Source organism: Rhipicephalus sanguineus, unplaced genomic scaffold (assembly GCF_013339695.2).
Source record: "Rhipicephalus sanguineus isolate Rsan-2018 unplaced genomic scaffold, BIME_Rsan_1.4 Seq292, whole genome shotgun sequence".
NCBI classification, from domain to species: domain Eukaryota; kingdom Metazoa; phylum Arthropoda; class Arachnida; order Ixodida; family Ixodidae; genus Rhipicephalus; species Rhipicephalus sanguineus.
Genome location: NW_023614955.1, coordinates 49,961 through 120,001, shown reverse-complemented (window position 1 = coordinate 120,001; position 70,041 = coordinate 49,961). Strand labels below are relative to the sequence as shown.

Genomic DNA, 70,041 nt, shown 5'->3' with positions numbered 1-70,041 from the left:
CGCCATCGTATTCCTGTAGGAGAACTGCTCCTAATCCCAGATCACTCGCGTCAGTCTGGACAACAAACGGTCTGGTCAGGTCGGGGATCTTGAGCTGCGCTGTCTCCGCAATGGCGCTAGACAGTCGGCAAAAGGCCTCTTGCTGCTCAGGTCCCCATCGCCACACCGCAGACTTACCCAAGAGCTTGGTCAAGGGCGCCTGCACTCGGGCACAGGACGGAATGAACGACCGGTAAAAGTTGGCCATTCCAAGAAAGCGGCGCAGGCCGCGTACGTCCTTGGGCGCGGGGAAATCGAGGATTGCTCGAAGTTTCTCCCGGTCTGGCTCAATGGAGCCTTCGCCCAGCGTAAACCCAAGTAACTGAACTCGAGTCTGCGCTAATTGGGTTTTCGCGGGATTTAACGTCATCCCGGCAGCCCTCACCCTCCCAAGCACATCGGCAACATGGGCCAAGTGCTCTTCGAAGGTTTGTGAATAAATCACGACGTCGTCGAGGTAGCACATGCAGTATGACCACTTTGCTTCCCCGAGGACGCGGTCCATGAGTCTCTGAAAAGTCGCAGGAGCATTACAAAGACCAAAGGGCATACGAGTAAACTCAAACAACCCTCTGTGGGAGGTGAACGCGGTCTTGCACCGGTCACGCTCCTCCATCCGGACCTGTAGGTAACCTTTGGAGGCATCTAACGTGGTGAAGTACCGCGCAGTGCCGAGGTTTCCTACGATGGAGCTAATCGTGGGGAGCGGATAGGCATCCTTACGAGTCACTCCGTTCAGACGGCGGTAGTCTACGCACAGGCGATGACTGCCATCTTTCTTAGGCACCAACACAATTGGAGACGCCCAGGCGCTGGACGAACGGCGAACAATGCCAGCTGAAAGCATATCGTCCAGCAAGCCGTCAATAACCTGCCTCTTGGCCAGGCTGACGGGCCTGGGGTTACACTTCAAAGGAAGCGCGTCGCCAGTTTCGATCGCGTGGCTCACCAACTCAGTACAGCCCGGCTGATCGGTGAAGAGCTCGTCGTACTCGCGTAACAGTGCCGACAAACGAGCCTTCTGTGTATCATCCAAATGAGTCGCACAGGCGGTCAAAGGATGCGGAGCCTCTGCGTGTCGTGCCGCTCGATCCCGATGGGGATTTTGAGCCGACGAGCGCATAGCGCAGGGGCCTGCCCCCGAACTTTGCACGCGACACGGTTCCGACGCCTCTACTGCACAGGCAGTTGTATACGCCGGCGGGCTGATGAACGGCTTCAGCTGGGAAAAAGGTCCGTCGCGATAGCCTCCATTCGCAATGTCCACAACGATACCGGTTTTTAGGAGAAAGTCCCGACCGAGAATCACAGGAACACTGAGCCCTGGAAGATGAACGAAACGCGTGCGTCTCCTTCGATCTCCCCATGTGACAGTCAACCTTGCGGCGCCAGCCGACTGGGCCACGCCTTTCGCGAGGGTGAATGTCGTTCGGCTGTCCCGCAAACATGCGTTTCGCCGGAGTAAGGGCTCTCTCGCGAACAATAGATGACGTCACTGCTACGTCACTCACGTGTGACGTCACTTGAAGACTTTTTTTCCCTAAGTTGGTTTTGACTTTTCCCCGTGTCGCCACGGAGTGCCTAGTATGTCACGTGCTTCATGAATTTCGTCCCTAATGTCCTAGTGTCATCTTCACCTCCGCCGGCGCTGTCTCCGCGCACGTGTCACGAAGTGTCGTCGGTGTAGTCAAGTAGCCGCAAAAGTCAATACTCCCATGAAATGCGACGTTTGTGGCGTTGGCCTGTCTTCACTGGAAAAATATGTGGAGCACCACATCGCAGCGCACAAATTCGCCGCCGACTACGTGCAGCAGGCGTTCCACAAAGATAAAGGTGAGTACCCATCCTGTTTTCAGTTTATAGTTGTTGGAAAAGACAGTGTCAATGCATTTTTATCATCTTTTGTGGTGAAGTTGTACAGCACATGACCGCTTCCACGTGCATTCACTGTGCCAGCTAGTTATAATTCGCATGTGCTTGTCGCGTAGAAAAAAAAAAAAAAAGAAAACAAGTATGCACAGAGGCACTAATTTTCACAATTTGTTCGATCACACTGGAAGTACTGCCGCTTGCGTCGCTTTTTTGTTTTCCCTCTAAAAACAAAGCAGAGCAAATATGTCCGGTGGATACATGATGTGTTGAAACAGGTGAGCGCACAAGACAGGGACAGTGAAAACGACACATATAGCGCTACTTCCAACTAACATTTAATGCACTACACTCATCACGTAGTAACATCGAGTGCTTCAGAACAAGACTATAAAAAAAAAAATAATTTTTTTTCTTCCTTACGCTTTTTTTTTTTCGCTAAAGATTACAGGCGGTAACGTGCCCATGGAAACAGGGCGACAAAGCGAAAAAACCCTTGATACCATACAGAAGTTCTTGACCGAGCTCATGAATGCGTTATCAACGGCAAAAACGGCTGTGTGATAAATGCGACATGAGATGAACATGGGTTTTAACAAAAAGCGGGTCATCCAAATGAAGAAACAATGATGCGGCTGAACAAAGGAGGCTGTAAAAAGGTATTAAAAATGGCCTTGAAAAGGTTAACACTTAAAAAGTGAGAACAACAATAAAAGTTTTGCAAAAACGCAGACTCTTTCTTCGTGAGTGACACAGAGGGCATGCTGACACAGCTGGGTCCGAGCTGTTCTGCACATGATGCATCATATATTTCTCGAGCTATGACAGCCTGGTCAAGAAAGGGGGTACAACCGCAAGCTGCACAGTGTAAGGCCATGTTGCCGTCAGACTTTTAAATTGTTGGCGTGTTCACGCAAGCGATCGTTAATACATTGGCCAGTTTGGCCGATGTAAACACATCCACAAGAGAGCGGAATCTTATACACGATGCCGCATTCGCAAGACAAAAACCGCGTGGTGTGCTTCTTGCAGCATGTCAGGCCTTTCACTGTTCACGTTTACACGCTTGCACAGGCCTCCAAAGTTTGTTGTGGGCGGTAAACACTACACTGACTCCTGCGCACCCTGCAGCCTTCTTAATCCTATGTGACACTTGGTGCACGTATGGGATAACAGCAGTTTTTGTCCCATCTCTGTTTTTTGGAGGCACATCACTGGTTTTCTTGAGTCTGTGCAACAAGGTCTCCGCAAGGTCACACAAAACTCTGGAAAACGTGTGCTCTCGAAGAAAGATTTTGTGTATTTGCAAAACCTGTTGACTTTTATTGTTCTTACTTTTTAAGTTTTAACCTTTTAAAAGCTTTTTTTAATACCTTTTGATGACCTCCGCTGTTAAGCCGTATACTTTGTTTCTTCATTTGTATGACCCATTTTTGTTTAAAACCCATGTTCATCTCATGTCACATTATCACCCAGTCGTTTTTGCCGTTTGATAGCACATTCGTAAGCTCGGTAAAAACTTATGCTTCAGAAGTTTTTCAGAAAGAATATCAGTGCACTGAATGAGATGAAGGGTAACTGAAGGACTTAATTTATTTTGTGAAGCAGAGAGAGTGAGGGAGCAAAATAAAACATTTGACATTAATCTATCAGGGGCGTAGCCAGAAATTTTTTTCGGGGGGGGGGGGGGGGGTTTCAACCATACTTTATGTATGTTCGTGCGTGCATTTGTATGTGTGCGTGCCTATATACACAAGCAAAATTGAAAAAATTTCGGGGGGGGGGGGGTTGAACCCCCCCAACCCCCCCTTGGCTACGCCCCTGTAATCTATGTCTAAGGCCTTTGAACTATTTTCGTAGGTTTAATGTCTCTCTGATACTATGTTGTATTTGTATTACAGAATTCAGTGAATGGAAAGCTCAGGAAGAGGCGAACTGTTGGTTTGTTCTTCACACGGCTCCCAAAAAGCTGGCAAGTGGGGAAACAAGGAGCCACTACTACTCTAATAGATCAGGAGTGGCTAGGCCAAAGGAAGGTCATGGTAATCGTAGAGAAAAAAGTCAGGGTACCTGCAAGTCCGGTAAGATATGTCTCATTTATTACTGTGACGAAGAAGGAGAACACTCAGAGCCCGGCACCTGAAGATATCACCATAAATGTAAGGTACCAAAGAAAGCATTATGGCCATAAAGCAGAAATTCAGCACATGAGGATGAGTGACAAAGAAAAGGCCAACGGGGTTAACCAACGTAGCAGAGGACCTGGAGCGTGGTGTGCCCATGAAAACCATATTGAATAATATAAGAACATCTGTTGGGGGCATGTAAGCTGAGGCCAGCACATTTGGCAGAACGCATAACTCTGCATAACATCAAACGGCAGTTTCACATTGCTGCTCCTGAACAGTGTCACACCAATGATGCTGTCAGTGTAGATATGTGGGTGAAAGCAATGTAAGACAAAGGTGAAACACTTGTCTGTCTGTATAAGGCACAAGGTGCAGTGGACCCAACTGGTACTTTTGGTGCAACAGATTTTGCCCTTGCTTTGATGACAGAGCCACAAAAAGAGCTGTTAGAAGAATTGGGCACGGGCACTGTGTGTCTTGACTCAACACATGGAACTACAGGGTAACAGTTTAAGCTGACCACTCTTCTAGTGCTAGATGAAGTGGGATAAGGTATACCTATAGCCTATTTCATCTGCAACAGGATGAATGAGGAAAACTTGGCAGCTTTTTTAGGTCTCTTGAGTGTGCCATCAACGAAAAAGTGGCTGCTAAGACATTTATGTCTGATGACGCCTCACAATTTTACAAGGCATGGTCGTCAGTTATGGGTGTCCCTCAGCAGAAACTTCTCTGCACCTGGCATGTGGATAGGAATTGGCAGAAGAAGATACATGAGTTTGTAGAAAAACAACTGAGGCCAGTCGTGTACCACAACGTGCGACTCCTTTTAGAGTTCCTTGACCAGCAAGAATTTGAAAAGTATCTTCAATCATTCCTTGACACTGAGGAAGAAAAACTGAGGGATTTTCTGAAGTACTTCAAGGACAACTATGCAGTTAGACCTCAAGAGCGGGCCTACTGCTTTAGGACGAGGGCAGGTATCAACACCAACATGCACCTTGAGAGCATGCACAGGACGATGAAGCACAGCATGCTGGAGGGAAAGAAGAATAAGCGTGTTGATAAACTAATTTCTGCACTCATGGACTTGACATATCATTTTTTGATGAAGAGGGCAATCTAGATGATCAAAGGGAGTTGAGTGCAGTTGAAAGGTACCACAGATCTGGCACTGAAATGGCAGGTTGTGCCAAATTAAACGAAGACGGCACATGGACTGTGCCATCTCAGTCTACTAAAGGGCACTCTTATACAGTGACAAAAGTCGGGGATGCTGCTTGCTGTCCCTTGAGATGCAATGAATGTGCAGTGTGTGCGCACCTGATACACTTCAAAGTGTGCAAGCACATTCACTGTGTGGTCATTGCTAACACATTGTCAAGCACTGACAATAACGACTATGAGAGCCCACCTGAAACAGTAACTGAAACGAGTCGGGCATTGCACATAGTGCAAAGCATTGCAAAGCTGGAGGCGGCCACAACAGTGCCGAGCCAAAAGTCATGGATCGATCTCGGCCGCGGCGGTCACATTTCGATGGAGGCGAAATGGTAGAAGCCCGTGTACGTACGATGGCAGTGCACGTTAAAGAACACCAGATGGTCTATAGAACACCAGATGGTCAAAATTTCCGGAGCCCTCGACTACAGCGTGCCTTTACCTACCTCGTGGTTTTGGCACGTAAAACCCCAGAAATTATTATTATTATTGCCAATGATGACCACATGCCTCAACAAATATGAAAAGTACTATGTGTTGATGTTGGCACTGGACCGAGGTTTCCACTAAATATAAAATTTAAGTCACTCATATGTCTCATCTGCTCTATCTGACACAACTGCTGCTGTAATTAATAATTGACTGGAATGCAAAGTGTTCGATTGGTGAATGTGCTGACCTGCCCATTTCTCACTTATGATTTCTCATTTCAGATATTGTATTACTGATTGAAGAGGTGTTAAAGGAGTACTGACACGATTTTGAAGTGCAGCAAAAACGGACGTTTTTGGTTTCCTTGGCATGTAGTGTTAACGCTCTCCCCACACCGCATCCGGGAAACACGTATAAAATATTTAAGTTTGATTTTAAAGTTTTCATCTCCCAGCATCTGCAAGGCAGCTTCACCGCATGGAGAGCCCTATGACGTTTCAAGTCAGCTCACTTGATTTGCGAAATCTGGGTTCTGCATGCAGCCTAAATCACAGAAATCGCTGTCGGAGGCACTGGACGACGGTTCACTCATCATGAACCACGTTCGACTGACAGCAAAGGACAGCAGGTGCATATTTCGTGGGTTGCAGTCTGCCCGTGACGTCACGGGCCGACTTGACACGTCGCTATGAAGCCGCCCTCTCGAAACCGAAACCGAAACTGCTGGTTGAAAGAAGCGGTATTAAAAATATATGCAATGCATCCCCAGGCACCACGACACTCTTTTTAGGGTTCTCGACACCCGTGCTTTCATTTAGAGCAACAACCCGAAAAAGTTTAAAATTCATGTCAGTACTCCTTTAAATGACATTGATTTCCCAAAGCTATGGAGGAACCAAACCAGCATTTTAATAAAGCCTTATTGTCAAAGCTTAACCTGGTTGTGTCTTCCTGTGTTGATAATGCATACTTGTGCATGCGGTTTCTGCACTACATTCATTACAGTAATGCAATGCAGTTTCATTTCAAGCCACGAGGACAGAGTCAGAATCGATTTAGATCTGTTTCTTTCTTTATGAATGCTTAGATTATTATTATTATTATTATTATTATTATTATTATTATTATTATTATTATTATTATTATTATTGCAGCGGTATTTGCACACGTTTTCTGGCTACGGCGCGAATCCTTTATTACAGAGGAGAGCTCGATCAACATCGACATCGTCTGCAATGGCGGATTGTTTATTTGCATGTTTATTTGCAATTTGCAGCGTTTGCGCGATGTAAATTGTTCTTTCGCTAGTTTCTTGTACGCGGTAATGTTAACATTAACGCTCGCTATCGAGTTTAGGGTATGTTTTCTCACACGTGAAGGTGTGGTGCCTTTTTCACCCGTGGATATTCGTACTCGACTCCGCTCGCCCACCACAGCAGGTGAGGTCATTGGCAAGATATACGTACCGATGCAACTTCCAATTCAACATTGTGCTTTGTATGAGTGTCATGCTCTGCGCTTTCGATAGGTATCGAGCTCTTTGATCGTTAACTTGCGCTAGATGTGGTATCGAGCCAGTCGAGCTCTGAAAATTCATTTCCGATGATCGGGACACGATCGTGAACGTGCATGAACGCGCGGGTACCACACAAAATATAAGCTAAAGCTGTGCAGCAAATTCAGATGTACTAGGTATTGCCGCGAACAAATATTGCTTTGCTAATGGGCGTCGATGACTGCCCACCCCCCCCCCCCCCCCCTCTTTTTTTTGTACATACATGTAAACCGTGATTTCAATTTGACAGCTTTGCTTTGAAGGCGCTTTTAGTGCTATAATGGAAGCGATAGCTTGCTTTTGATGACCTCTGCGCTGTCAGTGCATCAGGACATTGCATTATTGATAAGACAGAATTGTTCACGTCCAACACCCCTCGCAACGTAAAGCTTTTGAAAATTCTTGCGCTACACTTGCTCGTTTTCACGAAAGGGGGTGTTTTTGGAAGAGTTCAAGCACCCTTGACCTAAAGACGCTGATTTCTTCTTATCAGTGCTAGAGTTACTGACTACGCTACCTAAAGGTAGCATATGCAGTAACTAATCAGTGCCTGCCAGCAGCGCACCAATTGAGAGTGTGTTCTGTATAACTTCGTGCAAAAAAAGAAAAAAGAAAAAAATCAGAACTAAACGCACAGTAGAACTTGCTACAACTGAGCTGCAAGTCGGGTTGAACTTTCGATTCAAGTGCGAGCTTTCATTCGACTACATTAAACCCTTTCAGACGCGATCTATGAAGAACTGCCTGTAATTCGTCAGAGTTGCACATTAATCTCAAGGGACTCGACGTTGCAACAAAAATATTGTCATGTATGTGCTTTATAGTAACTAATCTTGATTAAACTGCAATTGCATTGAACCTGAAGTCATTCATGTTCTGCTTTTTGCAAAAATAGAATGAAATCTCAGGCTAGAAATATAGTACTAATTTTTCTTTTTTTGGTTATGATCATTTCGAGCAAAGATAAATTATACTTTTTAGGTGACTTGGAAAAAGCGGAACATCAAACATGGTAGTGCCTTCTGCTAATTGACTATATTTAACAGTACACTGCAAAATGAAGTTGAAAACAGATCTATTACACGGGAGGTTCAATTTATCCACTCTTAAATGTATCTTGTTCTTTCTTAGCCACTAGTCAACATGACTAGCAAAAACATGTGATGTAGACAGTTGTATACAAAGCATCTCAAACAGTTATAGAAAGAATGGTGTGCTAAAAGCTGCAGCAAGACAGAGTACGACTTTGCGAAACTGCAGTCGTAAGTGCCGCCGCTTTAAGTTTACAGGTTGATCCATCCACGGCTTGGATGTAGACCATACTTGGAAACTAACTCGGATGATACCGTTGTCACATGGTGCACTGCTGATCGCAATTAAGCTCAATCAGGGTCAAATTTCTCAACAGTGATTGACTCGTTTCTGCAACTTGCATACAGTAAATAATCACAGTAGAGAAATTCTACCCAGTCAGGTCCCATCGTGATCAAAATTGACAGTATGACACCCATAATACATATTTGTCTGGGAGGCCAACTTTTGGATATACAGGTCTTACTAGAAAAGAAAAACTAGATACATTGTTCGATAGCAGCCTATTAACATGCTGGCTCACGCACTTTTTCAAGCACATTCAAGACGTGGCATGAAACTCTTGCTAAACTCTTCTCACTCAGTTTGTACCAATCAGCTTATTTGCCATGTTATATACAAACAGATGCGGTCACCTATAGTGCACACTATGGGCTCACTTTCTTGAGCTAAATTTTCGTGACGTACAGCCTGACACTTAGAAACACCATGTGGCTCTCTTGTTTGCAGTTCATCCGCCTTGGTGCAGTTGGCCTGCCTTGCAAACTCATAAACGGCATTGTGTGTTGCTGCCATGTCTTCCGTTACTTTCTCTCAGTAGCATGAACGAACTATCCGCACCCGTTTTGTCTGCACTACAACGGAGATGCCTCAACTTCAGCCTATGTTAACCCCCACTGCCTTTCAAGGAACTATGTCAACAATGCCAGCACTATGTGCTGCTGGGCCTCATAACATAAGCTTGCTCAGTGGCACAAACTGTCCATATACTTTTGCCCCACAATGCAACTGTGCCATTCTCAGTGGTCCGTATTGGGAAGCACTCCAGATCTACAAACACTATGATGTGCTGTTGGCTGCTAGAAAATGACTCGTTTATAACAGCGGAGTTTTGCACAACATAGAAAGGGTTATGAATGTAAAAATGGCCATCCACTCCCATTTGTTGCACAAAGCTACGAGAAAATTCATATGGATTTCTCATAAAGAACAGCATTTTAGTTGGCGAAAAATTTGACATGGTCCACAGTTTGAACTCGAGAACGACTTTTTTTCGGGGTGGTCGCTCTACCATTTAAGCTAACCAGTATGCTAGTAATCAAAGTGCGAGGGCAAATTCAGTTTGAAGCGCATGGACACTGAATATGACAAATGAGTTCTGTGGAAAGCACAGTAGGTATAAGTAGCTTATAACCAGCTGCAAGTAATGTTTTTTCTTTCAAGTTTGATTTTCATAAATAGATATTAACGCAGAATCTTCTGCTAAAAGCTGCTGCACGTTTCCACAGGACCCATTTGCCACATTCTGTGTGCTTTGACTTTTCAACTAATTGGCCCTTACACTGCCCATTGCTAGCCTACTGGCTATCTCAGTTGTAGAGAAACAGCCCTGGAAAGGTGTTGGTTCCAGGCTTGAGCCCAGGAACAGTACGAATTTTTTGTCTTCCTTTCTGAGAAATCAGTATGGATTTCCTGGTAGCCTTGTACAAAACAGGTGGATGGCCATTTTTCAATTCAAAATAACTTGTTCTCTACACAGATGATGTATGCGAACACAACTGTGATGCTTTGAATCATGTCTGGACGAGCTGGCCTTGGAGCATGTAGCCAAATGTGATGGTAGGAGCTCCAAGTGAATGTTCTCAAATGTTCATTGTTCCAGTGCTCCCAGAACGAGGAAAAAGCTGGGACACAGCACTGTGTGCCTTGGCTTCTTTCCTCGCACTGTGACATAATGAAGTAGTACCAACTAGCCCAGTTCATTGCGCTCTAAAATGTGTTTAGCTACTTGTGATGCCGTTCAGACCAATCTGCTTGGCAAATTCACAGGTAGCAATAGAACAGAGGGCTGCCGAGATAGCAAAGCCATAAATGCAAGGCCTGCGCGTGCACATCTGAGCTTGCAGAGATAGTGTCCTGCATAGGTCACTTGCTTGATGAATGTGCAATAAATGCAATTTTTTGGGCAATAAAGGTGTGATGACATATGCAATTTCTACATTTATTTGCTGCAATACAGAAACGTTCTCGATTTGTTCGAGTAGTGATTAGCATTTATGAAAAAGAATTAATGCAAGGTCATGCTATATGTATTACTTTCAATTGAAAGACCCTGTGGCACAATCTTAATTATACAAAAGTAATATACAGCCAGCAGAGTCAACATGCGCCGTACAACTCCTCTCAAGTTTCAAGGAGGCTATCTGGGTAACAGTTGGGAGCATTCGCAACCAGCCGGACAACACATGGGTGGCCCTGAAAAGGGCCGTTTCATGGCAGGCAGCATTTGCCAAGTTTCAGTAAGGTTGAAAGTCTGGTGAATTGGTGACAGAGCATCTGAACATGTAAAGCAGCGCATAGAAAAAAGACACAAGAGGATTAATATGATTCAACAGGACAACTGTTGCACTTGCCACTAGTTTATTCTTTTAAAAAATATGTATATAGTACATACCCACAAGTGCACCACATGCAACAATGACTTTTGCTCATAACGGTGCTTAAAAAAAATTTGAATGTTGTGCACTTGTGCATATGTGTATTACCCCCTCCTTTTTTTCCCTTCAAAATAAGCTAATTGCAAGTGCAGTGGTTGGCCTGTTCAATTGTATTCCTCCTTTCATGTCTTGTTTTTGTGTGCTGCTTTACACATTAAGATGATCTAAAGCAGTCTTGGTTCATGTTGGGAAGGTAGGCGAAGGAATTTGCTGCACTCGCAGGACTTCGTGGCCTTTTGTGTTGCAGTGGCTGCACTTCAGCAGCCTGTAGCAGATACCCAGCTCGCTGTGTCCATGTGACTTATCTCCAGGTCCGAAGTCACGGGCAAGAGAACTGACGATTTTGGCCAGCTGATCGATCCCTTGGCCTCTGTGCACATGGTACCCATCAATTGCTAAGAGCGCACGTCGTGGCTCTTTCGAGGAATTGAGAAACCGATGCTGTAGGAACAAAAAAAATTAGTGCAATTAGGAAAAATGTGATGCATTGAGACAAGAAAGAACTTGCAGATCAACTGAAGTCACTAAACAAAAAGAAAGGGAAGTGAACAACATGGGACCACAGCCTACAGTTTCATAAGATACAGTGCAGACCACTTATAACGTAACCGCATATAGTGCAGGACCGGTTATAATGCGGTCTTTTTCGACTCCCGTTTACCCTCCCATAGAACCGCATGTATACGCATACCGCTTATTGTGCAGTCCCCCAAGATGAAATACCGTTTATAATGCGGTTGCGGGAAAATATTTCCGACAAACGCGGTAGCGAGTGCGGTTCTCAAAGGAGGTACGCCGCTGGGGAGGGAGCGACGAGGTCGTTACAAAGGGCGAGGGCACGCACAGTGAACGAACGAGGGGCGGAGGGAGGAAAAAGACCGCGGCAGCGCTGTGCGGGCTCGCCGAGTGGGGAAGGATGGTGGTTGCCTAGGCGACGGAGTAGCCTTTGCACCGGCGGCGGCAAGGCTCCGCGGCCGCTTGCCGGCAGTGCGTTCCGCGTGCAACGTACGATCGCGTCCTCATCAAGCGCGCTTTAAAGCAAGTTTCCTGTCGGGAAAAGCGTCGTCGTTATCACACTTGCTACAGATATCGCGTTTGCTACCTCGTCCGCAAATTGAAAAAGTTTTGCGTCTTCATGACGCGGGCTTTCGCCTTTTCTGCCAGTGCGCGGACTTAAACCTTGGCGGTCTTTTGTCGCCGTTGATCTCCCGGCCGCGAACACTAACTTCGTATCACGCGCGCTGTTCTTGGGTTAGTGCTTGAGTGCGATCTTTTCGACCTCCGATCTTCTTGTCTCGGACAAACTTCCCGCGACTACATGCTGAACCGCAGGCTAGGCCTAATCAGCGTTGGTTGCTTTTCGGTAGCGGTCGCCGGCGATAAAAGTTGCGGTTTGGTGCGGAATCAACGAAACTTTTTGCGATGGCTGCACTTGAAGGGAAGGGAATCATATCGTTAATGAAAACGAGGGCATGGTTGGCACATGCAGCTCTCGAATGGTGGTTCCGGATTCGATTGCAATGTCTTGGACATCGCGTGCGCGCCCGTGAAATCGAACGATCGGTACCGCTCAGCACGTGAAATTTCGGTCGCGATTCGACATGGTTTCGGTGTAATGCGCATACCTCGAGGTAGTCGGCGAATTTCCGCGATGGCACTTTGTTTTGTTTGCTTTTTTTCCCCGTGTTCATTTCGTTGGCAATGCGGGTCTTTGGCGGTTAATTTTTGAACATTCGGAGATTTAAGTGGTTGTAAGCGCCCCAAATCGCATATGTCGATTATCGGACACGCGAGGCTACATGCTCAACACGTTTTGCGCAAGTGCAGACTTTGAAAAAGGTTGTTTTGGTTATAGTGCGGTACCGCTTATAGTGCGGATATTCGCGACTCCGGCGACTTACGTTATAAGCGGTCTATACTGTAATGGAAAAATTTGGCAACATAACATGTTGCTAGTATGCTGCAATGTCAAAATTTTTCACTGCTAGATGGGGCTCAGCCGGAACTTTTGAAATCAATACACGCTCCTTTGAATGTTTGCATTGCCCCTGTATATGTGGCTTGCACCAATATCACAGCTTGAAATTACATAGCCATCCACCCCGTGTGTCGGAACGGAACTAAAAACAAAAACAAAAAGATATTTTTGGCCGGAACGAAAATAACAAACGTTATCTATTATTTCGTTCCAGAGTGAAACCGAAATATTTTTTATCAGTTTTCAGTTTCCGGGAAAACTTGGTGACCTGGAACAACAGAGGTCATGCAACGTGAGCAATAATACATATGTCAGGGTATAGTGTTAGCGCTTATCTCATGCAAGAATTCCGAAGTAAAGATGTTCAAATTTTATGAAAAATGAAAAGAGTGGCAACCAGAGCTGTTTATATTAATGCAAGTGGACTTTCGTGTGCCAGTCACACTAGTGTGGAGAGGGCATTCTCGGTGCTGAAGTTTGTTTTATCAGAACAGCGGTCTTGCACCCTCGATGACGGGCTGCTTCTGAGAAAATGCTCACTCCCTTGACACAAAACATAGAACCTGCTCAGAAAATTCGTAATTCACTTTTGAGAAATTTAAATACAGTAACTTGGAAGGGTGCTAGTTTTGGGGTTTTGTGTGGCTGGCCCAGAAGCCCCTCAGGGACGAGACCAAGACAGACCAGCAACCATCTTTACTCTGCCGAGCCTCGGCCGCAACTGCCCGCTGCCAGTGGCTGCTGAGTGCGAGCTGCGAGCGCACCATCGCTCATCATTCTCTTCTACGGTCAGCACGCTCGCAGCCACCGCTTCTATACTGCCCCCTCCCCTCCGGTGAAACTGGGGAGGAGGGCGCAGTAGCCGCTATCCTTGGCCACAGCGGACAGCACGTGGCGTGCACGATCACACGTCGGCACGGTTCGTCCACCATGTAACCAAGGTCCCGGTGTTGTCCGTGGCAACTGGGGGCTCCGGGGCTCCGCATCCATTTTCGGGTTAGCAGTCGTCGTGGCAGCCGCCTTGCTGCCACCGTTTGTGGTTGCCTGCTCTTTCCTGTTGCTGACCTCTGGTTCTTCCTTCCTATAAGTGTACAGAAGCGTATAGACAAGTATAAAAGCGGCGGCTGCAAGCGCGTCGTCCGTAGAAGAAGAAAACGAACGATGGCACACTCGCAGCTCGCAGTTGTGGCCGAGACTCGACGGAGTAAAGATGGTTGCTGGTTTGTCTTGGTCTCCTCCCCGACGGGTTTCTGGGCCAGCCACAGCCACGACACCCTACATAGCTCGCGCTAGTCTGTAGCAATTCGTCGTACAGTTACTTGCGCTCGTCTGAAGAATGCGGGAAGAACGTGTTTTACCCGTCCCATGTTCTTAAGAGGAGCGCAAGTTTACCACAAATCCTATGTTTTTATCGTTACTTTACCTTCAAATTTTCACATAAAAATAAGAACTGTTACAAAACATTATTTTTTAGTTCCGGAACAGAAACGGAACTTTTTTCGGTGGAACGAAACTAAAACCGAAACGAAAAACATTTCGTTCCGACACCCTGCATCCACCATTGCGATGAATCACTACTGAAAGCTGACCAACCACCACTGAAGCTATAGTGACAGAACTAGAATATGTATCGTACTTACTCGAATCTAGGCCGCTCTCGATTGTAGGCCGACACTCGAAATTCGCAAGGCCAGAAAAAAAAGAACTTAATCATGGTACTCGAATCTAAGCCAACCCCCCACTTTCGCACATTGTTTTTTATAAAAAAACATCAGCTTAGATTCGAGTAAATACGGCACATGCATTTCAGATTCAATTAATGGTTGCCTGCACATTTGTATAATGCCCCAACTGCTTTGACACTAACGCAAGGAAGCAGCAGCCAACGAAAATAAATATGAATATTTCAGCCTGCCATACATGGAGAACACGTGCAAGCATCCAATGTTCATATGTGAAAGACAACAGTGTTAGAGGAGAGAGCCTGGTGCGGATAATAGAAGAATTTTGACACAGCAAGCCTGTGACGTACACTTCACTACATAGTCAAAAGTCTGATAAAAACTTGTCAGATTGGGAAGGTACCAGATTAACATATTAGAACGCGCCTCAAATTTTTTAAAAGTACATAAAATTGATGCTTCGGGACCACTATGGCCCCATTGCTCACACTAAAAAAAGCATCAGTGGGGCGCCTATGTATAGCCTATGTGCCACAGCGTGCAGGTAGGGCAAATTACCAAATGTACAGCTAGTTCCACATTTTTCCGATTTCATAAAGATTCCATGAGCAAACATGAAGATTACTACTTTGTAGCAGATAGAGTGTATTCAGATAACATCGGTGCATGTCTGTGGACCCCTTTAATTTCGCTGAAAAAAAAAAAAATATTTTGCTGTATGAGTCCCTAGGGCCACGAAACCAATGTTAGTTTTGCGAAAAAAAAAATTTGCCTAAGTCAAAAAAATTTGGACGGAAGTCTTCACTCAGCAGAACTGCTTTTCGCGAATTTCCCGAAAATACGATTTTGACGAGATCCTACAAAGAAATTATTGCAGCTGCGAGTCAATTTTTCTTGGCTTACTGTGAGTAACGTGCATTTATAAAATGTTATGTTGCAGTTCTGTTGCCCATAACTTATGCAAAAGAAGTTGCAAATACGGCACCCATTGCTCAATAATGCTCTAATTTCAGATTTTTTCACTCCGCGCTAAGTATGATTGCCGAGGATGATGTCAGACGCAAACCATAAATGCATATGGTAAGAAACATCTCTAAAAATAAAATACTTCGAAATTCAGTTTAAAAAAAAGGCCATCTTCAATTTTCTTTAAACTCCCTAGAATTAAAGCCAAGCACGTGCTCTAACATAATCTCTAAAAACATGTTGCATTATTTTTGTTAGATAGGAGTTACAAAGCCACCAAAGTGTCCAAATTGACGTCAAGTTCACACATAACCACTTAAAGGGGTGGTGCCATCAAATTTGTGGCTTGTGCATTCTTTGTTGCAAACATTTCTTATTGATCTAGGAAGCATGAGACACACTCCCAAATTCATGTATTCTCTCGAAACTATTTCACATCGCCTTATTTGTATGAACGACTTTCGGTTTCGGTTTCTGGGCGACAAGTTGGACACCGACATCACCGTGTAGGAAGCTAGAACAAGTGCACCCACAAAGTTGTGACACATGCAGTGCTGCATTGTCTGCTCTCGCACACAGATGCAAGCAACCGTCCGGACGCCTTCAAAACTTGCTAAAATCCTCCATCATCCGCAGATGGTCGGCGAGCTTTCAACAATGACTGGTAAAACCCGTTTTGTCTACGTAACCCAACAGCAGCACCACATTAGTGAAAAGATGTTGCGTGGAGTTTTGCACAAAACTCTCCACAGAATGGTACTGCACTGTTAAACGGAACGTCTTAAACAAAGGTGAAAACCACCTAACGTTATGGAAATTGCAAGCAGTATTGAATCCATTGCAAGAGACTCTTGTCTGCTGAGACAGTCATTTCATAACAACTGACCTACCTTCATTTTAGAGACTAAAAACATGAATTCACTTCACAAGTGCAACCAGTACTTGCTGGAAGCAATCCACACTAACCAGCTGCTGAACTCACTGAATATTGGCATGACTCTGCTGCTCACTACCCGAGGCCAGCAAATGCTGCAATGACATTGCTGTGCCTATAGTCGGGTACAACTTTAGAAGACAGGAGAGGCCCCGCCCAGATGACCGAAGCGCAGCAGCCAATTGCCTCCGCGACTAAATAGTCCCGCTAGGCATGTTAGGCATGTTCTCCGTCAGTGGGGTCACCGGCCGTCCGGCTCATGACGTCACCTGAAGTGCGCGCCTATTGGTGGAGGCTCGTATGCATCCGCCTTTGAGGGGAAAATGCCGCTGCCTTCTAAAGTTGTACCCGACTATAGCTAATGAAAGCTGTGATGTTGAGAGGGTTCTTTCAGTTGAGGTACAGAGTCGTCCACTTCCACCTTGAACACCGCACATTGCGGCCAGCACTCCGCGGAGCGCCTCTCTTGGTTGCTTGGGTAACTAGCGCGTATGCGCAGTGACAGCTCTGCCGAATTGTACTTTCTTTGCGGTGAAGCTAACTTCGCTCTTGCTATGCGCATGCAAATCCAGCATCCGGCACGGTTCAGAAGAAGCGAAGCGACTGCACCTTGTTCCGTCTAGCTTTTGCTGCTAGTGTTTTCTTTCATTTCTGGATGCGATCTCACAACCAATAAACCTCGGTCCGTGCATGAGTAAACTTTCACAGCCGCGCTTGAACTCCTACAACTAAGCAACTCAGCTCCTTTGAGCCCAGTAGCCAGAATGTTCCCGCTGCTCACGCAAATGTTTTTGATCAGCTTCAAAGCTAGGCGCCGCAAAATTGGCGATAAATGCATGGTAAGGTCTGACATAACAGCTTTAAATGTGCGAAAGTTTGGATTGTTACTCGCCTGAAAACAAAAGGATGTGAGCAATTTGCCAATTTCAGAGAAGTTACATTACATTCAGGTGTTATCAGCACTGCTGCCTTCATGCGCTAGCGAATTTAACTCGCCAATACGCCGCCCTAATTTGCTACTCATTTGCAACCATGCTTATTCATACCATTCATGCAGAAAAATGAAGAAGCATTCTAATAGAGTTCTCAGCTGAACTCATATCACGCAATCAGTTCACCAAAGAAGCGCCGCTGACAAATTATTACTTGTGTAAGCAGGCGCTGAATAAAGCTTGACTCCCTTTTTATCGCTGGGTGACCCAAAGCACCGCGTATCGCTTTATATATTTCTTGGCTCAAAACTTTAGCACGAAGCAGAAAGTTTTCCGTTAGCCTTCAATTCACAGCGCAAACTTATATTTTTTTATTGTTGACTTTGTGTCGCCAAACTTTCAGCTGATGAAAACAACCGTGTGAGTAGCGGGAATATTCTAACTGTACGGCACAAAGCATCTGAGTAGCTTAGTTGCGGGAGTGCCAGCCCGGCTTGGCGATCTTACTCATGCACGGGCCAAGGTTTATTACTTTTAAGATCGCATGCAGAAAAAGAAAACAGTAGGTAAAAAAGCAGTGCGGAACGAGGCGCAGTCGCTGCGCTTCTCGATTTCCATGAGATTAAGTTACCTTCATCGAAGAGCAAGCGCGATTGGGCGGAGCCGCTGCGCTTTAGCAGACGACGCGGCGAAGGCACCACCTACAGTTGTCACTGCGCTTGCGTGCCCCAGCCGCCCGCGAGAGACGCTCCGTGGAGCGTTGGCTGCACGGTACGGTGCTCAAGGTGGAAGTGGATGCCTCTGCACATCCAAAGGTGAGACAGCTCTCGAATGAAGACCAACATGCTGCACATGCAAATGGCAATGTACGTTAACAAGGACGCGTAAAAAATCGGTGATCAGCTTTTTGTGAATTAAATGTGTCTTTTCCTAGATGTTATCAAGGCTCTTTACTGTCCTTTTGACTTATCAATTTGTGTAAATGTATTTCATGTAGCATTTCTAAACTAAACCCCCCCAAAAACATGCAGTTCAATGATGGTTCCACGAAAAATGTGATTTCTCTCAAATTACCAGCTTGAAAAATAGCACCCAATTTTTACCCTCTAATTTGAAAAAATATAAAACACAAAAACAAACCACCGTAGTTATGCAATTTGTGTTAGAATGCTTTGGCTTCCTGTGCGACACAATTTGTACAAACCTCACCACCAGACAGGCATAGATGAGACTCTGGCTAAGAACATGCGCAAGGTTGTAACCAAGCTGATCATTGCGCATCATAGCAACAATAAGGCCATCGTCATCACCATGACCAAAAAATAATGAGCCACCGATCAAGACAACAAATGTGTGTGTGTGTACCTTTCATCACATTAACCACCAATCATAACAAGAAACGAGTTCATACATTTGTTCATATTTGTGTGTTATGTGCTAGACAGCTTCACTGGTAACCTGCCTTCACAAAATGGAATGGCTCGAAATTTTTATCACAATTTTACGCACCAATTCAGTCATACACACAACACATTGTAAACAGTGGTAGTTTAGCACAATAGCAATAATACGCCAGCAAACGAGCAAGGCCTTATCTATAAGAAAGCAACATTGTGCTTATAAAGCCCCTGTTGTTGTGGTTCGTGTTTGTGCACTCAGCATGTATACGCACTGCGCATAAGCACCACGGCTTGACACAGGTTGCCAGTTCCCTTAGTCACAGTGATGGCAAAGCCGCCTCTCAGCAATCACTACTTTTGCCTTATAAAAAGCATAGAATAAAGTGGGGATGCCTAATAATATAGATTGTAATATCAAGCACGAATTATGGTGCATGTAAAGAACAGAAGACTGTACAGCAATCCGAATGGCTCCTTTGCACAGTATGAAGGCCTGTCCACCAGGCTGCACAACAAACCGGTTTTTGCAACATTGAAACACATTTTAAAAATGCAAATCCTGTTGAAACTGCAAAAAGTGTGCTAGATTCTATCACTATAATTTACGGTCCTTCCATTTCCACTAGGATATGATAGCACGTTCTAGCCAGTTAGTTGTCTGTGTTTCTAACTTAGAATTATTATGTTTAAGCTGTTGCATTAGCGTAGACAGAACTTTCAATGGCAAACTTGTAAGGCATATTGGGAAACACCCAATGGCTCTCTATTGATGAATAAAAGGCTTTTACAGGGCTCTAAAATTGCCAAAGCTCCGAACGAGTGTGACTATTGGTGTTGAATCCTTCGTCTGAGGCAAGCTTTGAGATTGGGCTAGTTGCTAATCCATCTTCAACAAAAAGTGTAGGAGTGGACAACAGACAAAGAAGGGAACAAAGACAACCGTTCCCTTCTTTGTCTATTGTACAATGCTGCACTGTTTGTTGACGATGAACTTCGTTTGAGGTTTCTAGTCTCACTGATATAAGTCGTATCAAAGTTCATGCGTGGAATTTTGTAGATTACCCCTGGTAACTTTTATTGCTCCAAGAGGTCTTTAACATGTGTGAGCTGTCATGTTACCTAGTTTTTTGGCATCTGGGAAATTCTCACACAATTAGTGTAAAAAAATCTTGCAAGTGACTCGCTTATTCCCTGCACCATGGGATGCCCACATACTTTTGCTGTTCCCGTTTGTCCTCCCAAAGAATCAAAGTGCACACAATTAGTGTAAAAAAATCTTGCAAGTGACTCGCTTATTCCCTGCACCATGGGATGCCCACATACTTTTGCTGTTCCCGTTTGTCCTCCCAAAGAATCAAAGTGCTCCTTAGACAAATAGTTTCCAGGAGGTTACCCACAAAATGCGTGAACTGTGACACATCCTACATTAGTGGAACGAAAAGTTCAGACAAACAACAAAACACCATAAAAAGTGCCTCGAGAAAGGCAAGACATGCTCAAACACTGGTGGATAATTATTCATTACTAACCAAGCGATTAATTTGGACACCACTGCTCTAATCGCAATGAAGAAAATCTTTATACATCTGATCTCAAATGTGGTATGTGTGCAACTTACTTTAGCTGTACATGTGTTGACCTACCCAGGATATACACCAGCACCCACTGGCACCTAGGCCATAAATAATCACCCTCTTCGCATTCTTTATTGTGAACAAGGGGCCCATAGTGGTTCTGAAACGTTAATTTTAATTGTTGCCTTTTCAAAAGGTACCTCACATACATGAACCCATTTCGTCGACAGGTTTTCATTCATCCACTGAAACAGATCGAGATAGCAGTGACTTGTGGGCTTTCATTTATTCAAGGCTAACAAAAGTTACCTAACAACGTCATAGTGAGTTGGTTGTCACTGAGAAGGTGCGGACACTGGCGGTTTTCTGAATTTGGTATCACCACATACTGATGTTTCAGTCAAACATTTCTTTTCCCATGCCTTGAAAACACTGTCTTACTCTATTAGTGGCCTTCGGTGAGAAAGGCTAGGATGCTTGTGTCACTACCACTGCCATTGTTGATGAACCATTCCACGGACATTGGAATGGTTTATCAAAATTGTCTCTAACATACGAGCCAGCTCATGTGACGGCACATGCAAGCCATGTATTCTCAAATGCCTCTACTAAAAATGGCACCACGTTGCCTCACTCCGCTAAATCTAAATACTGAAAAGCATCCTCACGGTCCATGTATGTCACCGTCTTAAAGAAAGGGCATTAAATTTCAAGGCCTTGTTTTCCACTGTGTATAATGGCCACATGCAAGATCACTAAAAGGTGTGCACGTGCTTAACGTGCATTGTCACCTTCATTTCGGTATTTTCCCTGTATCGCAACATCGTGTGAACGCCTTGTCAATAACAACAGTCAGGTATTTCAGATGAACGCATATACACGGGAGAAAATTGCTAGGAGCACTTACAACTAAGTTTTAAAATTCGTTAGAATGCGGTGCGGACGGTACGCATCTACATACCGCTTTAATCGGGTCTGTTGGCAGTGCAGGTTTACCGTGCAGCAATACGGATATGCCATATCGTCGTGGTCGGCATGTCAGTATTTTAACCCGCAAGACCTCTACCGCATCACTTTACCGCAAGCAATGAGCAACTAGCGCGGCTAAAAAGTTCTTAAAGCTGCGTGCCGACCACGACGGTACGGCATTTCCCTCAGCGGCGCGCACCAGTATGTCAGCGTAAACTTACCTCGGCGTTCAAGATTCGAACACACGGCAGGCGTTTCAGCGTAGCCGTCAGCTTGCGGTTCAGCAAGCGCGTTTTCTTGATCTGGCGCTCCGCATCGGCGTCTTCAGAGCTGGAGCAACGTGGCAGCACTTTGAAGACGTATACACCACGAGGGCCACATCGTGCTGCAGTTGCAGAACTAACTTCTAAAATATAAAGAAAATACAACCTTCAGTGACTGATGCCAAGCATCTCACAATTTCAGAATACGTACCCCTATATTGTCGCATATATCTTGAGGGTCCGCGTTGGCACTGCAAACGTCGTTACCACCAACGTACAAAACGACAGTCTACGCCCTGAAAGTGCATCGCAGAGACGGCCTCAGCCATTCGCACAGCGTCAAAACCACCAAAACTAAATGTGCAGGTCTCGACGGATGTTTTCAAGTGAAGGCGACTCCTGCACATGAATTTAACCTGGCTGTCGCCTATCACTACACCGCGCAAAGAAGGCATAACTCAAACAAAGCCGGCGACTGCGGTGAGGGTACCGAGTAGAACATAGGCAAGTAAAGGCTGGGGACAAGGCCGAGGAATCGTCGGATCTTTCCCTAGCTACAACAGTACCTGTCTAGGGGCAGGGAGTACCTCCCTATGGTAACGTCAGATCCGGTTTCGCGCCAAACCGGGAGAGCCCCGACTCCGGGGATACGCTTTCGTCCCGCAAGCGCACCGAGTGCTTCCGCAGGTGGGACAAAACCTGTTCGCCAAACAACGAAGCGCTCGCGCCCGTGTCTAGCAACGCCGAAAATTCGCGGCCGGCAATCCGAAATAAACGGCGCGTGCGCCCCAGCAAGACTGCTTGCCCGGTACGCGGAGGGGAGAAGCAAGGGTTCGGCCGCTCGTGCCTTCACGAACGACCCGCGCCCCCGTTTCCCTGCCTCACAGGAGGCCTAGATACGGGACACTCCCTCGCTATGTGCCCTCGCTCGCGGCAGCGGAAGCAGCGCATTCCTTCCCGGGAAAGGGAAGATGCGCCGTCGCGGCCCCTCTCCCGAGGAGGAGCAGCCTCTAGCGGCAGGGGTCGGTTCGCCTGTTGATCAAAGGATCTGTTATGACGAGTGTCACCCTCATCGATGCGCTGGGTCGGATAGCGTCCCTGCTCGCGCGCGTCGAGTTGCGGTGCAGCACAGGCTGCTGCGCGCCTCGCGTACGCGTAGGGATCTAGAGCGCGATCGCTCAGCTCCCAACTGTGCCCGCTTCTAGCGGGAGCCGCCGCAAAGGCAGCTCCGGCGGGCTGTTGCCGTTGGGGAGAGGGCACGGCCCCTCCCCACGCGCAGCGCGGTTCAAGGGCCACGCTGGCTGGCGGTGGCGGGCGATAGGCGCGCGCGGCGAGAATGTCGCCTTGAATGCGCTTCGCCTCGGCGGCCAATTCCTCTAAATCTCGGAAGCGGCTGCCGCGCAGGTACGCCGAAAAGGTCGGATGTGCCTGCCTGATCACCCGTTCGACGCGCTCCTCGTTCGAGGCTCTGGGCTCGGCGATAGAGAAAAGGTCGTCCATCGCGCGTACGTACTCCTGAAGCGACTCATCAGGAGCTTGCGTGCGGAGCTCGAGCTCGCGCCGCATCCTACTCTCGTAGTCAGCGGGTAAGAATTCGCGCAGGAAGGCCGCGCGGAACTCATCGAGGGTTGCTGCTCGGTGGCCTGAAAGCCGATACCACCTCGCCGCCGTGTCAGTCATTGCAGCCGGGACGACGCGTCCGAGCACATCCTGATCGTCTAGACCCATGGCTCTCTGGTAACGTGTGAGGGAGTCCAGGTAATCGCGTGCACTTTGCAGATCACCGTACCCGCTGTAGGTCGGAACGGCCAACATGACAGCGGGATGAGTGCGTTTCGGAACAGCCGAAAGCGTTTGGACTGCCCCTGTGAGCGCCTGTATCATTTGGGCGGCATTTTGCAGCAGCGTCTGTGCACCTGCTTCAAAGGAAGCTGTCGGTGCGTTAACGGCGCGTTCGAGCGGTGGGGAACTGTCTCCGAGCTCGATAAGCGGCGCGGTTTCAAAAGGGATACCGGCCGGCGTCGCGCCACTCTCGGGGAGCGCCTGTCGCGCATGCTGCTCGAAGGGGGCACTGGCCCTGTTTTCGAGCAAAGCGGTATCTGCTAAAAACGACAGCGGACAAAACTCACGCCTAGCAGACATAACGCGGGTAACACGGCGAGCCTGATACGCAAAGGCGTGCTGACTCGACTAAGTCTAATCAAAGGCTTAATGAGCCTTTGATACCGCGTTGGGCGCCAGTGTGGTAGCCTCGATGCTCACCGGAGCCGAAGACTACCGCGGGTTCAGGCTTAGCGAGCCACAGGGCCGCGTCTACCGTCGCCTGCTTACGTTTAGCGCACCGCTCCGCACGCGCTCAGCTAGCAAAGGCGTTGAGCGCCGCGCAGCATAAACACAGTGTTCGAGATAACACACACACAAACACTTTATTTGCCTCTCGGCGGCACCCCAAACACACAGTACACGTCCGCTCCCGGGCACGGGGAAGCAAAGGGCCTCCCGCGCGGACGATACACCAAGGGGTTCCGCGGAGCACGTCGCAGCTGGCAATGGCGAGCTTTGACACGCCGCTCGGGAAAAGGTCCCTCGCGGCTATGCTGCGCACTCTCGCGATGACCACTGGGTCTGGTCGCGGGAGTTAGGGCAATCTCCGTACGCGTGGGCCTCCGGCAAGTGCGACTCGGCGTGGTACGACCGCGCACGAGCACTAGGCACCGCTCTTTGGCTTAGCGTACGAACCGGAGCTAACACTGAGGTAAACACGCCTGCAAGGATGCCGAGGCACCCAGGCAGGCTACAGCCCAGCGATTCCCAAAGGGGACGTTGGACCGGAAGGAAAATGCGTGCTGCTTACCCAGCGGCGTCCGGGGAGAGAGAGAGTTCGTCCCGGCCTGCCCGCGCGTCAGTCGCCGAATTTCGCGGCTCCCCGACCGCGCGCAGCGCCACCACGAGTGTCGGCGCGTAGCGCAAAATGGCGCCACTCGCCGTCGCGGGAGAACGGGAGAGGGAAAGGATTCGAAATGCCCGCGCAGTGGCTTCGGGCGCGCCTCGGATCCCCACAATGTATGTATGTATGTATGTATGTATGTATGTATGTATGTACACGGTGCTCGACTGGAGAACCGTAGGTCGCGGAATCGAATTTCGGTGGAGGCAAAATGCTAGAAGCCCGAGCGCAGGCGGTCGAAATTTCCGAAGCCCTCCACTACGGCGTCCCCCATAATCATATCGTTCTGGGATGTAAAACCCCAGTAATTATTATTATATACATATTTATAATGACGCAGCAGTTAGGCCGCAAGTCTCATTTCACCCTCGAGTAACTTTTTCTGCAAGAAATTACTCAAGAAATAACGGTTTACTTAAAAACGGGAGAAAAAAAAAATCACGCCATATCCACGAAGTGAATCATGATTGAGGAGCTGGCTCGGAGATAATCGGGTTTTGCTTCCGTCATTATCATCATCAAGGCTCTCAAAGAACAAGAGGAAGAGGACTTCTCTTTCGCGCGAGCGTGCGCATGCTACAGTTGGCTATGCTATATGTTGTTTGGCCTGCGTTAATGTCATCATCAAGGCGCTCGAAGAGCAAGAGGAAGAAGACTTCTCTTTCGCGCGAGCTGCGCCTGTAGCGGTCGCCTCTGGAGACTGGAACTAAGGTTACGCTTACGGCGCGGGACTTTGCCCCAGCTTAAGAACCTGGCGAGCCAGCTCCTAAAAAATCAAATGGTGGCGCACGTGGGGTCAGGCTTACGCGATAGCAAAATAAAAAAAAATAATTGCCTTATTATGCACAGATTGCTGCGTGTTCTTTTTTTTATTTATTTCACGAAAGCGATGATCGAATCTCTAAGTCTTTTTACATAAAGTAACGAGGTAGAGACACTGATGGAGGAGCAGTTGTATGCATTACTCTAGGAAACTTGGCCCTTTAATTAAGCAGCATCGAAGAACGGACACTGCTATAAGCGCTGCGCAGGCCCGTATATTGCTTGCAGCGTGCCTCGTAAGATATGCATGAAAGTCGACAGGCCGCAGTAATTCGCGACAAACCGTCACGGTGGTCTGTATAGTGCTCATGGTGCTCGACTGCTGACCCGAAGGTCGCGGGATCGAATCCCGGCCGTGGCGGCCGCATTTCGATGGAGGCGAAATGCTAGAGGCCCATGTACTACTACTGTGCGATGTCAGTGCACGTTAAAAAGAGCCCCAGATGGTCGAAATTTCCGAAGCCCGGCGTGCCTCAGAATCATATTGGGGTTGTGTAAAACCCCAGAAATTATACGATTATCAGAAGTTTGACGAATATGAGCGCGAGAGAGTCTGACTTAACAGTATTTAGGTGAATCAGAATCCGAGTGAGCCCTACGCAAAAAACTTTTTTTTTTGGTGAGTATCAGTGAGTTTAATTTATTCTGCCGACTTATGATTGTTGTTTCAAGTCTTTCTACGAATAATTTCTGGCCACACTGGCCAGAAATTACTTTTTGCAACTTGTTGACTCACACAGGCTCTAACACAACGTCTGTGCCATGTCCGGCGTCGCTTACCGCTGGAGTCTGGACATGCCGACGGTATTGCTCTCGGCATTGGGTTGCCTTTAGGCTTTAGTTTCACCGGCTTTGCAATGTTGTTTGGCCTCGTACACACCATGAATGTGTTTCCGCTTTACTGCGGCTTTCCTGTGTGCTCGCTTTACGTGGCACGGCGTGCAGGCGTTTCTCTCGTCGTGCGTCAATAAGGTTGGAATTTTGCGGGCAAGTTTAATGGCCGCCGACTTCCGTCGGCCTCACCGGCAACGTTCGCCACGGTTGTTTGACAAGAAAGCACGCAAGCGCTAGTTGGAATGTTTGTGGTGAAGTCACGTTACATTACACATTAAAAGCAAGCGAATGTTCTCTCTCTCTCTCTCTATTATAAACCCCAGCACGCACGTTCACATTAATGTTACTCATTCGGCCTCACATCGAAAGCTCCATTGTTAAACCAAGTCTTATGTAAATATTCGTGAGCGGGAATAGAGAATTATTGCTACTGTCTGGCAGTTCAGCCTTCTTCGCGTGGCAAGCACCACTTGGCACAGTAAACCATTTCATAGCACGAATGAATGATTCTGCATGTACAAATGCTGGAATGCTCTATTAATAAGCCGATATATCTATAGAGATCTGTGCAAAGGGCGCGTGCTTCTTGTTATTTCCCTTTAGTTCCTTCCAGTGAACTCACGTCGTTTACTGAAAGGCACGGCTAAAAGCCTCCCGATACTCCAGAGGAGGTGGAAGGGAGTTTTAACTTTGCTCGAGGGGAGCCCTTTGCGTTAGTGATGAGGTTATACACATGTGTATGTATGTGCGGATGTATTGCTCATCACCGAGCAAGTCCGAACTAGACTTTCAGATCTGCCACAAGCATTGATTTTGTGGTTCAGCCAAATACTACGCACCCGCACTCAACAGATCCCAGGTATACGGTTCGACCTCAACACGGACATATAACGCAGGAACCTATATGGTGTACGCTGAGACTTCGCCATTGGCACATTACAAACGCTGTGCGCTGATGTACTTATTATGGGATGTGGTAATATTTATTTGCTCGTTTTACTGGCATGAAATAACACTTCTATTAGAATAATCCTATTTGCATAACAGTAGACCCGAATCCACTCATTTCTGTCTTGGGGTAGACGAGGCCAGAAAGGTCTCCCGACCGGTTCCCGAGAATTAGTGGAACAAGGCTCGACATGTTATCATCAAGGCTTCTGATTGCCCATTTAGAATATATTGAACAAAAATTCTGCACAGTTGCCCCGTTCTCTGTGTTTGACCATTGTTATCGTTCTGAAAGCTGAAACAAAAGACCCTGCACAACGAATGCTTCATGCATTCTTGCTTTGCGGGACGATGTTAAAGGTTGCACGACACGCGCAAGAACAAAAGGCAGGAAAGGCTCGTTCCCCGCGGTCAGCCGGTGCGTCGCGTACGTTCGATGCCGATACGCAAACATCGGATGAATTCGCGTCCGCGCTGGTTTCTCTTCGTTCACGCGGCCTCCCTGGATGTCCTTCATTCCGAGCTTTCGCTCGCATTCATTGCGACGGCCCCGCCACAGTGGTCTTCTTCTTCTTCTTCTTCTTCTTCCCAGGAGTGGATCGGCGCAGTTGCCAAACAGCACTTCCTCGAGAGTCCTGGAGACCCGGAAAGAAAGATGGCGTGGTCCGATAGCGACGGGCACCCTCTTCCTGAAGGAAGGAAGTCGCTCGTTCTGCTCCTTTTGTTTCCAAAGTCCCAGGCGGCGTGGGCTGCGGTGACGCGGCGACGCTTTCAGTTAGAGGGAGAGAGTGATCATGAGAGATGCTGATGTCGCATCGAGGAAAGTGAACTTCGCTGCGCCACGGACAATTAGTGGCGCCGTTCGGAGAGAAGGGAGAGAGAAAAATAAAAATAAAAAAGGCGATTACGGAGGAAGAAGCAGCGATACTGCTGCGATGCGTATATCTCTGTCCATTTTGAGACACTTTTATCGTGGCTTTGAAAACCGGCCCCCAGGACCGCACGAGAGGCTCTGTGTGTTCTCTCTTTCCTCTATAAGCGTGCATTCCGGGCGGGTTAAGGATGCCAGCTGCATTAGTGGGAAAAAGCGGCAAAGTCGAGCGTTGGCACGCCTATATATACGTTTATACACCCGCATAGCGTGGCTCCTGCGAACTGTTCGATAAGAGAGCGATCATATCGTCCTTGTTATGCGTTACTTTTGGAAGTTAACGGAGGCTGAAATTCTTTATCGATTTGGTTTTGGCGATATAGTGCGCCTTGATCGATAAAGCCAGCAGAAGTGGATCTGACGCTTGTGTACTGTATGCCCCCCCCCCCCCCCCCCCCCCTTGGCTACGCCTCTGACGCTTCATATTTCTGTGTCTAGAGCACATTGACAGGGCGCCCGCAGCTAATTAGACATCGCACCGAACGTTACATTATTCACCGAAGAGAAAGGAAAAGCGAAAAAGAAAAAGATAACACGGTCGTACGTAAGTACCTATAAGAACAGGTGCCAAATTCACTGAGGGTCTGATTTGTGTTATTAGTTAAACCACACTTATGTTTAATTACGCTTGAACTGCAAGTGTGACAGGTGAAACCGATCCTTGCACTACTTGCACTAACATCTCGCCGTGAAATTTATCGCTTCTGTCTTTTTTTTACCGCATATTTCATCGTCGTTCATTACACGACGATTTCATACTTCCTTAACTTGCGCTTCTTCTTTTTTTCTTCTTCTTGTTTTTCATCTGTTCACCTGTATTATCTTCACTCTGTCTTTACATTGTCTTTAGTGTTTGATTTTCCTATTTATTTTCCTCGTTTGTATTAGCGCATTGCAGTTGTGTTGAATTGATGTATCTTTTCGTAGAAAATGTCTTTATTATGTTGTTCCCTCTTCCCCGTGTAATGCTTCGCTTCATGAGAGTATAATAAGTTTAATGAAAAAAAATATAACGTGACAGTACTGTAGCGACAACGAAGATGGGAACCTTTCAGAATTATTTGGCTTGAACAACGCACTTAAGGCGGTAAAGAAAAAAAAATGTAGAAAACAACAACAAAAGTGAAATGACGACCGCATCATGCACGCCCAACTTTGTTTGAAAGTGTTTATTCGTATGATATTCACATATAATTATAACCCCAGGAAAGCGTCTGCATGACAGAATGACCTATATGGTTATGAAAACACAAGAGAAATTGAAAATCTATTCGTGAAAGTTTTATATCCAATTTACGACCCCATAACTTTTGTTTTCGGTCCCTAGATGTCCTGATACGATCACTACAGTTAAAGTCCCTTTAACTACAGTGGTAATTCTAGATTTCTGCGAGGCCCTGGATAGATTCTTTATAAATTCCGCAGCGTATTGAACTTATACACAGGTGTCCGTTTCTATTCTCGCTATTGGTCCCCCTTTTCTTCCCCTCTCTTTTTCTAATTTCAGAGAAGCTCAGCAGAGCAAGCAGTTGCAAAGGCCGACCTCTCTCTTTCTCAGTGTGTTTGTGTGCGCGTGTGTCTTTATACATTCGTGTGGCAGAAATGGCATTTCCTGTTGTTGCAGCTCGACGAACAGTTGACTTATGCAAATGCATTTGGAACTTTTTGATTATTTCTCTGATAAGATGGTCACGATGCCTTGAGAAAAATCGCGGTTGTTTTATTTAACGATGGTTTCAAATAACAATTTAAGTAGTTGAATGTGACTGAGCGTTTTTTTTTTTTTGACCAACTCTGGTGCTCGCGCGTCATGATGTTGGTTAATCGGTAAGTTTCACCATTAAAAACGTACTTACATGACGTAACTTTGGATAGGTCCCAGCAGTAGACAACTATACACATTGTTATATGCATTATCTTTCAGTGCCCCATAATTATCGCTTAGACTGAAGTGCTAAACTGAGCTGATTGCTCCGGCACAAATGTTCGTCAAAGAGCACCTGTCACTCACACTTTGCCCAACACCGTGGCATTTTGCGAGTGCAAGCCGTCATTAAGTGAAACGTCCGCCTTAAATATTGTGACGCGTGCAGCAGCCACGTAATACAACAGAAATGCACTTCCGGTGCTTTTTTTCCCCTGTAGTACGCGGTACTAAATGTTTATGATATTTGTGAAAAGCAGAAATAACACAACCAACCACGAGAGTTGTAAATGTGAGCTGTGCACCAAACACTTTATACAACGCCAGGAGAGCTCGCGAGTAGAGATCTGCGTGCAACTTTCTCGGGAGGAAATACATACGTACCTGAAGTAGAAGCGACAGCTGAGGATTGGCTAGCAGTGCTATAGAAGAAATAGTGCAGTGTAAACATGCGACTATGAATGTACCTACGGTGAGCTCACGGATCGAATCCATCTATTCAACATCGAAGTATACGGTGGTCCGGAAGTACTGAAACCATACTGCCATACTCACAGCACAGGCACAAAATCACGTATGTGTGCAGTAGCATCTGTATAGCCAGTACTTAAGGCCGAACTAATCACCAGACTCTCCTAGTTCGAGGATTCTCGATAGAGTTGGTCAAGCGCGGGCGAAAGAGACGCAAAAGAAGTGTTGCTCATGTATAGTAGTGAAGTACAGCGTTTGCAACGCTGTGCGCGGCTATTGGACGCAGCAGTTTTCAGAAAGAATGTTAGTATAGCATCATCCGATGGTGCTGCCATCTCAGAGCACCGGCACCGCCCGAGGACTCCTCCGGGAACGCTTGCTGACTACGGTTCCTTGTTTTTTCCGGAAGCACCAGGGCTCTCAGTGGACACGGCCTGCTTGGCTGGCGGTTCTTGTTGGTTGGACTCGGCCGTGGGCTTCGGTTCTTCTGAAGGGGGCGGCGGTGGCGGTAGTGGAGGCGGTGAAGGTGGTGGTGGTGGCGTAGGTGAAGATGGAGTTGGCGTAGATGACGGCACTCTTGGAGGCCACTGCGGCCTCCAGCCGTGCCTACCATCCAGCGGAATCCACAGCGGCTTCCAGTCTGCTCCTCCTCCGGGTATGCCACCTCCAGCACCCACCAGCACGGGTCCCACGTGCCAAGGCTGGTGCACCCGGCGGGCCGCCACGAAGCCGTGGTTGTTCCAGCCCGCCGGTGCCCACGATGACGGTGGTCTATGCAGTGGCGTTGGCGGCAGATGTCGGCCTCGCTGGACGACGTTGATCCAGCCGTCGTCGGCCGCCTCCTCGGTGCGCCGGATGATGATTATCTGAGACTGTAGCGAAGGCGCTACCAGAGTCGTCGCCGCCACCAGCCACACATTGAGCGCTGCATCAAAAGGAATATCGCGCTGTGGTGTACTGTGGTATGAATGTAGCATGAAATATCCGCAACACTATACACGCGCTTCCGAAACGGCACAGATCTGAACAGAATGCAGTATTGCAGACTACCTTCTGATGCATAGTTTGACCTATTGTAGCGCGAAGTACAGTTAATTGGGGCCTGGTGTTGTCCCCACTCCTTACCTAAAGAGCACGAAGCTATAGCTCTTACCTCAACGCAAATAAATACTCGCGAGGCCGTGAGCTTGATTACGGGCCACACTGAAAAATCAACACGCAATGCAAGATGATTTACACCGCCTTCTGAATCTTCTGATGTAAATGTTCACGTTAGAGACCCTAAGTGGCCAGACCATGAAGATTTGTTCTGTGACGTTAATAATAATACGGCGTCAATCAATCAATCAATCAATCAATCAATCAATCAATCAATCAATCAATCAATCAATCAATCAATCAATCAATCAATCAATCAATCAATCAATCAATTTTCGCTACCCCAAGTTCGCGGTAGCGTCCTTTTTGCAAATAAGCTGCTGTGTGTACAGTTTATTAGTTTAGAACAAGCTCCATCTACAAAACCGTGGGGAACGTGCCCCTAGTTACACAAGCACGCTAACCTACGGTGCTACGTTCTTCATGGAGTTCGCTTTCAGCTTAACTGTTCCTGGTCGGCTAGTATAAACGCTAAGCTTATTAAACAATACTAGTAGTCTGTTGTCTGTGGCAGAAATATTTTTTAAGAGGTATCAGGGCACTCAAGAAAATTTCCATAATAGCTGCACAGATAGACCTGAACGGTAAAGTTAACTGTCTTCTACACGCAAACACACTTGACGTTACGGAAATGAGCAAATGCAATTTGGTGGCGCATTTATTAAAAAATCTCTGAGTTCTGCAGCGGTACTCATTTCATTGTAGTCTGATCTAGTCACTGACTTCTCTCTCTCTCTCTATGTGTGTAGGCGGAACCAATGCGTGTACCCAGGGGGTGGTTAGGGGGATTCAAACACCGTCTCCCCCCTCCCCCCTTTTTGTATCTATATATGCACGCACAAACATACAAACACACGCACAAACTGACATAAAGGGGTGTCGGAACCTGCTGAAAAAAATGATGGCCATGCCGCTGGGCGGAACTTATTTTGTATTTCTGAGGTTGTCGCTGACTAAAGATGAATGTGGTGCTGCATGCTCTGTAACTTGCGTCTTCAGTTGGTAGGTTGCTTTCAACAACTAAAGCTGCCTCATGTGGTCAAAATACATCCACATAGAGACAGCCTCGCATCCCTCCTTGTTTCGCAGACCCTTACAAACGATTGACTTCAGGGAGAGCCGGCGACGACGTGCAAGGGTCGATAGTCTCCGAGGCTATGCACTAGAACGGCCAGTACGCGCGCTCTCGCGCTCCAGATGGGCAGTGGCACTAGGGTGATTCCACGAGAGATCGAACATGCCTGTCCGGTCGCATTTTTTGTTTTGCCTGGGTTTTTTATATGTTGTGTGGGCACATTCAAAGTGCACGGAACTGAAAATTTTATTTCCAAGAAACGCTCCCAGCGCGCCAAAAAAATATTTGAAGGTGGCGGCGCATGCCTCCTGTTTTTGCTCACTGCATTGTTTTCGGATTCCACGGCCGAATTTAGCGCGAACTATAAATGATGTGCCAAAAATTTCTTTTGCTGGTTTTAATACGCATTACTGTAAATTACATCCATGCTCTTTTTATGCCGTCCTCAAAAAGAAGAAAATGTGAAAAAATGGCAAACACGGCCGAAATCAAAAAAGGGTCCTAAGTTTGAGGCGCCTTGGCGCCTTTACTATTTCAAACAGAAACTTGAAAACAGTGTCAAATATAGAAAAGAGCCTTTGCAACATTTATACGGAAGATCATTTTCCTACGGTCAGCGCAAAAAAAGAAAAAAATTGTTAAAGAAGCGAGTTTTTTCAAAAAAGTACATTTTCAAAAAATAAAATAAAAAAAACTCCGGTCTCAATTTTGACGGCAATTTTTTATCGAAGAGCGCTTATGTCAATGAACACACGGTTTTAATATCATATGTCCTCATTTGCTTTGTTTACGAGATATAACTGGCCAAAGTGACCCTTGCTGTGAGTGCTCACTTCAGTGCGACTGATGGTTGTTAATAGCTTGCATTGTGCGTAAATCGCAGTTTTATTTATTCTGCTGCAGCAAAACCTTGCTCTGGTGGCTTTTCGTCAAGAAAAATGTGTTCTCAGATTTTATTTGTGTCTAGCATGTGCAAAAGTGGGCTGTTGCCGCCCTCTAAATGGCTCACGTGTAAACAGTTTGCAGCCTACAACCTCGCCTACAATCATCAGAGGAAAGATGGGCACGCCTGTTCAAGATATCAACCGCTTCTTCTTCCTGAAGGAATGCCTGGTCTACCTCATCGCGGTTAGATGTAGACAGGTTTTCCTTGAGGAGCCTAAAGCAATGCAAGCAGACCTCGCAGGTGTCGCGAAGATCCTCAGCCTATGACAGTAGCTTCTGGAGGTAGGCAACAACAAAAAGAGCAAAGAAAAAAAATTGCGCAACGAAAACGTTTTCCTCAGCAATCTTCTTTTTGTGAACGCGTAAATAATCGGCACAGAATAATAGGACCTAGCCATGGGCCGCGCGCATCGCGTGTAGTGAACAGCTAGACCTAGAGCAAGCCGAAACGTTTATACTGAACGGCGCCGCACAAATTATCTCACATCTGCGCAGCTGTCATGAATGCCTTTCCAGAACTGCTTACGGTTTAACATTTTATGACTAAGGGTGTCTAAGCGCTTTGGGCTGTAATATTTAATTTGTAGGCCGCACTCATTGTCAAAACTAAGGTAATGTCCGTCTGGTGCCACCAATGACCTTTGCTGTCCTCGACGTGGGAAAGTACTTAAGTAAAGTAGCAACAAAACATCATCAATTGGTAAGCTTCGGCCACTCATAGCTTAATCATGCCGCACCGCACGTTTTCTGGCTGCTGAAACGCTGAGGTAAAGGTCGAGATGATACAGGAAGACGTTATCTGCGACGCCGAAAACATGTGATTGCGGGAAGTGAAATAACGGCTCGGAAATCATTGAGCTAACTTTTCACAAATGTTGTTTAGGCACAATGTGCGTCGAATGGGGAAGATGGTTAGAGCGTACAATGCATGTAATGGAAGGGAAGCAAGCAGGCAGTGAGAAAACAACTGCATAACAGCGCGCCTGCTGATTGTGGCATTTAGTTACAGATTAAGTTGGCCTTCGCTGCATACAGATGCTTTATTCTGTGTGCAAGGAGAGTTTTGACAAAGTGACCTAAACCATGTGTTCGCGGTGTCTCGCGTGCTTCTGATTAACGAATACTGGCGGGTAAGTTGAGGTTGTAAGCTGCAAACTGCGTACGCGTTCGGCCTTTAGAGAGCGGCAGAAGCCCACCCCCACACACGCTAGACATAATTAAAGTTTGAGAATGCATTTTTCTTGACGACAAGACACCAGAGCAAGGTTTTACTGCAGGAAATAATTAAAACTAGATTTAAGTGCACTGCAAGCTGATGACAACTATCGATCGCACTGAAGTGAGCACACACAGCAAGGGTAATTATGGCCCGTTAATCTCGTGAACAAAGCAAATGAGGACATACATATTAACATGGTGTTTTCACTGACATAAGCGCTCTTCGACAAAAAATGTCAAAATTGAGGCCTGAGTTGTTTATTTTTCGAAAATGTACTTTTTTTGAAAAAAGCTCGCTTCTTTAACTATTTTCTTCTTATTTCGCGCTGCCTGTAGGAAAACGATCTTCTGCATAAATGTTGCAAAGGCTCCTTGAAATACTGGAAAAAGCACGGATGTAATTCACAGTAATGCGTATTAAAACCAACAAGAAAATTTTCGACACATCGTTTATAGCTCGCGTTAAATTCGGCCGTGAAATCCCAAAACATTGCAGTGAACAAAAACAGGAGGTCTGCGCCGCCACCATTCAAATACTTCTTTGGCACGCTGGGAGCATTTCTTGGAAATAAAATTTTGGGTTCCGTGAACTTTGAATGTGCCCACATAACATATAAAAAACCCAGGCAAAACAAAAATATCGACCGGACAGGCATGTTCGATCTCTCGTGGAATCACCCTTTAGAGGGCGGCAGGAGCCCACTTTCGCACACGGTAGAACCAAATAAAATCTGAGAAGACATTTTTCGTGACGATAAGCCACCAGAGCAAGGTTTTGCTGCAGCAGAATAATTAAAACTGCGATTTACGCACAATGCAAGCTATTAACAACCATCAGTCGCACTGAAGTGAGCACTCACAGCAAGGGTCACTTTGGCCAGTTATATCTCGTAAATAAAGCAAATGAGGACATAGATATTAAAACCGTGTGTTCATTGACATAAGCGCTCTTCGATAAAAAATTGCCGTCAAAATTGAGACCGGAGTTTTTTTATTTTATTTTTTGAAAATGTACTTTTTTGAAAAAACTCGCTTCTTTAACTTTTTTTTTCTTTTTTTGCGCTGCGCGTAGGAAAATGATCTTCCGCATAAATGTTGCAAAGGCTCTTTTCTATAGTTGACACTGTTTTCAAGTTTCTGTTTGAAATAGTAAAGGCGCCAAGGCGCCTCAAACTTAGGACCCTTTTTTGATTTCGGCCGTGTTTGCCATTTTTTCACATTTTCTTCTTTTCGAGGACGGCATAAAAAAAGCATGGATCTAATTCACAGTAATGCGTATTAAAACCAGCAAAAGAAATTTTCGACACATCATTTATAGTTCGCGCTAATTCGGCCGTGAAATCCGAAAACACTGCAGTGAGCAAAAACAGGAGGCACGCGCCGCCACTTTCAAATATTTTTTTGGCGCGCTGGGAGCGTTTCTCGGAAATAAAATTTTCAGTTCCGTGCACTTTGAATGTGCCCACACAACATATAAAAAACCCAGGCAAAACAAAAAATGCGACCGGACAGGCATGTTCGATCTCTCGTGGAATCACCCACTAGCGCCTTAGTTTCTGGAAAAAACACTCGGCGGCGCCACGTCTCTCAACGCCGACAGTTCTGCGCTGTACTCTGCCGCAATGCACGCTTGTTATGCAGCGAAGCTTGTGGGTGCGTCCAATCGACCTCTCCGCTTAGCCTAATGAAATCAAAAGACAACAAAGCCGAGTAATGCAGTACATACATTATTTGCACTTTTTAACCGTAGTGTAGTAAGTATGACGTAAATGTAAATGAATGAGAGTGGATTAAAATCAAAGGTGTTTTTCTTTCGACGAGTTTAATTCATTTTCCACTAATGTCATAATTACCACACTACAGTTAAAAACTACAAATAATGTCTCTATGCTCCCCTTGGTTTTCTTGTCTGTTGGTTTCGTACGTTGTATCGAACGAAGTAAACGAGCCTTTCGAATAATTTACCTTATTCTGCTATAGTAAACGCAAGCCCACTGTCACAGAATTCCGCATACGTGGGCTTGAGGTCTTTAAAAAAAATTCGGCAGATCCCACGTACCGTGGGAGTCGATGTTATGCGAAGCATGCGGCGGGTAGGTGACTGTGGCGTAACTTTTTTTACTGAGCGACACGTTACAAATGGCGCTAAAGATTTGTATAATTTTATACGCACACATATATATGTTGAAGAGCGGCATATGTGTTATATAACCAGTTGTTTACGGTGGGGTAACGCTGCCAATGGCAACGTGGTATTACCTACACCAGAAACGGTAAGCTGATATGTAGTGCTTATACGTGTCCCGAGAACGCACGCACGTTCAGGAACCCGTGTGCATGTGTGCAAGAAGTTCTTGACAGTTCTTGAATAAGGGCATCATCACCGTGATCAGTGAGCACCAGCAGCTGGTCGTGACTTGTTATAGGATTCGGTCCTGATCGTGGTGATGAGGGGTCCATGTGTAGTGAAGTATGTGGTATAGTATAACTGTCAGAAGTCGTGGAGGCCTCGGTCATTTCGTCGACAAAATTGTCTGTCGACAGAGCCGGCGACATGTCGGAACCTGACGCCACCCTTCGCTTTGGTGAGGCATAGGCCGTCGAGGGCTGTAGGCCTGGATAGTGCTACGTAGACCAACATCAGTGGATGGTGTTTGTCATATTCGTAGACTACCTGGGCCGTATGTGGCCTACGTAGACTAGTCTACAAAGCGGCTGTCAATCAATCTGGCATCATTCTCTGTCAGCATGAGGCCATCGCCCAGCCTCGTAAGAAATGAAGAGGACACTGCGTAGTCCTGGTGGACGAAGTGCACTTTACGGTGCGGTGATGTAGATATCATATGTAACTTTCGTTAATGTATTCCTCCGGGGTCGAACAATGCTTCAATATAGCTTGCTGAATCATAGGAATAGAAACGTAATGTTTATTAGACTGCTTTAAAAGCGGAGCCAACTTTGGACCTACAGACGTTAATCTGATAGGACGCCTGTATCGTAGGAGTATCATGTAGTGTTTATTGCTTTCTTGTAAAATTAGATAGCAAGCACCACAACCACAATGGACGTTGCACCGATATTACGCCTGCGTGGGCTGTGTTTTTCCAAACCAGTTTATAGACCTGGCGTGGCTCAGTGGTAGAATGCCTGATTGCCACGCAGAATGCTTGGGTTCGATTCCTGCTGGGATCCTAATTTTCATTCTTTGCATTCGTTGAGTCAACGCCGCCGATGTTGGCTCTCCTTAACGCTCTAGCATTTAAGTTACCATGTCTGTTCTCGCTGTTCCTGGGCAGATATACACTGTCAATCACCTGTGGCGCATACCCGTACACCGCGGCCCGTGGTAAACTGGTATGTGCCACACGTGTCTAGTGGAAAGGTTTGACGACGTACGCGACAGGATTTTTAACGTTATTCATGTCATGACCCGGCAATCATATTCGTCAAATCCTCTTACCCTCCCATGCAAATTTTGGTCTACACCAAGGTTAAGGAGGCGATCATGAGAGCACCCAGACGTAGGCGGCTAGATAGATAGATAGATAGATAGATAGATACGTAGATAGAAACGCCCAAAGTGCCAGAGGTTCGCTAAGAAATGCTTCGCATTTAAAATCTTTTAATACAAAGCTAAAAGGCACATTCGAAAGGAGAAATAATCTGTTGTTGGTTTAGATGTTCTCTTCTCTATTATTGAATAAATATATTGGCAGAAAATGAAGGTGTAACTTGAGAAACGTGTACGGTTTTAACTGTAGAATAAACGCTGAAGGGGCTGTAGAATAAAAGCTGATTCTGTAGAATAAACGCTAAAGGGGCTGACTCCGGCAGCAGTCCCACTCTCGGCGCCTGGTCCTTTTGGTGTTACGTGGTCTGCGACGGCTTACTCCCGCAGTAGAGCACCAAGTACTCTAAATCGTTAATCACTTTTTCTAAACACACGATGAAATAATTCGCGAATAGGTAAAATGTTATTGTTGCGGAGAAGTGCCTTGGCGTTAGCAAAATAAAAGTGACAATGGGTAATCCGAATAGCGTCCTATGCTGTACGTTTTTTTTATTTGTGCAATATAACCACTGCACTAAATCCAGTTGAAAACGAAGAAAAACGACATTGTTGCATGCATCAATAGTATGGAACTCTAATCTCTCCTCAGGAAGGAAAGGTGGCCGTCCTTCACAAAACCTGAAAGCTGTAAACTTAATTTTTTTAGTATTGTTAAAGAAACATTTTAGATTGCTCTAGTAGACCGTGCGATCCGGAATATCACGTGATCCAGAATATCCAGAATATCACGCTTCTAGACTATTTTACAGATTTTTACGGACTCTGTGTGTTTTGGTGCCGCCATATTGAACTGCAGCCTTGCAGTTTTGTCTATATATTTAAGAACTAAACGAACAGGGCTGCGGTAGACGCATGCGCATGAAAGCGGTTGGGTTGATGCATTCAACGCTTCATGACCTTATCAATTGACATCGCGATATATAAAAATAGAAAACGTTCGTCTAACAGTCATACAACATGTTTCTTACGTAAAATCGTGTATAAATGGCTTGCACCGACGTCGCTAATACCGCCGTGTTGGAGCACCATGCAGCATGGAGGTGGACGACGTTTGCGACGTCACATTAACGTTATCAAACATACCGTGCAGGTTCTTTCGTTATTCATGAACAGAGGTGTTCTTGCTACGTCATTATCCTATTGAAGTTGGTTAACAGCAACTTGTTTGTCATCAAAGCCTCCATCGTGGAGTGCCAGTACGTTCAGAAGCTGCGTCCATGACGTCACGTGCAAGCTATCTACACAAGTGCAAGTCCGCGTGGAGAACGCCGAAAGCCTTACCCCAAACGAGTGGCGGCAGGAGACGGGCCATACGCGTTGTCCCCGCCCACGGCTCTCGCTTGTCTCTATGGTGCAGGTCTGACGTGTACGCGTCCAAAAATGAATCGCTTCGTGCTGTCTCGTGAGACAGTTGCTTTTATATGAGCGCGTCCCAAATGACCACAACGGCGTTAACATAAATGGGGAGAGTGCCGTCCGCCGAATGCGAGGACCCCGATACGCAACGCCACCGCACACGCTTCCCCGAGCCGCACACCGCGTATAAACATCTCGAAGCACGCGATCACGTGGAGCTCGAACCGAATGGCGCCCGGGGTCGTCCGAGCGGGACCGGCGTATAAAAGGTCGGGACGACGCGCTTTGTGCGTGGGCACTTCCTCCATACCAGTATAGCTGCGAGATTGAAAATAAAAGTGAAAATGTTACGAGCACGCACGGGTCCACGAAGTGTATACCTACGTGGGCGAGAAAGCGAAAGGACACCGTCCCCGCAGATGAGGGAGAGCTTGGAAGGAAGGGACTGTCCAGACATGGCGTGCGCCCGCTCGTGTGTGGCATCGCGATGTGCGTGAAAATTCGCATAAGCGTATGTAGGACCGTTTGCGCAAGGTACGACATTTTGTGCGACCATTGTCGATGTAAGTGACCGCAAAAAATTTGTAACGGGGTGGCCTCAAGCCTCCTGTGGGGTCATACAAACCTGTCATTTGTCTGATCTACATGTGGCAACGGTCTTTTGCATTGATCACAGCTCTTTATGGTTCACCTCTGTTACAGCTCTATGGCAGGGCCAGTGGCTTGCGCAGGGTTCTCCATTAGGGGGGGAGGCGGGCATTGTCTTACCGCAGCACCCCCCCCCCCACTCCCCCCACCTCGATTGGTCGATTGCGAAAGAAATTAAAAGTTGCAGTGGAGTAAAACAGACGTGCTTCTCGCAACAACCTGCCTTTATTCCCCGTCATTCCGAGGGTAAATGTGGGGTGTAAGCTTCTTGGAATGCAACATCAGGGGGCCCAGGGCATAGGTCGGTAAGCTCACTCGTGAGTCCCCTCACTCAGACTCAGATCGGGCCGTGACTCTGAGTCTTAGTGAGTCCGGGCTAGTATATATCTTGGTGAGTCTGAGTCCGAGTGAGTCCAGTTCAGAAAAAAATCTTGGTGAGACTGAGTCTGAGAGTGTCCAGTTGAGGAAAATTTTGATGAGTCTGAGTCCGAGTGAGCCCTAAACGCAGAATATATTACTCGAGTGTGTCTGAATAAGGTCCACCTTTTTTGCCGGCCTATGATCAGGCATTCTCGGCCTCTGATCAGGGGTTCTCGGTCGCCAGCATTCGGCCTCGTCCAGACAGCATGGGAATGATGTAATTTGCCTCAACTTTGTTTGAGTGGCTTCAAACGACCTTAGAGGTTTACGAACTGATCTGTTCGAAGCATTTCTTTTCTCGCCAGTTGGCTGTGTTGGAAATATTAGTCACATTTAGTCAAATGTGCCCTTTGATGCTATTGAGATCATTAGATCATTACGAACAGAAATAGCCCTTTGCCCCGCCACGGTGGTCTAGTGGTTATGGCGCTCGACTGCTGACCCGAAGGTCGCGGGATCGAATCCCGGCCGCGGCGGCTGCATTTTCGATGGAGGCGAAAATGTTTGAGGCCCGTGTACTTAGATTTAGGTGCACGTTAAAGAACCCCAGGTGGTCGAAATTTCCGGAGCCCTCCAGTACGGCGTCTCTCATAATCATATCTTGGTTTTGGGACGTTAAACACCAGATATTATTATTAAGAAATAGCCCTTTAGAATATAAAAAAAAATATTAGCTCAATGACTATGCTTACGGAACATCATCTTATCTAGGCTGTAGCGCCGTGCTTAGTTTAAGGCGCAGCAGTTTATCCGATGCGTTGGAAGTTGCGTGCTAAAAATAAGCCGTTTTTCAAGGTGAAGCAGTTGGTAAGGCTTGCGAATTGAATGAATTCGAACTATACTTGAAAAAAGATCGATGCCGATCGCAGAGAAAAGATATATTCTAGCCATGACTGAACGACAGGCACAACCAAATTTCCACCTTGGGAAAATGGCCTGCAGGGAAACAGCACTCCCAGCAGTGTACCGCCGTTCTTGCAGTCTTTGTCTGTCGTTATTTCAAAACGTTGGGCGTATTCCATGATGATCTTAAGTTTGTATTGACTAGACTTGTCCACCGCCATATTAACAATTTTGCAGATATGATAATTTTGCTATCACTGCACAGGGCCTAAATTGCTTCGTACCAAGACCCACAGATACTTTTATCAAAGCCCTCACATTATCTTTTTTTTTTTTTTCACCAACGCCTATATTTATCTTTTCTGGACGACACAGACGAGTGATGTATTGGTTTGTTTGGTGACGCTCCTGGGGGCTTAGATAAAAACGCGAATGAAGAACACATGTTAAAGAAAATTACTGTATTTGGCACTCAGTCGATTTTTTCCCCGCATTTCCCACGTTACACATGCAGAAAAGACTGGTATTACGCATATGCGAACTTGTGCTGGCGAAAAAAAGAAATCGTTTTTTTCTGCGTCAGGTAGCATAGGCGAATCTGCGGATGATGATGTTTTCAGACTCCTTTCGAAAAAAGACCCTTCTTCATGCCATAAGTCAGCTCACACAATTTAACCCTTAACTACTGCGACACTATATGAAAAAGAAGAAGCAGCGATTGAGCTGAAGGTGTCATTCATTATTTTCTCTTACTGATGCAGAATTTAGATGATCAATTAACGCTTACGGTCGCCATGGTAGCATTAGCAGTTATAGATGCACAGACGAAATATCCTTGCGATGCAGTTCCAACATAGGCGTGAGCAGAGGGAAGGGGTTGGCCTCCGCCCCCTTAACATCTAAGGGAGGGGGTGGCAAAGTCTGCCCCAATATGTTTACCTCAGTGGGAACTGTTCTGTCATTGTTCAAAGAGCAGGTATCACCACGCCGGTTTTTTGACGATAATTGTGGCAGAAGGCCCCGATGTTGCCTTCCAACTGTTCACTAATCATCTTTACTCCCGGAAAGCCAGGGACCAAAGGCAGGCCATTGTGAAAAGCACATCATCGCTTCATTTTTTTATAGTATTTTTCATCCATGGGGATGCATGTTTCTTTTAGACTCGACCAACGGTGGGACAAGGGGGGGGGAGGCAGCGATGATACCTTGCCCCCCATCCCCCCTTATGGGGAACCCTGCGCAGGCCTACGAGTTCCACAACAGGCTGTCCTCCTTGAAATAGGAAAAATGGTTACGGCGTCCGTTTCTCTCGACGATTTCTTAACTCACGCATGCCTTCTCCGAAAGGCCTCAAGGCTCCGTTTCGGGCACCGACTGCACGACTGCGCAGCGAGCGGCTTTAGCAGCTTGACGCCTTCGAAATCGCACGCTCACCTTGCCGACTGCTATTATGGGACCCGTTCTTCCAAAACGGCTTCCTGCTTCCTTTCTTTTTTTCTCGAAATTTAGAAAGGCGCGCTGAACTGGCAGCACATTCAAAAGCATTATCGAACATGATCCCAAGGGCATATCGCCTTTACATTATTTGCACTTTATTTTAGAGGGCACTGTACGGTTTCGGTGTCGCCAGGCTTTTAAGAACGATATCCGTATCATGTAGACTAATTACTAGGGGTGTGCGAATAGTGAAATGTCATCTCGAATTGAATTCGAGTCGAATAGTGGCGAATAGGGGTCAAAAATATCGAATATCGAATCGAATATCGAATAAAAAACATTTTTTGAAAATTGAAAGAAGAAACAAAGAAATGAAATCTCCTCATGTCCTCGAGCATTTCACAAAGTCTACTGCCGCACGCTTCGTGGCCGATCCCCCGTAGTGGGTTGGGCTATTCCCCTAAGGAACCAACCAACCAACCAACCAACCTAACCGCGGCGAGTGACTGCTACCGAAAGAATTTTATCTCAAAAATAAGGTGCCGCCCGTTTCATGGCCGATCCCCCGCAGTGGGTTGCGCCAGGTTGCCAAGGTCCAACCAACCAACCAAATTGTCATGCAGAAACACAAGCTGTTCCACGTGACCTGGCTTCAATCTCTCTCGCCGTGATGTTACCGTGTTTCCTGCAGTTGAAACATACGCTCACTGGGCACCTCAGTAGCAGGAATGGAAAGGTATCGCAAAGCAATTTTGGTGATATCCGGAAAAAGTGCAGCTCCATGCTCTTGCCAGTACTTCGAAGGATCATCCTTTCTTGGGATCACGGGCTCATTGAAGTAATTTTGAACCTCTTGACTGTAACGTCTGAGCTCAGTGTGCTGGTTATTTTTTGACGCTAGCAGTTCGACAGTCTCCCAGACTGTTCCCTGGCCTTCTTTGCTGGAGCCATTACTTGCGGAAATGACGTAATCTCCCTTAAAATAACATGCGCTCGCTTATAACTAGGATATCGGCGAAAGTTTTAACGAAAGGCCTACTGTAACGACGTTAGCGTTAGTTTTAGCCACCCCACCCTAACTGAGTTGCACCATTGGCCTTTGTCGCGTTTTAGATATTCGTCCTGTCGAATTATCCGAAACTTCGAATATTAGCTATTAGAAAGTCGAATCGAATTATTCGGTTAAGTATTATCCGATTCGAATTCGAAACTCGAATATTCGCACACCCCTACTGATTACCGTTCTGCGCGTAAAATGCGAAAGCTTGCTTCCTTGGTGCTCAAGGCGGTCAGTTTCATGCGACAAACTTTCGAAGCGTGCGCCGTGACGTCCAATACAAGAACTGTCGTAAAATGTAATAATGTAATTTAGCTGCATGTTGAACGTCCGTCTGTGCAGAAACTGTGCAGAGCAATATCGTGTCAATTTGGTTCAATGTGCTGCCTTTTCCAGTGGCCTCCTTTTCCCGGAGGGGAGGGGGAGAGGGGATTTTCAGCGACGATTTGCCTGGTGATCATGCGCACACATACCTACTCTCCTCTCCTCTCTCTCTCCCCTCCCTCCTCTCATACATCTACACACACCACACAGTCCTTCAGTTTCGTGACGTAGCTTCGAATATAAATTTAAGACATGACGTGCATTGTACAATCCACTTCCATATATAATTGCTTAAAAAAAAAAAAAAAACCTTACTAGCCACAATAGATCTGCTGATCAAAATAATGAATCCATTTTCCTTAACGGACTATAACACAAAATTCCGCCATATTTGGAACGTTACATCGAGCTCAAAAAAGAAAAAAATCCGGCAGTTCCCACGCACTGTGGGAATCGATGTAATGCGAGGCAGCCAGCAAAGAGCTGCATAGATCGCCTTGTTTGTCCTTCAGGAAAAGGAAGTCATTCATGTCGTGACATCTAGTTCACTATATATCTCATGTTTGTCATGCATGCATGCATGCATGTACAATCTGGTATTACCATGCTAATGAAACGTATATTCTGGTATATGCAATGCGTGACCTGTCATTTAAGTTCGTCACGCACTCATGTCATCCATAACAATTTTGGTATATGTCCAGTTAACAAATTGGCCGGAAGCGCACCAAGACAGTGTAATGTAAATCATGCATGCCGCACATGACATGCATGTCATTATCTTCATGTTACCACCTGTCATTTATGTTCATCATGCACTCACATCGCGCAATACCAATCTTGGTGTATATCAAGTTAGCGAACCGGCCGCGAGTGCGCCATGAGCATGGCATGTAAGTTGTGCTTTTGTAAAAAAAATCAGCGCAAATAAGACGGAACAAGAATAGAAGGACACAGTAAGAGCGCTGTCTAACAACTTGTGTTCCGTCTTGTATGCGCTGATTTTTTTTACAATAAGCATCAATTCCAAATCGCCCACCCCTCTAACTTACTGTAAATTATGCTGTACATGAAATGCATGTCATGATTTTCATGCTACCGCCTGTCATTTATACTAGTCATACAGTCATGTTATGCCATACCAATTTTTGTATATGTCCATTTAATTAAACGGCCGCGAGCGCCTCGAGAACATGTCATGTAAATCATGCTGTACATGACATGCGTGTCATCATTTGCCGTTAGGACCTGTCACTTATGTTCGTCATACACTCTTGTCACGCCATACCAATTACGGTATAAGTAACAAAGCGGTCGCAAGAACAGCAAGACCATGGCATGTAAATCATGCCGCTCATGACATGCATGACATGATTTTCATGTTATGACCTGACATTCACGTTCGTCATACGTCATACAGTCATATTGTACCATACCAATTTTGGTGTACATCCCATTAATGAAACGACTAGATCACAAAGACGTAGGCGGCTACATAGATAGATAGATATAGATAGATAGATAGTAGATAGATAGATAGATAGATAGATATATATAGATAGATAGATAGATAGATAGATAGATAGATAGATAGATATATACGCTCAAGGTCTCAGAGGTTCGCTAAGAAATGCTTCGCATTTTAAAAAAAAGAAGGGGGGGGAGGGAACATGTATATATCAAGCCTTCGTTTTATGCCAAGAGAAAGCGTACCTTGGAAAAAGTAGTACTACTACCGATACGTTCTAATAATCATGTGATGGACGGTTTGATTACATATTTACCGAATGTTTGCATTATTGAGACAAACACAATTTTAGTAACTACGTGGCGTGGAGATAGTATAGCTTTGCTTCGAAATAGTCCAGCGGATGGAGAAATAACGAGGAAGGCGCGTTGAGGGGCTTGGGCGCACCGATGGAGGGCGAACCACCTGGTGGAGGTAGGCCTCACCACTGCGTTTTCAAACCGGTTGGTCAAACGTAAGATGGCGCCACTCCATGAGATTCGCGGTCTGCTCGATTTCTCGCATCTAGTAGTGGTTCAAGACGTACATTTCTCTGCCAGCGTCTCGGAATGAAAAATAGCCTCAACGCACTGGTGTAGCCAGAAAGGGGGGTTCAAGCCCCCCCTCCCCCCCTACCTCCTCTTGAAAATTTTCAATTTTGCTTGTGTATATAAACGCGCGCACACATACAAACACACGTACGAACATACATAAAGGGTAGTCGAACCCCCCCCCCCCCCTGAAAAAAATTCTGGCGACGCCTTTGCCACACCCGTATGATGGTATAACTTTAGGGCACTTAACGGTGATGATAATCGGCTATATGTCAAATGAGTTGAGTCCTCTATCCTTGAGCTGTTTCCATTTGTGACCGGGTAGGAGAGAGGAGAGAGAGAGAGAGAGAGAGGGGGGGTGGTTCTAGCAAGCCACTATAGGGCCGCAATCTTTGTTGCGGCGTCCATCTGCGGCATATGGTTTGTTTACTAGTAGGGGTGCGCTTTCGAGTTGATGTAGCCTTTAGTGAAAGTTCTAATTTCATGACGCCGAGTCAATCTATTAATACATGATACAATAGTGGACAAATTGAGTCACAATTCGTCAGAAAATCAACCGCAGATGTGTGCAGAAAAACGTACTAGAACACTTCGTTAAGCAGAGTACAATCATTCTCATCCAGGAACGTCGGAACGCTTTTATTTGGAGACAAACAATATTCAAGCCACCTACATCCTCGAACCAGATAACATTAGGACAGTCTACGTGGTGCTTTATTTATGTTAAAAAAAACACAACCATAGTCGTGTAATTGCATTGATACGTCATTGTCAATGGCTTCCAACGAATCGTCGACATAAATAACGGCAGATGATCGGGCATTATTAAATGCGAAGCAATTCTTACGGAATCTTTGGCACTTTGAGCGTTTCTATCTAAGTATCTAGATATCTATCTAGCCTCCTACGTCTGGGTGCTCTCATGATCGCCTCCCGAACTTGGTGTAGACGAAGATTGGCATAAGAGGGTAAGAGGATTTGGCGAATATGACTGTCGGGTCATGACATGAATAACGGGAAAATCCCGTCGCGTACGTGGTCGAACCTTTTCCTCCAGACACGTGCGGCACATACCCGCTTACCAAGGGCCGCGGTGTACGGGTATGCGCCAGAGGTGACTGACAGTTTATATCTACCCAGGAACGCCGAGAAAAACATTGGTAATTTAAATCTGAGAGCGTTAAGAAAAACCGACATCGGCAGCGTTGACCCGACGAATAAAAAGAATAAATATTAGAGTCCCAGCAGAAATCTAACGCAAGCATTCTGCGTGGCAATCAGGCATTCTACCGCAGAGCCACGCCAGGTCTATAAACTGGTTTGTAAAAACAGCCTATGAAGGCGTAATAACGTCAATTGTGGTTGTAGTGCTGGCTATCTAATTTTACAAGAAAGCAATAAACAATACATGTAGTCCTACGATAGAGGCGTCATATCAGATTAACCTCTGGGGTTCCAGTGTTGGTTCGTAGTCTAATAAACAAAACATTTGTATTCCTATGATTCAGTAAGCTATATTGAAGCATTGCTCGACCCCGGACGAATACATTAACGAAAGTTACATATGTGGCATTTTTTTTTTCTAAAAGAGCCAAATGCACTTTAACTGAAAATGAGAAAAACGCACTTTTTTGCTACTGCCAATATGGTAGGGCCTGCTCCGACAATTTTATGCCTGTGTGTTCCTGTCCCCTAAATAAGTCAAATCTGTCCTGCGGCTAAAATCTGTATATCCCACTATCGTTGGTATTCAAGAGTAAACTTTGTATTTGGCTCTTATAGATTGGAACATTTCATTTGAGTTTGAATTAGCTCGTAAAAGAAGTCTAAAATTCGAATGCACGGTACAGCAATATTTTGCGATAAAATTAACGTCATTGTGCTTCTGTCGGTGCCGTCCTCCGTCGCATGCGCGTAGTGGCGACGACTAGACTTGAAGAGCGAGTGGTCCTTCCTGCAAAAGGCGCACTATTCTGGATCGTCGGCAGCGTTTTCTTGTTCTTGGCATCTATTTAAGGCCTTGAAAAGTGTTCCAGCTCTTCTTCTTCTTAGGAGCTCGTTTTATGCCGTCACGTTTCGGATAACTTCTTCTTCTTCTTCAAGGAATACATCGGTGTCCAATATCTTCATTGCATTATCTTTTATTTCGAATATATTGCCACCTGTAGTAGTGGGTTATATGCAAAGGCAGAGGCACAGGCCTCGAAAGGAAGAAGTGCGCGCGCTGTCCTTTTTGCGAACAAGCCCAACCGACGCGTTTGGCAAGAGCCTTGTTGCTCTACGTTAAATAAACCCTGCCTGGACCTCTGAAGCGACGTGACAAGTGGTGGAGGTGCTGGGTAGCCCTCACGAATGTGCAGACCCCTCCTGGAAGTCGCACCACAAGCCCAGTGCTAGTCCACACTCCCGTGCATCGGGCCAGCCGCAGGATCAGGGATTACCTCCCGAAGCCGAAGCGGACGTTACGGTGCGTACCACTTCGAGCGGTATGACCAGCACTTCCGTTCAAACCACCCCAAGCGGTACGGAAAGCACGATGGTGAATCGCTACACACTTGAGAGCCCACAAGTTCCGACGCCATTCCATGGCACCGTGCTCGAAGACGTCGAAGACTGGTTGGTCGACTTCGAGCGCGTGGCTGCCTTGAACGAATGGGACGACGCAGCGAAACTACGACGTGTGTACTTCTACTTGGAGGACGGAGCACGTACATGGTACAGAACCGCGAGGAACAGCTGACGTCGTGGCGCGAATTCTGCCGTCGGCTGCTAGACACTTACACCAGTGCTGATCGCCACGAACGAGCGGAACGAGCGATACAGGCCCGCATCCAGATGCCCAAAACTGTGACGACCTATGTCGAAGATATGACGCGCCTGTTCAGACGAGCTGATCCAAGAATGGCGGAGGAGAAGAAGTTGCGGCATCTGATGCGAGGAGTCAAGGAGCAGCTTTTCGCTGGTCTTGTACGGAGCCCTCCGAAGACGGTCGCCGAGTTCTTATCCGAGGCCGTCACAATGGAAAAGATGCTTCAGCATCGGTCCACCCTGTACGAGCGGCAAGTCAACAGTACGTCCGCTGCTCAGGTTTTGACGGCTATCGGGAGCAACACCGAGTATCTGCGAGAACTCATTCGCTCTGTAGTACGCGAGGAGCTGCAAAAGGCTGCCGCACCACCCCTACCTACGGTGAGCTCCATTGCAAGCATCATAAAGGACGAGTTACACCAGGCCCTCCGGGATCCTGTGACTCTTGATAACACCACAGCAGTGCCGACTGAATACCGCCGTGCGACCTACGCGGAAGCCTTGAAGCGCCCTGCTTCCTCTCCCCCTATTCGTACATGCACCTCCCACGGTTTCCCTCCAGTCGGCGCAGCAGCTACAGTACTGCGAAGATACACGTACATCGCCTTTCGTTTACGCGGTCCTGTTGCACATCGTTCGGAACAACCAGTGCATTACATCGACGATAGACGCCCGTCCCCTCGGAAATCCGATGTTTGGCGCACTCCAGATCACCGGCCTCTGTGCTTCCACTGTGGTGAAGCAGATCATTTGTACCGCCAGTGCCCATACCGGCTCGGACTGCGGGGCTTTTCTGCATATTCGCCGCCTCCCCGGTATGGCCAGCGACCCCGGGACATTGAGGACTACCTGGCTCAGCAGCGCGTGCCACCGCCTGCCGGGCGGCAGTCGCGCTCACCGTCGCCGAGGCGATTTTCATCTCCGCCCCAGCGATATGCTGGCGCTCGGTCCCCCAGTCCCCGCCGGGAAAACTAACTAAAGCGACCTTTGGAGGCGAGGTCGCTGGCAGTCGACGTGCTGAAGACCTCCGATCGACGCAAACAAGAAAGTGCAGATACGATTGAACGGGATGGCCGGCGTTCTCTCGATATACCGGTGCTGATTGACGGTTATGCGGTTAATGCTTTAGTGGATACCGGGGCTGACTATTCGATATTAAGCGGGAAAATGGCCACACTTTGAAGAAGGTAATCACGCCCTGGCATGGCTCGCAGATCGAACGGCTGGTGGCCACGTCGTCACTCCGCTGGGAACCTGCACGAGTAGAGTTCGAATTTGCGGTTCTACCTTCGTAGCAAGTTGCCTTGTGCTACGTGAATGTTCCCGCGACGTCATTCTTGGTGTCGACTTCCTGCAGAGTATGGGGCTGTTATTGATCTCCAAGAGTGTCGCATCACTTCTCAGCAGACCGAGCAATCGACGGGCAGGACGATCAACGGCGTGCCGACGTTCTTCGCGTTTCTGCCGACAGTGTAACGCTCCCGCCACGAGCCAGTGTCATAGTCGACGTCACATGCTGTGGATTACGAAATGGTGAAGCGCTCGCAGAAAGTAACCTGAACACCTGCTGACAAGGTGTTTGTGCGGCTCGGAGTATCATGGCTTCGTAATGGCCGATCTCAATGCTTGTTACAATTTCAGTAACGAACATCGACACCTTTTGCGCGGCACTTCGTTAGCGTTTGCAGACGAAATAGCAAACGTTCGGAACTGCTTCACATCTGAGGCAGTCGAGCCCGCAGATACGTCACTGGCCAATATCGATATAAATTCTGACCTGTCGTCGATAACCAGACAGCACTGCGGAGGCTCTTGCTTGAATTCAGTCATGCTTCGCCAGTTCTTCTAAGGTGCGCCAGACTTCCATCACTCGGCACAGGATAATTACTTACGACGCACGCCCGATACACCAGCAACCTTACCGCGTGTCAACAAAAGAACGCGAAGCGATTCGAACGCAAGTCCGAGAAATGCTTGACGACGGCATCATCGAACCTTCCAACAGCGCGTGGTCATCTCCGGTCGTCCTAGTCAAAAAGAAAGACGGAACGCTACGTTTTTGCGTCGACTACCGGAAGTTGAACAACGTGACTAAAAAGACGTGTACCCGCTGCCACGTATCGACGACTCATTAGATAGGCTACGCCGTGCCCAGTATTTTTCCTCCCTGGATTTAAAAAGCGGGTATTGGCAGATCGAGGTAGACGAGAGGGACCGCGAGAAAACGGCATTTGTGACCCCCGACGGCCTCTATGAATTTCGAGTACTTCCTTTCGGTTTGTGTTCAGCACCGGCAACTTTCCAGCGAATGATGGACACTGTACTTCTGGACTGAAGTGGCAGACTTGTCTCGTGTACCTCGATGATGTAGTCGTCTTTTCTGAAACGTTCGAGCAACATCTCCACCGCCTGCGTAGTGTCCTAGAGGCTATTCGATCGGCAGATCTCACACTCAAACCAGAAAAGTGTCACTTTGGTTATGAAGAGCTCAAGTTCCTCGGCCATGTAGTGAGCGCCAGAGGAGTCCACCCGATCCTGACAAGCTTACCGCTGTAGCAACATTTCCGGCTCCTACCGACAAGAAGGCTGTCCGGCGCTTCCTGGGCTTGTGCGCCTATTATCGACGATTTATTAAAGGCTTTTCCAAGATAGCGGAACCCTTGACTCGCCTTACAAGAGACGACACGCCATTTGTTTGGGATAACGAGCAACAGGCTGCTTTTGCCGAACTACGACAGCGCATGCAGTCAGCACCCGTTCTTGCACATTTTGACGATGATGCTGACACCGAGGTGCATACTGACGCCAGTAACATCGGCCTCGGCGCAGTGCTCGTCCAGCATCAACACGGAGAGGAGAGTAATAGCCTATGCCAGCCGCTCCCTGTCCCGTGCCGAGGCGAATTACTCGACCACAGAGAAAGAGTGCCTCGCAGTCGTATGGGCGATCACCAAGTTTCGCCCTTACCTCTATGGTCGTCCATTCAAAGTGGTGACAGACCACCATGCCCTCTGCTGGTTGGCAAACATACGTGATCCCTCAGGACGACTGGCCCGGTGGAGCTTGCGCCTACAGGAATTTGATGTAACCATCGTCTATAAGTCTGGCCGGAAGCACGAAGACGCTGATACACTGTCGCGTGCACCCATTCATCTCGTCAACCAAGAAGCAGAGGACGATGACGGTTTCCTGGGCGCCCTTAGCTCGTCGGACTTGAGCAGACGGCAGCGAGACGATGAAAAATTCGACCGGTCATCGATTATTTAGAGGGTCGTAGCGCAGTTATACCCGCCATCTATCCCGCGTGTTGACATCATTCTGCCTCCGAGACAATGTCCTGTACAAGAAAAACACTCGTTCTACGAGCCGCGCTTACCTCCTCGTGGTTCCAAGGGACATGCGGGACGACGTCCTCTTCGCTTGTCATGACGAGCCCACATCTGGCCACCTAGGCTACTCACGAACACTCGCTAGAGTAGGCGAGACTTACTATTGGCCCGGACTTTCGGCAAGCGTCAAGCGTACGTCCAAGGCTGTCGTGAATGCCAGCGCCGGAAGACATCATCCCGTAAGCCGGCTGGACTACTTCAACCAATTGACCCTCCTCATAAGCCATTTGACCAAGTCGGCATGGACCTTCTCGGCCCTTTTCCTCTGTCTACCGACGGCAACAAATGGGTGATTGTCGCAACTGACTATCTGACACGGTATGCCGAGACGAGGCGGTCCCACGAGCCACGGCTTCCGAGGTAGCACAGTTCTTCATGTGCCACGTCGTACTGCGTCACGGTGCTCCTCTGCAGTCATAACCGATAGAGGCACAGCGTTCACTGCGCAGCTCATGGATGAAGTTTTTCGATTAAGCAACACTAAACACGAAAGACGACTGCCTACCATCCGCAGAGCAACGGACTTACCGAGCGGTAAATAAGACCGTCACAGACATGATCTCCATGTATATCGACGTCCAACACAAAACATGGGATCGATTTTACCTTACGTGACGTTCGCTTATAACACCGCCGTGCAAGAGACAACGCGATTCACACCATTTCGCCTTCTCTACGGCCGCGAGGTTCAGACGATGTTGGACGCTATGCTTCCTTGTCAAGACGCTGATCAGTTAACAACTGACGCCGAAGAATTTGCAGAGCGTGCAGAGGAAGCTCGCCAGCTCGCGCGGCTGCACATCGGTCTGCAGCAACGGCAGATGCACGACGCTACAACGTCCGCCACAGAGACGTATCCTACAGTCCAGGAGACAAAGTTTGGGTGTGGACCCCTGTTCGTCGCCGTGGCCTCTCCGAAAAGTTGCTGAGCAGATACTTCGGTCCGTATAAGGTGTTACGCCGCGTGAGCGACGTAAACTACGAAGTGGTTCCGGACACTGCGTCGTCAACAGGAACACAACGAAGACAACCGAGCTCCGACATAGTTCATGTCGTGCGCATGAAGCCTTATTTTGCGCGTTCATAATTTCCTACCGTTCATTTTTTTGTTTCCTTTATTTGTGCCATAGCATCGCCTCACCGTTCATTGACTGTGCGCGAGTACATTTCACCATTGTCCATTCGCGTTGTGTAAGCTGCTTTGTTTTTTTTTTCTTACAACTACCTTGCAGCATCGAGCGATGCTCTTTTTCGCGGAGGAGGGAATAATGCCACCTGTAGTAGTGGGTTATAAAGGCAGAGGCACAGGCCACGAAAGGAAGAAGTGCGCGCGCTGTCCCTTTTGCGAACAAGCCAACCGACGCGTTGGCAAGAGCCCTGTTACTCTACGTTAAATAAACCCTGCCTGGACCTCTGAAGCGACGTGACAATATCGTCTTCGAGCGGAAGAAGGACATGATACTGCAGCGCTAAACTGAAAAGAAATGCTAAGAGGCACAAAAAGATAGGAATGTCGGCCTCTTACTCTTTATATCGGGTTTTGCCCTACAACCATCATGTCCATCAGGATAAGTGCCAATCGCCCTAGAAAAGCTAATTGTGGAATGTAAACACGATAGCAAGCAATGAGGACACAAATGAACAGATTGGGTTGGAGTATGTTGGTTGTTTTGGTCACGATTGTTGACAAAGCGCTGGTTTAGTGAATGTGGCTCAGTTTGAAACAGATGCAGCAGTTGGCTCATTTTTTATTAGAAACTGCCTTTTTGAGTTCACGTTACAATCAGGAATGGCCCCATTTTATTCCAGTTGTTTTAGAAGTTAAAGATACTTAGGCGCGCTTTACGCTGCCGTGAAATTTAGCCCAGTTTCGGTTTCTACATTTGGCTCTTTTTGAAAAAAAAAATGCCACATATGATATTCACATGACTGCACCACAAAGTGCACTTAGTTTCGATAATACTGACGTTACGTCTCCCCATAAGTTACCCTTTAAACACCAGTGCTGTCGACGTGCCTGGTAAGCCCACACTTACAAAAACACATCGATCCACCTCATAACGCTTGGCTCAAAGCCATAAAATAGAAGTACTCGCTGACTGATTCGCATGAAACCTATTCCCACAACGCGTGGGATCTGCCGAATTTTTTTACTTTTTATTTCAAAGCCCATTATGATAAACATTTGCGGCATGCCAGAAGTAACCCGTAGCATTTCATAAAGCCTTTTGAAACAGTGCCTTTTGAAACGAAAAGCAGCTTTCACTTTTGCACCTCGTTTCTGAGTTTCTCATCGGAGGCACTTAATTCAGATTTCGGAGTTGGTTTTACGAAGAATGCACTATAATTAACTGTCAGGCAACTCAAATATGATGTTTGAACGATAATTCTCAAGGGGGGGGGGGGCACACTTGCAAAGGACGTCCCCTATCAGCCTGAACACAAAGGGGTCAAACCCGCCATGAAACTGCACCCCCCCTCCTTGATTTACGCCGCTGCCTACAATACGTTGCTGTGTTTTCAACAGGCAACTTGAGCTTGTTCTGCGCTCATTTTCTGTCGTCCAACTGTCTCTACACCACTCTCCCATACGCGGTGCGCATAAAGAAGGACAGCACATTGACACCTCAACAGTTGCACACTGCGGCATCGAAGCGGTGAACCTCTCACGTATGAGTCTCTCACACATCTATAACGTATGAGTTCTGGGAGCACTTCTTCATCAGCAAATGTATGATCCCAGTCAGACCACGGAAGAAATCACGCAACATGTTGCAACTCGTTAATTATTACAGCGAAAGCTGTTATGAGATCATTTCACCGGCCGTTTTTGGTGCCGTAGTTGTCCGCCGCCGCCGCCGCCGCCGCTGCCGCCGCCGCCGCCGCCGGTGTCCGTAACCAGTATCGCTCGAAATAAGAAAAAAACGAAATAAGAAAAAATTCCAGGATGGAACGAGGTTCGAACCTGGGCCCTCTGCGTGGGAGCCCAGTATTCAACCTCTGAGCCATGCCGGCTTGAAACTGCTTTGCAAAAAGGTGCTATACAGCCTTCATGTCGGGAAGGAACCACATTAGCATATGCAATATAGCGTGGTAGAAGAGTAAAATAAGCATCAAGCGTCGCACAACGCGATTTCTGTAACCAGGCGTCACACAATGCGAATTGCGCAACGAGTAGGTTGTTGAATGCTTCTAACCCATTACAAAGAGCTCTGCCATAATTCTTCATCGTCATCAGGCACAGCATCAACAAAGTGCGCATAATGCTTTACATGCGTTTAGCAGGTACCACGGCTCTCTGTAGAATGACGAAAAATGGCACAGTGCCTGGTGCCCTGCTTCTCAAAAATTACAATGATTTATAGCGTAGTGGGTTCCTCGCAAGTGCACTTGTATTGGTTGCCAAGGAAGCCCATAAGCGCATGATCCATTTCCTCGGGGTCTCAGTAAAATTGCAATGATTTATAGCGTAGTGGGTTCTTCGCAAGTGCACTTGTATTGGTTGCCAAGGAAGCCCATAAGCGCATGATCCATTTCCTCGGGTCTCAGTAAAGTTCTCCCCCCCCCCCTCCGTCTCTCTCCCACGTCAACGTATGTTTACAGCATGACGGGCGAGGGAAATAGCGACCGGGCGTCACCGAATGCAAATTACATAACTGGTGGGCCGTTTAAACCTTCCAACCCATTACACAGGGCTGAGCCATAATTCTTCATCGTCGTCAGTCGTCGCGTCAACAAAGTGCACATAATGCCTTACAGACCTGTAGCTGGTGCCCGCTTCTCCGCCGGATGACGAATAATGGCTTAGTAGGTGCTTCCCATCTTCACAAAAATTGTGATTTATGGCGTAGTGGGTACCGTTCTAGTGTACTTGTATTGTAGCCCCAAGAGAGCTTACAACGGGCACTAGAAACGCCGCTCTTCCAGCTTTCGCTGTGACTGTGCTGCAGTATCAGCGCAGGCCTGGCGTTTTTTCATCGTTATCTCAAATCATTTGTTTAATACCTGCATCCGCCCCCACATAGATACAAAGAGGATAAACTAGAGAACGAGCGCGTTGCTCAGACGAGCATTTGATTCACGACGTTAGACTGAGACAGATAGATGATAAGGGAGGAAGGCAAAATGCTGTTTTGCAATCAAGAACGTCGCTGTGCGGACAATATAGCGTTTGTGCAGATCATTCATTCTCAATAAACGTGGCTCCAACTATGACATTTATGTATACTAGCGATTGGTAATAAAGTGTTTCACAGTCCCTCTAATGGCGGTCTGTTGTCCAATGATCCCATTACGCCGCAGGGGCCGCCGCAAATACATATCCTCCTATAGATTAGCAAGGCATGCTGCCCATAAGAGGCCTAGTTACACTCATATTTCTTCATTGCGAGCTGAAGAGTCACGCTGTAGCTTCATATAAGAAATTGCGCCCTGCCGCAGCCTTTGGGAAATTTCGAACGAGAAGCATATTGCAGTATTAGTTCCGTTGGCCTTTTGAACGCAGTAGAGATCTATGCGGGAGAGATCATCGCTGGCGTAGCCTTCTCTCTTCGGCATGCCGGTGAACGACGGTGGAAACTTCCTTGGGGTCATCCTCCATAATCGAATCTTCTTCACGTCCACAGTAGGTCTACCGTCCTGTGTCCGCACACGTAGCCCACGAAGCCCTTTTTCTGTGGTTTTGCACGTAAAGAAAGGAAAGAAACATTAATCCTTATCCTGCCGTGCGAGTGGCCTACAAATTTATTACTGACGCAACTACCTTCCCATCGTCGGGCCAAAAGCAGGTGCGGTCAACTAACTCGGCTTCCCCTTCCAGATAAAAAAATTTAGAAACTCACCTGTCAATTGAAGGAGAGTGCCATACAGCAGATGGCAGTTTGACGTCACCGCTCCGCTGTTGCGACGACAAGAAGTCAAAGTCGCCTCGGTGGGCAAGATAACAAGCCAGACTGCAGCTCAAATTTGTTGAGTCTTTCGTCGAGCCGGTAGAGAAATGCGTAATAAAGGATCCGACTGATCGTTAAAGTATTGAACGCGCTTTAAAAATAACCAAAGCAAGGTTAAATGGAGGAAGACCTTCCAGACACAGCTTCATATCTGTGCGAAGGTCAATTGAGCAATTAAAATAATCTTGAAGTGACTCAGCGTCTAACAGTTCGTTACCCCTCAGGAAATACCCTTCTGTGCACTGTATGCGGCGAAGAAACATAAGATGTAAATTGAATCAGCTTGGCGCGCATCACTAGCATTAATGAAGCCTTCCCTATAGATAAAGCATATGCGAAAATATATCAAATTGCAAAGCAGTTTACCTAAATGGGGTCATGTGATTTTATCATTTATTTTTTCTTACATAATTTGATCACTATCAGCACAATGGCAGTTGCCCCTCTCCCCTCCCCCGCCCCCCTTTAGCCTTGCCACCTTTCCTTCCAACAGGTCGTCCAATACGCTCGTCACGTACATAGTTCGGTTTGTCTTTTTTGTATCAGTTGCATGTGACGCAAGCTCGCACTTCCCCACTCTCTCAGATGTAGGGCAGCTTGCACCGCAGTCACACAGTGCGGCCTCAGTCACGAAAGCAGCTAGACGGCGTCAAAAACAAAATTAAATACAAGAAAGCCAGGAGCTGGCGACGTGACTGCACCTGTGTACCCCTTGTGACGTCACTAAAGCTGGTACAGCGTGCTCTAATACATTTGTCATGAAAAGAAGGGGCGACCCGTTTCCGTCAGTCCTGGACCGGCCTTTTAAACGGGAAGCTCGCACCCCATCTCGGTGATTGGCTTTCGGGGTTCGCGTACGGCAGCCGCGCTGAGGAAGACGCGCGATAGCTACGCACAGCCAGAAGAAAAAAGGCCCGTCGTACAATAACATCCAAGTCAATTCTCGCGCTGACCGCATTCAGCTTGCGAGTCATGGAGTCGTCGATGCGCCAGCTCGCTCACACGTTTCACTCGTGGTTCCCTCCGCGCGACAAAGTCGCCGAAGGTTGGCCGCTGACCGGCAGTCCACTGTCCATCGCGCTCATCACCGCCACCTACGTCTACTTCGTCACCGTCGCGGGACCGAGATGGATGTCCGGTCGCAAGGCGTTCGATCTGAGACGCTGCATCCTCCTGTACAACCTGTTCACCACGTTCTTCAGCGCCTACTTCATGTGCCGCTTCTTGAAGCTCGGCTACTGGGACCTCGGCTACACCTTCCTTCAGGACATGGACCGCAGCGACAGCCCGGCCAGCCTCGAGATCAAGCGCCTCTCGTGGTGGCTGTACCTGTTCAAGCTGTCCGAGCTCTCGGACACCGTGTTCTTCGTGCTGCGCAAGAACAGTCGTCAGATCAGCACGCTCCACGTCGTGCACCACGTGATCGTGTCGTGGAACATGTGGCTCAACGTGACCTACGGGGCGCAGGCGCAGGCCATGTTCATCGCGTGCCTCAACTCATTCGTGCACGTGTTCATGTACGCCTACTACTTCCTGGCTGCTCTCGGTCCGGCCTTCAGGAAGTACCTGTGGTGGAAGAAGTACCTGACCATGGTGCAGATCACTCAGTTCGTCATACTCTTCGTGCACGCCATCGGCATGGTGTTAGCGGAGGGCAACTACGTCGTGTCTTTCGTGTGGGTAGAGTTCGCGGAGGCGGTGTTATTCTTCGTGTGGTTTATGGCATTTTACTCGAACGCTTAAAAAGAGCGTCTAGGGTCGTCGTTGCTTGTGAAAGTAGTTTCTTAAAGGTTGGTGAGCTAAGTGCAGGGCGACTGCTATAAATATTGCCATGTTACCTCACTTGCCCTCATCTTTATGATTTACATTTGTTCTAGACGGAGGCAGACGGAAGCTCGTTCTCTTGATATACACACCTAGTGCTGCACTCTAGCTCGTCTTTAATCTACAGGTTTTTGTAGCACTTGGCGAGTAGGAAAAAGCCCAAGCGCAGGAGTGGAAAAAAGGATAGAGATTGTTCCTTTCCTTTTCGTGCATGATCTCAAAGCCAGACCTAACCACAAAAAAATGTGGTAAATTTGATTCCTGCCGTACATTACCAGCTTTGTAGTTTGTTATGCATAGTGACGCCAAACTCTTGAAGGTCGCGCCTTCTTTGTCGTTCGTCGAACAGTAAGCTGTATACCTATAACCTCTGCACGCGTGTTGGTGGCTGATTTTGGGGTGTCGCAATCTAGCTGGAAATTGGCGAAATATATTCGATGTACATATTTTATTGTTGGTCACTGGAACGAGGCAAATATTTAGAAGGCAGCAGAATGACGACTGGAGCTCCGGCTTCGTGCCGAAGACCACCGAGGCAGAAGGTAGACGGTGACGTGAGTCCGTAGGCTCTTGTGAAGGTGCTGCACGCTGGTCGTGTTCCATGTTTCTGTAAATACGGCGAAACGAAATCTTCATGAAAGCTTGGCAAATATCTTGTTTTAGCAAATCGAAGTAGGAGTCATAGTCATAATGGTTTGTAAATAAACGACAAAATGATTTTCTATCCCGTCCTTCCGGGTGCTTATGAACTTCGCATTGTCTCTTTAAGGACACGACATGATGCCCAAATAAACATGCCTTGAGACCCGTGAAATTTGGAACAAGATTAGTTTTCTTCGCTCTGTTGACGTACCTTGAAGAGCTTTTCGTTATTTGTGGATCGGGGAGGCATGTACGCCGCACGACTAGGTTTATAAAGCATGCAATTGGCGTTCGGCTCTTGGCATTCGTAAGGTCGGTGAAGTGCACTACGGAATATTTATGGCCACCTTCATACAGCTCACCTATGCGCATTGCATAGAAATTATTGCGCATTTTGCAGAAAACGTCCTCCGGGGGCAAAATCCCGTTGACAAATGATCACGAAGCAGTGAAACCCATGAAAACGTCCAGCATGGTCGTTGCAGGTCCATTTTAAAGTGCTTTTTTTTTTAAATATCACAAGACAAGAAGAAAAACGCTGAAAAAAATTCGCTCGAAGTAGTTGATTGCAGCCATTTGCGTTTGCGCAAAGCTATACGGACAGAAAGACCGCTAAGGTAAGACACTAAACGAAGAGATTCGAAATCACGTACGTGTGAATGAATGGATACATACCAAAACTGGTGCGATGGCACATGTCTGTATGATGAACATAACTGACACAAGGGTAACATGAAAATCGTGACATGCATGTCATGTACGACATGATTTACATGCCGCGCTCATGCCGCACTCGCGGCCATTTCGCTCGCTTGACACACACACACACACACCACACACACACACACACACACACACACACACACACACACACACACACACACCACAACACACACACACACACACACCACACACACCACACACACCACACACACACACACACCACACACACCCAACACACACACACACACACACGTCTACACACACACACACACCACACACACACACACACAACACAAAGGACATAAAATGCGAGGGGCCATACGTGTCGTGCCAGATTCTTCGCATTGGGGGGGTTGCACATGTGCCCTACAAACACTAAGTGAGCAGCTTTAAATATGAAACGAGTCGCCCTGTTCTTCCATACTCGAATATCGCATTGCAAACTTACGGCCATACACTCGTGTTTAAGCGAATGCATGGAACTAATTTGTCGTACTCCCAGTTTCCATCATCGGAATACCGGGGAAGCATCTGTGAGACTGTTACTGTGACTAGTAAACATTTATTAAATATTACATTTCATCGTTACAATTTGTGATTTGTGAGGAGTGGTTGGTTCTGGCGTTAGAATTTCGCAGTTTATGACTGATTTACCCGTCTGTGTTGGGTTATAAAGCTGAGGAAAAATTAGCGCTGCTTGCGCTAAGTCGCGCACTGGCCGGGTCACAGCAGAGCTTGTGTGCACCTAAGTGGTCCTGGCTTGGCTAGGCTTTTATCCTCTCAGTTTTTTCTTTCCCACCCCTTGCTATAGCATACTATACAAGAGTATGTTTGCGCTCTTTTTCTACTTTTTTTGTCTCTGTTTCTTTCTATCGCTCTCTCTCTGCGTCTCTTTCTTTCTCTGTCTCTCTCTCTGTAGTCATTCTTTCGCCTTCTATCATTTTCTCTCTTTCTTCCCTTTCTTTCTGTTTCTCTTTATCTCTTTCCTCGCTGTACTCGTTCTCCTCATCCTCCTTTCCCGCCGCCTCACCTTCACATCTGTCCTCACCATCACTTCCCTTTCCCACCCCCTTGTTATACTATACCATACAAGGCTATGCTATGCTCCGCTAGCGTGCCTGGATAGCAGAGTGGTTACGACGCCCGCCTTCAGATCGCGGGTTGAAACCTCGCCTCGGCAAGAATGTTTTTCGCCAAGAATTTTTTTCTATCTCTGCCGCCCTGAACGGCTGCGGTGCTCCTCAGGACTATCTTAATAAAGTTCACTGTCTGTCTGTCTGTCTGTCTGTCTGTCTGTCTGTCTGTCTGTCTGTCTGTCTGTCTGTCTGTCTGTCTGTCTGTCTTCCTGTCTGTCTGTCTGTCTGTCTGTCTGTCTGTCTCTTTCTCTGCACTCGTTCTCTCGCCCGTCAGGGTTATTGCATCCCACGCCGGACAAATCGGCGCACGTGTTCCGGGAGCGAAGCAGAGGATGAAGAAGAGGACGAAGAGCGCGCCTGTCGATTCATGATGATGACATTTTCAGATGGGAAGCAGTTTATGGCGGAGTTGGTGGTGGTGTGCGGCGTGACCACCTTTACTGCGCTTCCGCAAGCCCTCTCCACACGCCTCCTCTCCACACACCTCCTCTTCACACCCCCTTTCCACTCCTCATCTGAAATGCGCGCTCGACATGCCGAAACGCTGCTTCGCATCGCCTCATGGTCCCCTTTAACGGGAGATGGTGTAATTTTCTATCTTCGACACACGGCAAGCCTCGAGCCAAAAAGTTTGCTGTAATATACGCGTTTACTTCCTGCATTATGAAAATTTTTGAAACGCTCATAAATACACGCATGGAGTGTTTCGTGACGACATACACAGAGACGTAGCCAGAAATTTTTTTCAATGAGGAGGGGGGGGGGAGGAGTTCAATCCAACCCTTTATGTATGTTCGTGCACGCATTTGTATGCGTGCGTGTATATATACACATGCAAAATTGAAAAAATGTTGGAGGGGGGGGGGATGGGTTTAACCCCCCCCCCCCCTCCGGCTACGCCCAGTGGACGTGCAGTATCGTGTGATGCGCTTTGTGGTTTCGAAGAGGAAGATCATATGAGCAAGCACTTCTATATTGAATGCCAGACATGAAATTATAATGTATAACCATGACTATTCACAATCAGGCTTGCTCTTCCGCCTGACGAAAGTTTTTGGGTTTTTGTTTATAATGAAGTACACTTACGTAAGCTTTATAACGTCGGAGCGCGCGATGTTGCACTAAAACCCACTGGAATGTATCTTTCAGATAGGTAGACGTGCGTTTCTGTGAACAGTCGCAAAAACGTGTCAGTGCTGCTTTAATTTCCTATTCCCTTCATCGTACTGTCGTTGCGCAGTGTGCGTGGATTCCGACTCCCGTACCATAACCTTGCAACTGCGCATACATAAATTTAGGTAAGGATTCTCGCTGGTTGTAAACACGTTGGTTCCCTTAAATAACGCCAGGCCTGCGCTGAAACCGCAGCACAGTCACAGCGAATGCTGGAAGAGCGGCCTTTCTATAGCCCGCTGTAAGCTCTCTTGGGCCTACAATACAGTAGACTAGAGAGGTACCCACTATGCATAATCACAGTTTTGTGAAGTTGGGAAGCACCTACTAAGCCATTGTTCGTCATTCTACGGAGAAGCGAGGCACCAGCTACACGTCTGTAAGGCATTATGTGAACTTTGTTGACGCGACGACTGATAACGATGAAGAATTATGGCTCAGCCCTACTGTAGATGGGTTGGAAGCTTTAAACGCCCACCAGTTATGTAATTTGCATTGGGTGACGTCCGGTCGCTATTTCCCTTCTCCCCGTCATGCTGTATAACATACGTTGACGTGGGAGAGAGACGGGGGGGGGGGGGGCGATGAACTCTACTGAGACCCCGAGGAAATGGATCATGCTCCTTATGGGCTTCCTTGGCAACTAATACAAGTGCACTTGCGAGGAACCCACTATGCTATAAATCATTGTAATTTTACTGAGACCCCGAGGAAGTGAATCATGCGCATATAGGCTTCCTTGGCAACCAATACAAGTTCTCTTGCGAGGAACCCACTACGCTATAAATCATTGTAATTTTTGAGAAGTAGGGCAGCAGGCTCTGCGCCATTTTTCGTCATTCTACGGAGAGCGTTGGTACCTGCTAAACGCATGTAAGGCATTATGCACACTTTGTTGATGCTGTGCCTGATGACGACGAAGAATTATGGCAGAGCCCCTTGTAATGGGTTGGAAGCATTCAACAACCTACTCGTTGCGCAATTCGCATTGTGTGACGCCTCGTTACAGAATTCGCATTGTGCGACGCTTGGTGCTTATTTTACTCTTCTACCCACGCTATATTGCATAATGCTAATGTGGTTCCTTCCCGACATGAGCCTGTGTAGGACCTTTTGCCAAAGCAATTTCAAGCACTGGCATCGCTCAGAGGTTGAATACTCGGCTCCCACGCAGAGGGCCCAGGTTCGAACCTCGTTCCATCCTGGAATTTTTGTCTTATTTCGTTTTTTTTTGCTTATTTCAAGCGATACTGGTTACGGACACCGGCGGCGGCGGCGGTGGCGGCGGCGGACAACTACGGCGCCAAAAACGGCCGGTGAAATGATCTCATAACAGTTTTCGCTGTAAAGAAAGCACGGTGATCTAGCTGCACCTGGGTGGGCAGCGCAGTCTTTCATACGCATTTATCCTGGCTGGCAGGCCGTCTAAGTGGTCTATCGACTTCCGCACAGCCCTCGTATACACCGTCGCTACGGCACAGTTCCTTGTTTACCAACAGCATTCATGACGACGCACGAAGGAAATCGCAGGACCACTTTTCCTGCCAGCATGCTGCAACCGACGCCTGTGCCGTATAAACGAAGCAACGCTCCCATTGCGTCAAGGAACGGCCGCGGGGAAAAGCACTGCGCAGTGTTCTTCCTCGTTCGTATATCGGAGATCTCACGCGTAACTCTATTTATGTATCGCTTGGTGCCTGTTCAGAGAGGCGCGCGTGTGTGTTTACTGGATGTATGTCAACGTGTACATGCATAAGCGCAGTAATCCCCGTTCTGAACACCGTCGCGCCTGGAGGAAAAATGACAGCGGAAAGATTATCGCAGGGACGGAATGTGCGTGATGGATAGAAGCCATCGCGGTGCCGCAGCAGTCGTAAAGACATTTATTGGCTGCGAGAAGCGAGGGGCTTATACGAACCGCTCTGGAGTTGGAGGGGAACTGGCACCCACTCAAGTGTGTTCGTGCACACCAATGTCCAAAACGGCCAGTGTGCGATTGTAAAAATAATTCGTTCTGAATTATGAGATCGTCGTACTTGACAAAAGAAAAAAAGAAAGTAAAGAAGCGTCCTGATTACACGTACGTAAGACAAATTTTTGTGGTTTCAACGCTGTGATTGCGTCAAAGGGTATTACGTCGAAGGCTACGTGATTTCGTGGATTCGATTCCCGCTCAAGGCGGCCTCATTGCTACAGGACGAATACAGGAAACACCGTGCACATTGTTCTAGGCGCACGTTTAAAAAAAAAAGCCGACTTGAATTAAAAGTATCTTCAAGTAAGGGCTTATTGCACTGGTTCCCTTTTCATTCATTGCAACACTATTCAATTGCATGTATAAAACAAGCGAGAAATATTGGGTGAAGATAAGTGAGGGTTCGCACACTCTGTACATGAGTGGCAACAACGTAACCACACGGCGTCGTCAAAACACCCCTGCGCGACATAGATTTAGTTTTTTGAAGAATAGATGTGTAGCCAGAGTTCTGGGGACCACAGTTTGTGCTTCTCTGTGTACGCATGTATCATTAGAAATTTTTGGGGCCGTAAGCTTCCGTAACTTAATGCAACCAAGCATATGTGCAATGAGCGTATAAGTGTTAATCTAAAAACTTGGCGGACGCTTAAGCTTCGCCTTGAAGTGTGGAGCGCGATGGCGTTATTGGGCCTGCTATTCACAAAGATATGATGTCAGATCTCGTGCGCTCAGTTGAAGGCGCCACCACTCTCCGAGTGCGCAGCGCCAATGCGGCCACTTATCGCATTTTGTCCCTGTTCCCTTCCCGGAGCGTAGCTCGAAGTTGTGAGCGGTGAACGTCGATGCGTGAAAATGGGAACGCTAAAGGAGCCCCCCTTGCTTTTTTGCGGCTACGGACGAATAGCAAACTTTCAGGAATACTTCAAACGAAGTATTTCTCTTCGAGGTGGTGACTTGTGTGCCGCCAATCACGTTTACTGCGTCAGATAAGAACTGCACAGTGCCGTCGGTCCTTCGAAAATATTCGGAAAATGCGTCGCACAAATAAAGAGCGTGGAGTACGACGTGAGTTTAGAAGCGATTAAACTTTTTGCTTGGCATACGAAAGAAAATACTTTTTGCGGCAATCTCGCGCATCGCTTGTCCTACGACCGGCGCGCATTAGCAGAAAGCTGTTAGCAACGTTAGCAAATGTTAGCAACGATAAAAGATAGAGACCGCATGAAGTGCCCGTCTCTTGGTTTTCTAGCGCTGTTAGTACGTAGAACACTTTACTAAATTCTATTTTTGAACATGTGCAGCCGATCCTGAGGCCCCTCAACCCGACAGTCGTGCGCAGCTGACAAAATGCAGAGGACTGTTTTGCGTCGCAATGGTCGCCACAAACCTCCGTTCGGGCCAACAATAATAAAAGAACAAGGGAACCAACAATGCGTCAATATTATCTGGAGCAGTAGCATAGCCAGAATTTTTTTTTTGTTGGGGTTCAACCACAATTTATGTAATTCGTCCGTGCGTTTGTATGTGTGCGTGTATGCATACAAATGCACAATTAAAGACAAAATTTGGGGGGAGGGGGTCTGAATCCCCCTCGTTACGCTATAGTGACTTGAATATAAAACGAAATAAACCGTGCGAAGACAGGACGCGTTTGCTTATCGGGCGCGCCGAACGGCTGCGTTCCACGTTTTCGCCGATCAGCCTCGTTCGACTTCCATTGAAAATGATAAAATTGCACCTTCGGCAGTTTCGCGGCCGTGTTCTAGTCGCTGTTATAACATGTGAATTCGCAAGAGCAAATAGAAGTCGACTTTTTTCGCCGCGTACACACGCTTGCGCTGCTAGGGGCCATTGCCAACCTGCTGCGGCCAAGCGCGGCAGTGCGGAGGGAACAGGGACATTTTGCCTGCAGCCGCCGCAGTGGCGCTGCATGTCCGATTTGAAACAGCAGCGTGTCTGAGAGCGCAGGATACTGTTACGATCGGCCCCTGCACTGAAAAAGGAAGCGGCGTCCCTGTTCTTCGAACCGGGCGCCGAAGGGCTGCTTGCCTGTTGACAGCGGTCCAGGCACTTGTATTGTCCTCCCGAGACGAGAAGCGAGGCGCCATGCAGTCCGACATACCAAGTTCGACGAGTCAACCGTAATGGTTTCCTGTCGCCAAATCTACCTTGACGAAACAGCGGCGTCCGCGCGGATGACAATCAGCCCCCTAATTGATCGACAAGTGTTTCGGAGCTGCAGACCTTTTGTTGCGGCCGGCTGTCCGAGCGTGGGACCCATCGCCCTACGGCCTTCACATGGCGGGGACAACATGTTGCACCCTTTGGTGCAACAGCAGCAGAGTGCGGTGACCACGCCCCAGTCAACGACACTGACCTGGGCGAGTGTGGGCGAATCGCGTCCCACACACAATCGTCGTCATGTAGGCACGAAATCCTCGTCCTGTAGGACGAAATCGTCATGTAGAAACAAACTGCTCGCCCATGTAAATAAAACCTCTGTTAAGTTTGCCTTCCTCCAGCCTCTTCCTCCGGAGTCTCTGGTGCCTCCAAAGGCCGGTCGCAACAATACCCAACAGATGGTAGGCGGCAGCAATGAATCATGCCCGCCGCTGGTAGTATCTGTATAGCCCAAGTTAGGTTCAATTGCGGCTCGAACCGTCACGTTTTATTCTTTGCATCATCGGGATTTTTCGCTGACGAACAACGCTGCTTTTTCGCTCGCAACCAGCGCTGCCGACTCCGCACTTTCTGCGGCACGCGTGCTCTATCGCGTTAATATAATGAAAAAGCTTTGCATTAAATTAATCTTGTACCGTAATTCCCGTCAACGCTTCAGTGAAGCGCAAGAATGGACTAAGAAAAGGGTGAGCGCTACTTCGAACATTCTTGGAAAAACACGCCTATTTACCAGTAGACCAAGAGCAAGAATTGAGCAAGTTTGCTCCAGACTACGCAAAAGTTTAAGAAAGCTAAACGAGTCAATTGACGGTGTCACTGCTATGCTCATAAAAATGCACGCACACAGGCACAAAATAGAAAATAAAGCCCTTGAAGAGTCAGAAAGCGCAAAACTGGTTTCTGACCGATCCCCCAGAGTTGATATGTGCCACACGTTCCCAGGGTCTAGTTCTGCTTCGAGTACTTCCATTTGTAAAGCGTGCTCTGATCGCTCAGGCCTTTAGCGTGGGCGCCGAGCGTGTCAGATTTGCAGTGAAAAACTAATTATCGATACATGCTATTTTGCTCGTGCGAAGGTTTATATCTATCTGCATGGCTTTCACGCCGAGAATAAACTTTAATTTGACGCTGTGACGCTCATGCTATCTGACTTTCCATCTTGCGTTTTCTTCTTTATTCTGCTTTGCGCTGCAAGTCAGGTATGAATTCCTACAACTCAGACAAATTTCAGTTCTTGTAGCTCACCCACAGATAGGAAGACATGGCAGTAGATATTAACCCACGTTGTTGAATATCCGGTGATAAGTTAATAGCGTTTTTCGAGACGTAGTGACACCTACCGTTATTAGCGTTTCGCTTGTATAATTGCAAACGTTTAACAAGTTCTTTTTTAAAGACCTGCAGTTGGATCAATGTTTAGCGTCCCTTTAATGCTCAACCTGCCAAAGTTGAATTTCCGCCAAAAGGGCCGAACGCGCTTACGAGAGCCGTAGGTCTAATATGCATTTTTCAGTATGATTGTTTTAAGCGCCGTATTCTGGGCTTTCCCAGTTCTTGCCTCAGTTAAACCTGCGATAAACAGAAAGGGGAATGCAGGTTGGCGCTTAGAAAAGGCAACAAACGCGCGATAGTTCTGAGCCTAAACCGACCTGTTTTAAGCACATATGAATAATAAAAAAAAAGGTCTCTTATTACGACGATGCACGCAACGTGCTCGAAGGATAGCGACAGCGTCAACGTGACCTTGAAGGCCGCCGCCGTATAAGTGCCTTGCCTGCTACGCTGTTGATGGCGCCTACCTTGCCCTTTCTGACGGCAGGTTCAAATGAAAGTAAGAGATGAAGGGCTTCAAGACGCCACGAACTCCGTTTGGAGTCGCCGTTGTTTTGCTCATACGTTGACGCGAAGCGGAGGGCGGCGAAGCACTTGTTTTTCTAAATGTTTGCGCGACTTGCAGCAGCATCCTGTGCCGCACGTTTGGTACAGTCGTTTCTGCTGTTTCGTTTTCTCTTATATTTGTGGGACAAGTAAGACATGAAGCTTGAACAGCCGTCTTTTCGTTTTTCAAAACATTAAAATTAATGCAGGGAAGTATCAGCAGCAGCAGCAGCAGCAGTAGCAGCTAAACAATATATGAGCACGTGCACCACGTGTATCAGGTGCACCTTCAAACAAAAATTAAAGAAAGGTGACAGTCCGTGTTAGTTTACCAGCTAAAGCACTGCGCTGCCAAGCTCGAGGACGCGTGTTCGATTCCCGAACACGGTTGCCTGAATTAAATGAGAGCGAAATGCAAAATAGAACACCCGCGCGCTTAGATTTAGATGTGCGTTAAAGAACCTCATAGGTGGTCAAAAATTAATTCCGAGTTCCCCACTACGGCATGCACTGGCGTAGAATGGGGTTTGGGGGCGTTCAGACCCCTCCCCATTCATTACCCCCCCCCCCCCCCCCCCTCCTTCGAAAAAAAATTTCTGGCTACGCCACTGACGCCGT

General features: G+C 47.2%; 3 protein-coding genes and 1 long non-coding RNA gene across 4 annotated transcripts; 2 read left to right on the top strand and 2 right to left on the bottom strand.

Annotated features, from left to right (window-relative positions):
• The first annotated feature begins 1,488 nt into the window (after positions 1-1,488).
• LOC125756612 (uncharacterized) lies at positions 1,489-4,830 on the top strand. The gene is made up of 2 exons (XR_007414633.1): positions 1,489-1,872; positions 3,810-4,830. It is a non-coding gene; the product is annotated as an uncharacterized LOC125756612 (long non-coding RNA).
• A 5,776-nt stretch (positions 4,831-10,606) lies between these two features.
• LOC125756611 (uncharacterized) lies at positions 10,607-22,382 on the bottom strand. The gene is made up of 3 exons (XM_049411510.1): positions 21,964-22,382; positions 21,711-21,895; positions 10,607-11,495 (listed from the first exon to the last, which is right to left on the bottom strand). Exons 1-3 carry the CDS (start codon positions 21,977-21,979, stop codon positions 11,235-11,237), a joined length of 462 nt encoding a protein of 153 aa, XP_049267467.1. The 5' UTR covers positions 21,980-22,382; the 3' UTR covers positions 10,607-11,234.
• Positions 22,383-31,012: 8,630 nt separating this feature from the next.
• Positions 31,013-31,606, bottom strand: LOC119376945 (uncharacterized). Its single transcript, XM_037646605.1, has one exon. It carries the CDS (start codon positions 31,604-31,606, stop codon positions 31,013-31,015), a length of 594 nt encoding a protein of 197 aa, XP_037502533.1.
• Positions 31,607-58,860: 27,254 nt separating this feature from the next.
• On the top strand, positions 58,861-59,631 carry LOC119376943 (elongation of very long chain fatty acids protein 7). The gene has a single exon (XM_037646602.2). The coding sequence runs from the start codon at positions 58,861-58,863 to the stop codon at positions 59,629-59,631; it is 771 nt and encodes a 256-aa protein (XP_037502530.1).
• The last annotated feature ends 10,410 nt before the right edge of the window (positions 59,632-70,041 follow it).

Coding starts and splice junctions, on each gene's coding strand:
- LOC125756611 (XM_049411510.1), bottom strand. Junction 11,496..21,710: donor TTCGAATCTTGAACGCCGAG/GTAAGTTTACGC, acceptor TTGTTCCTACAG/CATCGGTTTCTCAATTCCTC.
- LOC119376943 (XM_037646602.2), top strand. CDS start 58,861: ATGGAGTCGTCGATGCGCCAGCTCGCTCACACGTTTCACTCGTGGTTC.
- LOC119376945 (XM_037646605.1), bottom strand. CDS start 31,606: ATGCTACATTCATACCACAGTACACCACAGCGCGATATTCCTTTTGAT.